Source organism: Capra hircus, chromosome 1 (assembly GCF_001704415.2).
Source record: "Capra hircus breed San Clemente chromosome 1, ASM170441v1, whole genome shotgun sequence".
NCBI classification, from domain to species: domain Eukaryota; kingdom Metazoa; phylum Chordata; class Mammalia; order Artiodactyla; family Bovidae; genus Capra; species Capra hircus.
Genome location: NC_030808.1, coordinates 41,403,190 through 41,474,630, shown reverse-complemented (window position 1 = coordinate 41,474,630; position 71,441 = coordinate 41,403,190). Strand labels below are relative to the sequence as shown.

At 46.8% G+C, this 71,441-nt stretch overlaps 3 protein-coding genes across 4 annotated transcripts; all 3 read left to right on the top strand.

Moving 5' to 3' along the window:
• Positions 33,755 to 44,555, top strand: KCNE2 (potassium voltage-gated channel subfamily E regulatory subunit 2). Of its 2 annotated transcripts, XM_005674662.2 has the most exons (3): positions 33,755 to 33,913; positions 34,917 to 35,006; positions 43,401 to 44,555. In XM_005674662.2, exon 3 carries the CDS (start codon positions 43,413 to 43,415, stop codon positions 43,782 to 43,784), a length of 372 nt encoding a protein of 123 aa, XP_005674719.1. In that variant the 5' UTR covers positions 33,755 to 33,913; positions 34,917 to 35,006; positions 43,401 to 43,412; the 3' UTR covers positions 43,785 to 44,555. The 2 variants fall into 2 exon arrangements, with proteins under 2 accessions (XP_005674719.1, XP_017912115.1); XM_018056626.1 differs by lacking the exon at positions 34,917 to 35,006.
• On the top strand, positions 49,806 to 64,324 carry SMIM11A (small integral membrane protein 11A). Its single transcript, XM_018056532.1, has 4 exons — positions 49,806 to 49,900; positions 55,625 to 55,723; positions 61,519 to 61,696; positions 64,142 to 64,324. The coding sequence occupies exons 2-3, from the start codon at positions 55,712 to 55,714 to the stop codon at positions 61,681 to 61,683; spliced, it is 177 nt and encodes a 58-aa protein (XP_017912021.1). The 5' UTR covers positions 49,806 to 49,900; positions 55,625 to 55,711; the 3' UTR covers positions 61,684 to 61,696; positions 64,142 to 64,324.
• Positions 68,836 to 69,693, top strand: LOC108637287 (endogenous retrovirus group K member 6 Pro protein-like; the record flags this gene model as incomplete). Its single annotated transcript, XM_018056444.1, is given in 3 exon segments — positions 68,836 to 68,896; positions 68,899 to 69,458; positions 69,460 to 69,693. Coding segments are annotated over 3 exon segments (855 nt in total), but the record flags the coding sequence as incomplete, so codon positions are not given.

The window sequence follows — 71,441 nt, the reverse complement described above, 5'->3', positions numbered from 1 at the left end:
GCTCAGAGGGTAAAGCATCTGCCTGCAATGCGGGAGACCTGGGTTTGATCTCTGGGCTGGGAAGATCTCCTGGAGAAGGAAATGGCAACCCACTCCAGTATTCTTGCCTGGAAAATCCCATGGATGGAGAAGCCTGGTAGGCTAAAGTCCATGGGGTCACAATGAGTCAGACATGACTGAGCGCCTTCACTTCGCTTCACTTTGGTGTCTACTGCTGAGTGAGGCTTGGAGAGAGACGCAGGTGAGGAGGAGAAGTCTCTTGCCTTGAGGGCTAAGCGGATGGCGAGGATGAGCCACTGGAAACTGGCTGTGAAGGGCAGCACCACTCTCTCCCCAGCACACAGCTCTGCTTGGGAGGAAGTTGAAAGGGGAGAGGGACTAGCTACACAACCCCAGGGGGCACCCTCCACCTCGGCAAAGCTCAGCTATTTCTCTCAGCTCCTGTGGAGAAGGAAATGGCAACCCACTCCAGAATTCTTACCTAGAGAATCCCATGGGCTGAGGAGTCTGGTGGGCTACAGTCCAAAAGTTGCAAAGAGTCTGACATGACTCAGCGACCATGTACACCACATGAGAGGAACCCCTCTGGGAGAGTTAAACCGAGGCGGCGGGAAACAGGGCTGAGGGGCCCAGGAACGGCTCAGTGAGTTAGGACCGGAAAGAAAGGGGTGGGAGGGGTCTGGGTAGTCCCTGTCTAGGGGCTTCCCTAGGGACACAGGAGAAGCCCGAGCACGTGTCCTACCAAATCCTCATTATGGCTCCAAACTGCTCCCCCAGGCATGCTGAGAGCCGGCAGCTCTGTCCCGTCCCAAGGGCCCAGCAGACACCCTGGCGGCCTTCCTGGAGGCTGCAGCAGGTTGCTCCATGGAGGGGGTGCCACAGCTCTCAGGCCCTAAGAAGCAGGCTACCCGTGGGATCACTACATCTTCATAGCCATACCCAGCTCCTTCTCAGGGGCTCCCGAGAACCTCCGGCAGACCTGCCACCCAGGGCTGGCCACGAGGGAAGCCACTTGAGTCCCCTACATGGTACCTACCTCTCTTCACCCTGGGGAAGGGACTTGAGACCCAGCGAAGGAAGCCGACACACAAGGCATCCCGGGAAGAGAAGTTGGGGAGGTCACTGTGCCGCGTGCCTCCTCCTGCTCCGGCTCATTCTTCAGTTTCCTCAGAAGAGCTGTGACCTTTTGTTGTTGTTTAGTCACTCAGCTGTGTCCCCTCTTTGAGACCCCATGGCCTGCAGCCCGCCAGGCTCCTGCCAATGGGATTTCCCAGGCAAGAATACTGGAGTGGGTTGCCATTGCCTTCTCCAGGGGATCTTCCCCACCCAAAGATTGAACCCAGGTCTTCTGAGTTAGCAGGAGGAATCTTTGCCACTGAGCCACCTCGGAACCCCTGCAACCCTTTATCTGATGGCATTTACTCTCATTGTAATGTCAATACACTGATACTTGACCTATGATCAGGATAAGGACAGTTCCATCAGATCCTTTCCTAGGAGCAGATTGGGGTGGGGAAGGAGGGGAGACCCTAAGCCTTTCTTGGTGGTGGTGGTGGTGGTGGTGGTGATGGTGATGGAGAAAGGGTTGTGGACCAGCAGGAAAGTGGGCAAGAAGCAGGAAGAAGGCAGAGAGGAGCCTGAAACAAGTCTGCCCACTACACAATATTGCCTCCATCTGGCCTGGCTGGGACAGGCTGAATGATTGTGATGTTATCCAGAAGACTAGGCTGCCGACCAAAGGCGTCTCCAGATGCTCAGAAGTTGTACTTCCAAGCATAGTTCTTGGCTGTCTGAGAACCACAAGTAATTGATGATGCGGCCCCCCCACCGCCCCCTTTCCACATCTTATTCTTTCCAGCTCCTGGACAGATACATTTTCTTGTTTGCAGACTCATTCACTCCAGGCTTTGCAGCAATCTCAGACTTGACAAATGCAAGCGTAGTGTGGTCGCGTTCATCTGTGGTCACCTGGCCCTCATTAAGGCCATCGGAGGCAGCCAGGACCCGGTTTTGTGATTAGCAGTTCTCCTCCATGTAGGCTTGAGAGCTCTCAGTGGGCTCTTGTTGTTTGCATGAAGTCCTCGGAGAACAATGCCAGGCTCAGCTCCACGTTTTCCACATGACCGATGGCATTCGAAGCTTTGCAATCCCAGTACGCACATTTCTCGACTGGCTTTGTTTCTCATGGGTTCAGGTGGAATAAAAAGGTTTTCTGCTGCCAGGAATGTCAGTGTGTGGTTGGAAGTTGGCATTTTTCTCTAGGAGGAAGGGAAGTTAGTTGGTAAGTGACCGGTTGTTTGATGCCAACAGTGAGAAATGTTGTTTCAGTATTTCTCAGTTTTAGTGAAACTAGAGAGTCTGCCATCACGGGTGTGGAGGGGCCCAGAGTCTTCCTGGGGGGCTTGTGAATGTCTCCAGCTAGCAGCAGGCTGCTGTCAAGCCTGCTGTGTACATTCTCCTGAGGCCGCCTGGAGGCTGGGGCTGGGCTGGGGTGGGGGGGTGCTCTGGGATTCGTCTTTCATTTCTGCAGCTGGGAAGATGGCTTGGCCTCTGCCAAGGCCTTTTGTCCCATTTTTCTCTTGCTTCATTGGGACATTTCCGGAACCAAATATATTCAACTAATCCTCAGCTTCAGGAGGTGACTGAATATCCAAATGCTGGCCCTTCCATTGTCCGATGACTAGGACCAGCTGAAACACTCGATTTTGCAAAACAGTCATGCTCCAGCCGTTGGCCCAATTATCTCTTCCAATTACAATGTCTTCCCATCCTCTTCTCATGGATGTGTTCGAGGCCCCCATGGATTCTGGGAATTCTCAGGCTGAATTCCACCCTTCATACACCAGAGACACGATGCAAAGTCGCCTGCCCCATGGGTGTTTGGTTCTACCATACTTTGACATGGATTCCAAAGTCTGCATCTTACTGAAGACAGGCTATTGTTGTCTTTATTATTTTGAAATGGACACACTGCTGAGCGCCTGGATCTGAGCCTGAAGATAAATACAGGTACTCAGAGGCCTTGAAATCCATCCTTGCAGGCCTGTTAGAACAGAGCCAGACTAAACAGAGAGCTGCCCCGGGGCCAGCACTTTGGGGCTTTTGTCAACTGGGCAGGAGTGCAAATCCTTGAAGATACCCTCCATAGAAAGCCTTTTTCTTTATGTTCTTTGGCTCAGACCTTGGCCAATGTTGGCAATGTGGCCTTGCGTGGCCCTGGGGTACCTCGACATTTCTTCATTTAAGTGTCCGGGGTCCAGACTCCAACTTGACTGCATGTCTCAGGGAGCAGGAAGGAGGTGTTCTCAGCCTGTGAGACTGAGAAGAAGCTTTGGAATTAGGAAGAGTCTGGTTTCTGACAAGACAGTGGAATGGGAGTCAGGGAGGAAGGCTTTGGAGCGACAAGACGGGGAGGGAAGATGGCGAACAAGCAGGCAGTCCGCGTTGATCATCCCGAGCTAGAGGCGCATCTGGTGTCACTCAGTCACTGAGAGCTTGGGGAACTGTATCCTTTCACTCAGCCAGGTGCCTCCCAGACACGCAAGTGCCAGGTACCACCCGCACCCCCCCAGACATGCAAGGGCCAGGAACCCCCCCCCAGATTTTATGCAAGGGCCAGGAACCCCCCAGACATGAAAGTTCCAGATACCAACCCCCCCCCTTCCCCGCAGACATGTAAGTACCAGGTACCCTCCCCCTGACATGCGAGGGCCAGGTACCTCCACCCAGACATGCAACTGCATTAGCTCTGCAGCTGTATATGATGCTTCACCAGCGTGGCGACCTCCAGCCCCACCGAGAACCACTCACAGGCTGTCCCTTGGCAGATCCTGGCACTGCAGGGTCGTCCACATATCCTCCTGTGGGGGTTGCCTCTCCATCTTCCCCACCGTTTTTCCTGCGGTGTGTGTGTCAGATGCCCAGCTGTGTGATCCCACGGACTGCAGCCCTCCAGGCTCCTCTGCCTATGGGATTCCCCAGGCAAGAATACTGGAGTGGGTTGCCATTTCCTCCTCCAGGGGATCTTCTCAACCCGGGGATCAACTCCTGCAGGCAGATTCTTTACCGTCTGAGCCATGTCAAAGCTTTCTGTATCCCCATCACTCTCCTGTTATCCGAAAGACACCAGCGAAGAAGGGGAAAATCCTCCTGTTTGCGAGAGCTCCCTCTTTTAGTTCTTTCTTTGGATCCTAACCTCCAGCAGTCCCTTGCCCCAGCTGGGTGACACTGTTTCAAGACGGCCCACTTTGGGGACCTGATTTCACTGTCTTTGGAAAGCCACGCAGAGAGGAGAGTCTAAGTTCAAATTCAGTTCCTAAGAATGAGGGACTCCGCACATCCACTGTGACTGGGATGATATGGGGGACTTATGTGGAGGTTGGGGGCAAGGATCAGGGAAGGGAGCCAGGTGGGGTGGGGTGGGGTGGCAAGTCAGCCACCTCGTCCTCAGGAGGACCTCAGCTGAGTCACGGAAGTGCCTCGAGGGCTGTCGTGGATGTCGTGGAAACCTCCAGACTACACAGTAAGCCCCAACATATGAACGAGTTCCATTCTGAGAGCACATCTATAAGTCCAATTTGTTTTTAAATCCAACGACGTCAGTCTAGGTACCCAACTAAAATATTTGACTATATACTGCTATACTGTAATAGGTTTATAATACTTTTCACACAAATAACACATACAAAGCAAACACAAGAATTTTTTACTTAAATATTTTGTTCTTTTTAATCAGAGGATAATTACTTTACAATATTGTGATGGTTTCTGCCATCCATTAAGAAGAATCAGCATTAGGCATACATGTGTCCTCCTCCTCTTACACAGCCCTCCCACCTCCCTCCCCATCCCACCCCTCTAGGCTGTCACAGAGCATCAGCTTTGGGTTCCTTGTGAAACTTGCTCAGTCATGCCTGACTCTTTGTGACCCCGTGGACTATACAGTCCATGGAATTCTCCAGGCCAGAATACTGAAGTAGGTAGCCTTTCTCTTCTCCAGGGGATCTTCCCAAACCAGGGATCGAACCAGGGTCTCCCGCATTGCAGGCGGATTCTTTACCAGCTGAGACACAAGGTTCCCTGTGTCATACAGCAAATTCCCATTGGATATCAGTGGTAAAGAACCTGCCTGCCAATGCAGGAGACATCAGAGACGCAGGTTCGATCCCTGGGTTTGGAGGATCCCCTGGAGGAGGGCATGGCTCCCCACTCCAGTATTCCTGCCTGGAGAATCCCATGGATGGAGGAGACTGATGGGCTACAGTCCAAAGGGTCGCAGAGTCAGACCTGACTGAACAACCTAGCAAGCACGCATGCATGCATACATTCCAAAGGCGGAATTCAGACCCTCTCAGAGGTGAGAGCTGTACAGTCCACGAGCTCACAAGGAGTCCAACGCAGCGACTGATCAGAGTCCTCAGTCTGAGTAACTGAGGACACAGCGCACACATCTACATGACATATGATAACATATATGTTTCCACGCGACTCTCTCAAATCATCCTGCCTTCTCTCTCCTCTACACTGCGTCCAAAGGTCTGTTCTCTATGTCTGCATCTCCACTGCTGCCTTGAAAAAGACACATACTGTATATTAATGCATATATGGAGAATCTAGAAAGATGGTAGTAAGGAAAACATGTTTAATCTTACAGTACAGTACCTTGAAACGTACAGTAGTACTGTACAACAGCTGGCACACAGGGGCTGGCATGGAGTGGACAGGCAAGAAGAGTTACTGACTAGAGTATGGAGAGGAGGCGGGAGATGGTAGAGCTGAAGGGTCATCACCGATAGGAGACGGAAGGCAAGCTGTAATCTCACTCACGCCTGACGTTGATGGCACAGGTTCGGGTTCCTTGCTCGATTCAATTCTATCTATCCTCTTGAGTGGGTTGACTTGCGAGAATAGCACTGAAACACATGCATTCCCATGTGTAAAGTAGATAGCCAGTGGGAGTCTGATGTATGAGGCAGGGAACCCAAAGCTGGTGCTCTGTGACAACCTGCAGGGATGGGACGGGGAGGGAGGTGCGAGGAGTGTGCAGGAGGGAGGGGACACACGTGAAGAAAGAACACGATCCAGTGATGTCTGGGTAGAGCTGTTTTCTTCTCATCATAGATGACATGGCAGCCCTGGATTGCCTTCTGAAAAGCTGCTGTACTATTCATGAACCGTTCTACATTTGGGTCCTGGGTCCCAAAATCTAACGGTGCCCCCTCAAATAAAGAAAACACCCTTGCCGTCTCCCGTGTCACGAATCTCTTTGGTTCTTCAGTTACTTCTTCCTTTTTCTCTCTCCATCCTTTCTCTGGGTCTCCAACTCCATCAGGTCTTCATTAGTAAGCAGCTCGTGTTGCATAGCAGGTTCAGTGAAGTTGTCCTCTTGCAGATTTGGCTTGAAATAAAGACTCTGTACTACTATATGCCACCCGGTGCTCTAAAGTACACAAAAGCACAACCACGTGTAGGACATGTGTGCACATGACAACATATGCCAGTAAGTTACGTGACTGGACATATGAACACACATTCACATCTTTGAAATTTCGCAACTTGAAGAGTTTGTATGTAGAGAATTTACTGTAGTGCCACCTTTTTTTTTTTAACAGGGGCCTTAGGCAGGCAGATGGAAGAAATGTACATGATCTTCTGCAATCTTACCATTTCCCCGGAAAATCAGCAAAGAACAAAGGCCCAGAGGCTCAACCCAGTGGAACAAATTGAGCTCTTGCCGGACATACGATCCTTGAGAACAGGAACCATATCTACTCATCATGTCATTTCAATGTTAAATACAGTTCCGGGCTCAAAATCAAGGCACCAGGAGTGCCTGCTGAGCTGAAGGAGTCCAGGCTGACCAGGGCCCAAGTGTGAGAGGAAAGACCAAAGATATTAGGACAGTTGGGAACTGGGTCCAGAGCCATGCATGTCGATAGATGCTGGGCTAAGAGGGTCCAGTGACAAATAAGCATCATGAGAGGGCATTAAAATATTTTTCTTTGTCAATTTAAAAAAAATGAGTACTCATTTTTATTCACAAAACAATGCAAAGATATAGAAAGAAAAAGTAGTGGCTCCCTTCGTTCCTCTCATCTTCATAAACAAGTTTTCTCATCCTTAGAATTCCAAGGTTTCACCAAGTTATGTCTAGGTGTGTGTCTTAAAAAAAAAAAAAATCCCATCTGGAACTTGGGCTTTTCAATCTACAGGCTTAAATCTTGTGTGACAACATGGAAAATTCCTTCTGGTATTTAACTATTGTTTCTCCTTCATCATCTGTCCTCTCCTCCCACCCCACTTCTGAAACTGGTACTGTTTGAAAGTTATCTCTTTTTTGGTCCTCTAAGTCTCTTACTTGTCCCGACTGGTTTCCATCCCTTTGTGTTTCTATACCACGAGCTATTTCTTTCCCTTGGTCTTCTAGGCCTATAATTCACAGCTCAGCAGTGATTATCCTCCTTTCAGCTTATTTCTGAAGTTTATAAAATAAAGAATAATTTTCTTTTAATAGTTCCAAGAAGTCCATTTCTCAGACTCTGATTGTATCCTCTGAGCACCCTCATTGCTTGTTTGTTCAAGCTCTTTCATCAGTCCTCCTCCAGCAGGGGTAGTGGCTTGGTCTTTCCCGCCCTCATCACAGAGACCCTTAAATGCTCCTCATTTTGTAGTGCATGGGCAGATGGATCAGGATGAAGGCATTTGCAGCGGCAAAGTCCATAGGCAAGGGAAGGTCCAGCAGTTTCTGCTTGTAGGAGCTAGCCATAAGTCAACTGATCAACCACTTTTCTACAGCTCTGAGCTGATCAGCCTCTCTTTGAGCTCCTGGAATCAGGTTCTAGATCTTAAAGAAGATGAAGGGGTGGGAATTTAAGAGCACAGGTGGGAGAATTGGCTCCACAGAGGAGAATATACCTTCTTCTGACCGACAAGACTGGCAGGAGGGGTTATAAATACAGACACTGCACTTGTCATTTTGTGAGCAGTAAGTTGGGGGAATTCATGGTCCATGGTAGAGATGTGCTTGGGGTGGCCATTTGACTGTTCCCCTGATTCAAAGAGAAACAGCCACTGACCTATGTCCTTCAGCCTCCCAGGGTTTTCATCTCTCACGGTCAGCTAAAGCAATCAATGGCTTGAACATCCATCTTTGCCTTGTCCAACATGATGTCAGGTGCTGTGAGGAACAAAGTATGATCAGAACGCAGAGTTCCCACTTGGAGATGCTTCCCGTGACCCTCAAGGACTGGCTCAGTTGCCATATCCCCAATTCCCCCTCTTCCAAGGGACCAGGATCCTGTCCCTCCACATGCTCCATGTGCTGCTTCTCTGGGGACCTGGAAGGATGCTGCAGCTGCCCTGGGGGCAGTTCTCTGTACAAACACACTGGTGTGGGGTGGTTTGGTAGGAAGTCCCTGAAAGCTTTCCTGAGCTGTCTTTGGTTTACCTGTGGTGAGGTGAGATTAAGGAGGAGCCAAGGGTCTGGCTAGAGTAGAACAGGGGAAGTCACAGCCAGACCTCAAAGGGGAGGCCAAGTCATAGGAAGCAGGTGGCTTTGGATGGAGCCAGGAGTTGAAGACTGGCCACATGGCCTCAGCTTTTGGCCACCATTTCCGGCATGATGAGGTTCAACTTGCAGACAAGGGCCATGGCCCTGGAGCCAAGCAGAAGCAAAAGTCACCACCTAAAGATGCTGAGATGTCCCCTCTGCCTTGAGGTTACTGAACCATCACCACCCCTTACTCCCAGAGGCCATGACTATCTTGGGACCGGGGAAGAGAAACCTGAGATTTAGAATTTGAGTATGTTTTGTTTTTTTCTAGAAAGACTGAACATAACTGACAGGACTGTTTAAATTTGGGGATCTAAATTATAGAGTAGAGTGGATTAAACATTAATCTATTCCCATTAGCCAACAGTAAAGACTGAAAAGGAAGACAAATTACAGACAAAATAAAGGAGCTTGTTTTATTCCCTGCATGTTCAAGCTGTACAAGGAATTTGAATACACATAAACACACACACGTTTTCATGTCTTTGGATTTTTTTCCTGACCCCATTGGTTAGAAAATGACCCAAAATTCATAGGAGAAACCACAAAAAGACAAACAACCCAATTAAAAAATGAGCAAACGACTTGAAATGAACAAAGGACTAAAAAAAAAAAAAAAAGAGGTATAAATAACCAAGGAGCACATGAAAAGTTGCTCAGTGTCATTAGTCATCAGGGAAATGCAAATCAAAACCACAATGAGATATCACTTCAAATCCACTAGGATGGCCAGGACTTTTTTAAAAGGGTGAAATAGAAAGTGCTGATGAGGATGTGGAAAAATGAGAAAATTCATACATTGCTGATTGAATATAAAATGGTGCACTATGGAAAATAGGTAATATGGCACCCCACTCCAGGACGCTTGCCTGGAAAATCCCATGGATGGAGGAGCCTGGTAGGCTGCAGTCCATGGGGTCGCTGAGAGTTGGACACGACTCAGTGACTTCACTTTCACTTTTCACTTTCATGCATTGGAGAAGGAAATGGCAACCCACTCCAGTGTTCTTTCCTGGAGAACCCCAGGGACGGCGAAGCCTGGTGGGCTGTCGTTTATGGGGTCGCACAGAGTCTGACACGACTGAAGCGACTTAGCAGCAGCAGCAGCAGCAATAAGTTATATATAGAATTACATGCTGCTGCTAAGTTGCTTTAGTCGTGTCTGACTCTGTGCAACCCCATAGACAGCAGCCCACTAGGCTCCTCTGTCCTGGGATTCTGCAGGCAAGAATACTGGAGTGGGTTGCCATTTCCTTCTCCAATGCATGAAAAGTGAAAGGGAAGTCGCTCAGTTGTGCCCGACTCTTAGTGACCCCATGGACTGCAGCCTACCAGGTTCCTCTGTGCATGGGATTTTCCAGGCAAGAGTGGAGTGGGGTGCCATTGCCTTCTCCAACATTATTTAGCCATAAAGAGAATGAAATACCAATATATGTTATAGCAAGAATGAACCTTGGAAACATCATGCTAAGTGTAGAAGCCATACATAAAAGACTATATACTGTGTGACTTCATGTATTTAAATAATCAGAGTAGGCAAATCTATGGACACAGAATGCAGATTAGTGGTTTCTAGAGAGGAGGAACAGAAAGGGACCACTTCATGGGTACGGGGATGATGAAAAGTTCTGGTGATGGCTGCACAACACTGTGAAGATACTTAATGCCACTGAATCACACACTTCAAAATAGGACATTTTATGTTATGTGTTGTTTGCTGTCTCAGTTGCTAAGTCATATCCAACTCTTTTGCGACCCCATGGACTGTAGGCTGCCAGGCTCCTCTGTTCACGGGATTTCCCAGGCAAGAATACTAGAGTGGATTGCCGTTTCCTTCTCCAGGGGATGGTCTTAACCCAGGGATCGAATCAGTGTCTCCTGCATCGGTGGCAGATGCTTTACATCTGAACCACCAGGGAAGCCCTTATGTTGTGTACGTTTTACCATGATTTAAAAGAATTCGTAGGAGTGATGCTATGGCTGAAATATCCACCCCCTGCTGATAACAGCCTGTATCCATGGGGTGCTTACTGCATGCTGGGCTACGTAGATCATCTCATTTTGTCCTCAGAGCAATCCTAGGAGGTGGCGTCAGTATTCCCACTTTGCAGGTGAGAAAGCAGATTTAGAGAGCTGAAGTAGTCACCCAAGACCCCATGCAGTTAGCCCTCTCACCATGCAGCGAGGTGAGAGAGCGAGGAGCTGCCAGGATCTCCCCCAACCCCTGTTCTTAGAGTAGTAGGTAAGCGTTCAGGACATACCATCCAACCTGCGAGGGCAGAAGAGGGTCCTCCTCAGACTCTGGCTGAGAAAGGGAAGGCATCATTGCAACCGCTTCCAACTTTGCTCTCTCATGTAGTGAACCCCAGAGAGGGAAAGGGATTTAGGAAGCGCATCCCAAAGGCCATTGGGAGGAAACCCAAGGACCATCATCCAGGAAGGAATAGCTGGTGTTACCTGGATCCTGAACTAAGGCCCTTCTCTTCTGGGAAGACTGTGGACCTGACGCCAGGGGAAACCAACTTCTAAAGCATTTCCCAGCCCGGATAGCCAGAGTGACCCCACACCAATGCTACATACTAGTTTCTTATGAAAAAGCGGGCAAGCGGGGCTGCTGAGAAAGAATGAGGGAGAAACCCACAGCCAGAATCACTGTGGACGGGGGGCAGTGTGAGAGCCTTTTGGGGTGGTGGCCGCTCTGTCCCTGCTGTAGCAGACTGGATGCAAAATCTGCAGTTGAGGAAGTCTCTGGTGGTTCAGTGGTGGAGAACCCACCTGCCGACACAAGGGGAGCTGGTTTGATCCCTGGTCGGGGAAGATTCCACTTAGTTGCTGCGGGGCAACTGAGTCTGTGGGACACAGCTATGGAAGGCCCTGCACCCTACAGCCGGTGCTCCAAAACAAAGGGGGCCACCACAGTGGGAAGTCTGTGCCTCACAACTAAAGAGTAACTCTCGACTTGCAGCAGTTAGAGAAAGCCCACACGCAGCAACGAGCACCCCGCACAGGCAAAAATAAATGAGCAATTAAAACCTTAAAAGCTAAATTGAAATAATACATTTTTTAAATCCCCAGTTGAAGGACAAGCTTCACGTACAAGCACAGTGAACAGAAAAGACATGCCCTTGGCATCGGCTGACCCAGCCCTGGGCCACTGCACCCGGGTCTTCGGTGAAATCCCGTCCTGTGTCATCTTCCCTGACGAGGATCATCACCAGAGCCCACTCTCTGGAGAGCAGTGATAAGCATTCTCTGTTTGGTCGGTAATTGGCATGAAAGGACACAGTCCTAAAGCAGGACATCACTGGATTCCTGTCGACACAGAAACTTTGGTGAGATTGTAACTCTGGCCTCTTCTGAGTTACCAAAATAGAAGTGGCAAATATTTGTCCGCTCTCCTGCCAATTCCTGTTCATTTCTAGTGACTTCCTGGGGTACATTGTCGAGAAAGATTCTGAGCCCATGTCTGAGGCTCAGTGGAAAAGATAACCACTGTTGATTAGTGAGGTCTACGGTGGACGAATAGCAGAAACACAGCAGTGGAGGCTGGTTCCAGTCCCATGGGCATTAGATGCTGTCAAAGGGTGGCTCAGGGGTCTTCCCTGGTGGTCCAGTGGCTAAGACTCTGAACTCCCAACGCAAGAGGCCTGGGTTCAGTTGCTGGTCAGGGAACTAGATCCCACATGCCGTGAACTAAGTTCTCGTGCCACAGCTAGGACTTGGTGCAGCCAGATAAATGAATACGTGATAAATGGTGGCTCAGCTGTGGGCTGGGATGACAACCCCCATTATTACAGATATTCTTATAAAGAGTGACCAGGGCATGCTCTCCAGTATTCTTGCCTGGGAAATCCTACGGACCGAGGAGCCTGGCGGGCTATGGGCCGTGGGGTCATAAAGAGTCAAACACGACCGAGCACGCTGTATACACACAGGGCATTCGTGCTGCGGGAAAATCTTTGGAGGTGATGATCTCTCCCTTCCATCTGAGGAAAAAAAGCTTCCAGAAAGACGCCTTTCTTCTCCATTATCTGAGCTCCTGAGAAGGGCAGCAGGTCAAGGGCCATTTCCTCCTCTTTCCCCCAAGGAGTGAACTGATGGTTGCCAGCAAGGGCCTTTTTCTCCAAGGCTGTTCTGGAGCTCTTGTTTGCCCAGGGCAGCTGCAGTCACACAGTTTGTTTCTTGTCATGGAAAGCTGAAACTTCTCAGAGCCCAAGCTAAATACTGGCTACAGCAGAACATCCAGTTTTTTTTTTTTTTTTTTTCCATGAGCCCCTGCTGAATTGAAACCCAGAAGCCAGTGGCCCACCTGCCAATTATTACAGTTAATTCTGTGCAGGCTTGACTCAGGAACCGAGACAGAGAGTCCTGTTTGCTGCTGGGGGCACACAGGGCGGGCAGGAGGGGCCGTGAACGCCCGTGTGTGTGTGTGTGCCCGGGCTGGTCCTGGCAGCCACAGCGCCCTCCCCTGCGCCGGGAGTCTGGCATCCAAGCGTGCCTTCAGTGGGGCCTCCATCTCCTTGAGTCGGCCTCTGAGATCAGAGATGTTGACAGTCAAGAGCTTCTCTTCCTCCTGCTCCTCACCACGGCCACCCGCTTCCTCTTCAGAACTCAGTGAAGAACACTTGTGTTTATTATTATGTTTTTTTCCCAAAGAAAAAGAGAGAAAGACATTCAGGTTAAAACTCTGGGAGTTTTCTGTTGCCTTTTCTCCTCTGACCCCACTGCCTTGTAAGATCCCATTAACTCGGGCAGAGAACAGTCGCTCTTTGTTCCCCGGAAGCGAGGAGTGAGTTTTGTGGTGGACCACGGGGCGAGTTCCAGTTTGGTCTCGCCTGAAGGTGACCTCAGTCCTGGTTGCTCAGGGCTCTCTGTCCTAAGTTCCTTCAGGCCTCCTTCAGTTGATTCATGAGTTTATCCATTCATCCATTCATACATTCGTTTGCTCCTAGTGAGCCAGACAACTAGGTGGGACATCTGGTTGACTGTGAAGGGGAGGAGGATTTCCCGCCCTCTGGGAGTGAAGCGGGAAAGTGGAGAGAAAGCAAATAATTACAGGAACAACCAAGGACCGCATGGCCAGTGCTAGGTAGGGGATACTCAGGGGTAAGATCTAGCTCTGCCCTGCAACAGGGAATGAGTGCACAGAAGATGCCAGAGCAACCACTTGGGATGTGGTACAAACCTGTTAGGAGGAGACATAATCTAGAAAGTTCAGTTCATAATCTACAATGTTCAGAAAGGAAGTGGTCCCTAGCTTTCTTGTCATTTTAAATAGAGAGCTGAAGGGGGAGTTGGATGAAGCAGAGAATGGATCTGGGTGGTGGGACAGCAGGTCTCAGGAGAGGAAATACAAAGTACAAAGGCCCCCCAGGACCCACGGATCCTTCCAAGCGCTGAAGTCTACGGAGACCGGAGCATCGAGGGTGGCAGCTGGGGGAGTCCAGAACGAGGTGAGATGCAGCAGGCAGTAGGGGAGCCACTCCCGGCCTCATGAGTCCGGAGAACCAGGGCCTCCTTCTTCGGGATGCAGGGAGCCATGGGGTGAACTGAAGCTCAGTTCATAGCATCGCTGTTCCTGCTCCCGCCCTGTGGTCCCTGGATATTTGTAGGGGTGGTTTCATTGCTAAGTCGTGTCCAACTTTTGCGACCCCATGAACTGTAGCCTGCTAGGCTCCTCTGTCCATGGGATTCTCCAGGCAAGAATACTGGATGTTGTCTCCCCCTAACTCAGCAAGACAAGCCATTGGCCAAAAGTGACTGCCCACGGTGGACACTGTGCCAGGGCCAAGGCTGGCATAAAGATGACAAGACCCAGGCCTGACTCCAAGGACCTCACCCATGAGGGGTTGGATGGACCTGGAGGTGGGTGCCCTCGTCACCCCGAGGAGGGAGCCATGACTTGTTCCAGGCAGGGAGGGGTGGGAGGATGTCTGGGGGAGGAAAGGAGACCTGAATGAGTCTCGTGGAGGAAGCCATTCACGCCTGGAGGCTGGAGATCCAGAGGTAGGACGGGCACAGAGAGTTTGAGACCGGGGGTCGCAGGGTGTGTTTAACTGGGCTGTCCGGCCCCTTAGCCTAGAACATTCGAGCCTCCTGACTGACCCAGAAAATGGGTGGCTGATTGGAACCACATGTTGGCACCAGCCTTCTCCTGTTGATGCAGGAGGGGGGCTTCATGCCAAACACGGTGCTGAGAGAGGAGTGGCTGGTGGAGGGGGGCAGTGCTGGGCTGGTCCCTCTTCTATGAAGAGCGCTCCATCCTCCGTGATGGATGGGAAGCCAAGGATGTCAGTTTCTGACTCCTGCCCTGCATTTTAGGTGTGACAACCCTGGGAGATTTCTAGACCAGAAAACTCATCTTAAAAAAAAAGAAAAACCCACACCTGCCCAGGGTCTCAGGGGACACTGTGCCCTGTGCTCCCCTCTGGTCTCAGCTGCAGCAAATGTCTCCAGACCGTGGCCACCTAATCACACGGTATAAGCATCTATTTTAGTTACATAAACAGAGTTGTCTACATTTGGACTCCGGGGCTGGCTGCAGGAATTTGTAAACAGCGTGGCGTACTGCGTCTCATAGAAAGTTGCCAGGACATGCTCCTTTCCCACTGCCTGTTGTCCAGTTTTCCCTTTTATAGGGAGTCTGGCTGGGAAAGGGAGACGGAACTTATTTGGGAACAGGAGACAATCTCTCAGGCAAATTCCTCTCTCCCGTTTCTGCAACCACCAGCTCCCCTTCTGAAATGTTGAGGTCTGGTATGGAATGAAGGCTGCTCCTGAGTTATGAGTCCCTCGTAAATACTAGCTTCTCACAAATATAAATATCAACCTCACGCAAAACAAATTTGGGGAGTTGTTATTCTCGGAAGGATAACAAGGGATTATGAAGCTTGAGACAGGTTCTAAAAGCTGTTGGACGCAGCTGTCTCTATCAGGGCCAAGACCCCATGTGACATCACAACGTCCCCTTTGCTACCCCCGCCTAAGAAGTTTCTTCAGCTTCAAGCAGGGGCTGGGAAGGTTCAAGAATGAAGATAGGCTTGGGGCCAGGGAGAAGTGGTAGCCTCAAGGGGGAGAGGGGCGTTCTTCCTTTTCCTTCATTGAACAACCATTAAGGAAGCATCTATTCAGATGAGATGCTGCTTTCAGCACTGTGAGCCTTGGAAGACGTCTAACACACACCGTCGGCATCAGACAACATCAGCGAAAGGTAGGAACATGAAGAGTCACGTAGATGGATTTGGACTGGCGAAGGGAGTTGAGTTTTACTAAACACATACATATCTGCTGAATGAATAAGTGAATAGATGAGTGAACAACAGGTCTGTGACCAAGAATGAAGCCTGCTACAGTGGCTGGAATCGAATCCTAATCTTAATTTCAGTGCAAGTTCACTTTTACTCAGACTTAAAGCTAGAGTCACAAGCTGTCCCTTTCAGCCTGGAACTCAGGGGGCAGGATGGAAAGCAATTCCCAGGCAAACCAGCACAAATTGCTCCTTCTGCTCAATACTTGGAAGGAAAGAGAAATAGGAAGAAGAAAAGCTCCTGTCGATGAAATACCTGAACTGGGGGGAAACGAGAGGAAAAATCAGAGGTCATTGAGACATACAGCATATATACAGCAGTCCTGTCTCTCCTTTCGTGTTTTAGAAGAACAAAGAAGCAGAAAACAATTTACCCACGTAGAAAGGCACAGGGGAATTAGTAGGTTATGGGGAATTGGGCATTGACAAGCAAAACAAGAGGGTTTCAGTTCTTAAAATATTCCCAAACAAGCTCCACAGTAAACAAAGCTGCTGCTGCTGCTAAGTCGCTTCAGTCGTGTCCGACTCTGTGTGACCCCATAGATGGCAGCCCACCAGGCTCCCCCGTCCCTGGGATTCTCCAGGCAAGAACACTGGAGTGGGTTGCCACTTCCTTCTGCAATACATGAAAGTGAAAAGTGAGAGTGAAGTCGCTCAGTCGTGTCCGACTCTTCGAGACCCCATGGACTGTAATCTACCAGGCTCCTCCATCCATGGGATTTTCCAGGCAAGAGTACTGGAGTGGGTTGCCATTGCCTTCTCTGAAACAAAGCTACAGGTAGCCTTTTATTTCATCTCCACAGAGAATGGCAGAGAAATCAGGACTTTGAGTCACTGAAAATGTTGTATGTGTCTGGAACAGTTACCTGTGTTTCAGGAGCATTTATACAAGGAAAAACTGAAGCTACAATAAGCAGGAATTTAAAGCAATTAATGTTTAGTGTAAAGGTTCTATCTTCTACCTAGACTTTATTTCTTTAGCTTTTTCTGTAAAGTGTAACCCTTTTAGAAAGGTGGGTGGGTGTCAATGTTTAGTGATTTGATTTTTAAGGAAGCAACGGTGTCTGCTCTCTTAATAAAAGAGTTTAATGTGTTAGAGATGCTGTCACTGAGTGGGAAGCAGCAGGATGTCAGAGTCAGTGACTATCCAGGGAGACAAGTCCGGCTGGTCCACGGGATGAAAAAGCTCGGCTTTGGCGCCACCTGGTGGCACTCACCTAAATAAGAGCGAGGCATATTGCTCATTTAACCTCACTAAGTGACAGAAAAGGTCCCTAAGGTCATCGAAAACATTATTTCACGAGTTTTTGCACTGTTAGCAGTTGTGAAAAAGAATGACATGGACCTGGTTCTTTCATTATAAAACTTGAGTCCGATGGAAAATAGTCTCTGAAGCCTTCATGCCTCAATTTTTTATCTTTTATATTGTTTTTTTTTTTTAAGTTTTTTTAAAAATGAAGTGCAGTTGATCTACAACATTGTGTTGGTTTCTGGTGTGCAACAAGGTGATTCAGTTACACATACATGTGAGTCCTGTTTCATATTCTCTTTCATTATGATTTATCACGGGACTTCCTCGGTGGCGCAGTGCTAAAGAACCCACCTGCCAATGCAGGAGACACAAGAGATGTGGGTGTGATATCTGGGCTGGGAAGATCCCTGGGCTAGGCAATGGCAACCCACTCCAGTGTTCTTGCCTGGAGAACCTCATGGACAGAGGAGCCTGGAGGGCTACAGTCCATGGGGTCACAGAGTCAGACAGGACTGAACACACACACGTGATTAATCACAGGATACTGAATATAGTTTCCTGCGCTCTACAGGAAGACCTCATCCTTCCTTTATGATGCAAGCGACTTGAGCGTGTGAATTCAATGCCTTGTGCCTGGGGTTTCTTATCTGTATAGTTGGGGCAACGCTGAAACCCATTTCATGGGATTATTGTGAACCTCAAATGAGCTAATATGTGTGAAGAATTAAACTTTTTGAGTTTAAGATTATGACTTCTGGTCATCATTTCCTCGTCTCTCAAGTCTCAGATGGGGCTTGCAGGTTGGGGTAAAGAACAGAAGTGCCTCAAACATTGCCTGGCATATAGCAGGTGCTCAATAACTAGGAGCAGCTGAGCTAGTGGCAATGGCTTTGACATTACTGCTGGGCAGGGGTAGGGTGAACCTGGGAAAGCTGGCGGTGGGCTGAAACTTTCGACAGTATTTGAACTTTGATGTTAGTGATTTCTTGAGAGAAGGGGATGCAATGGCCCATTAGATCTGTGCAGGGAACCACAAGAGCAGCCAGAGCCTGGTTTCTTCAATGACAGCTAAGTGTGAGGTTGAACTTCCTGAGCAAGACTTTGCCCCAAGGCTTGAACACCACTCTTAGGCCCTGGTGGCTCAGATGGTAAAGTGTCTGCCTGCAATACGGGAGACCCAGGTTTGATCCCTGAGTTGGGAAGATCTCCTGGAGAAGGAAATGGCAACCCACTCCAGTATTCCTGCCTGGAGAATCCCAGGGACGGAGGAGCCTGGTAGACTACAGTCCATGGGGTCGCAAAGAGTCGGACACGACTGAGCGATTTCACTTCACTTCAAACTTTGAAAAGTTCACAGAACCATCAGAGAGGAGACAGCTCTGCCTGAGACTGTCTTCGGGGCAAACAGGGAAGACGGTGACAAGGGGAGAATTGGAGAAAGTGGAAATGATGGTTGGGACCCTTCTCTGTGTCTTGGTTCCTCTCTGTGCTGGACTGGAAGATCTTTAAGACCCCATATGGTCCTAACATTCTACCCAGGGTTCATAACCATGGATACAAAACACAAAGCTGTGCTGGTGAGGATATGGAGAAACTGGAATTTTTCACTCCTTCCTGGCTGGAATGTAAACTGGTATCGCAACTCTGGAAAGTAATTCAGCAATTTCTTAGAAAATTAAATAAGCATCTGCCCCATGACCCAGCTTGGAAAGAAAGCTATGACAAACCTAGACAGTGTATTAAAAAGCAAAGACATCACTTTGCCAACAAAGGTCTGTAGAGTCAAAGCTATGGGTTTTCTAGTAGTCAAGTACAGATGTGAGAATTGAACCATTAAGAAAGCTGAGCCGGAAGAACTGATGCTTTTTGAATTGTGGTGTTGGAGAAGACTCTTGAGAGTCCCTTGTACTGCAAGGAGATCCAACCAGTCCATCTTAAAGGAGACCAGTCCTGAATATTCATTGGAAGGACTAATGCTGAAGGTGAAACTCCAATAGTTTAACCACCTGATGTGAACAGCTGACTCATGGAAAAGACTCTGATGCTTGGAAAGACTGAAGTTAAAAGGAGAAGCGGGCAGCAGAGGATGAGATGGTGAGATAGCATCAACTCAATGTACATGAATGTGAGCAAACTCCGGGAGATAGTGAAGGACAGGGAAGCCTGATGTGCTGCAGTGTCTGGGGGCCCATGGCTTAGGGACTGAATAGCAACTGTATGACCCAGCAGTTGAGCTCTTGAACATTAATATTGGAGAAATTAAGAACTTACGTTCACATCCAAACCTGTGCATGAATGTTCGTAGTACCTCTGTTTGCCATAGCAGAAAACTGAAAACAATTCAAATGTCCTTCAGCAAGTGAAAGGTGAGACATTGCTAGAGTGGAGTACTACTCAGAAACACAAAGAAACCAGCTATAGACATACACGGCAACTTGGATGGATCACAGGGACATTATGCCAAGTGGGAAAAATCCATTCTCAGAAGGTTGTTTACGTATGATCCTATTTACAAAACATTCTCAAAATCACACTTTTATAGAGGGTGAAAACAGAAGATAGAGGGTGGGAGAGAGGGGTGCAAGTGTAAAAGAGATTGTTGGGGGGTTTCTTGATCTTCCCAGATGGCACTAGTAGTAAAGACTCTGCCCGCCAATGCGGGAACCACAGGAAACACAGGTTCGATCCCTGGGTCAGGAAGGTCCCCTGGAGGTGGAAATGGCAATTCTTGCTTAGGAAATCCCATAGGCAGAGGAGCTTGGCGGGCTGCAGTCCAAGTGGTCACAAAGAGTGGACTCGACTGAGCACACAGAGGCTTTCTTGGAGGTGAGATGGGGGTGGGGCAGTTCAGTATCTTGGTGGTGGTAGTTTCATGAATCTACACATTAGAGGAAAATTGCACCAAAATATACACGCACATCGATTCAGTGGACATGAACTTGGGTGAATTCCAGGAGATGGTGAGGGATCAGGGAGGCCTGGTGTGCTGCAGTCCATGGGATTGCAAAGAGTCGGACATGACTTGGTGACTGAACAACAGCAACAAGCACACAGTGATGAATGTCAGTAAAAACAGTGAAATCTGCATAAGGCCTGTGGTCTAGTTAACAGCATTGTATTGGTATAGATTCCCTGGTTTTGATATTTCGCATAGGTTTATAAGATGTCATTTACTGAGGAAAGCTGAGCGAAGGGTACATGGGGCTCAACATGTTTGCAACATCTTCTGACTCTACAGTGATTTCAAAATAAAAATGATAAGAAAAAGCAATGTATACAACAGTTGTATCCATCACTGCCTAATATAAAAATTAATAAATAAATAAGCCCAGACCTTGTCCAGGGCTATTGGCTGTGAGATCCAGCAGGGAGGGAAGCCCAGCGCCCAGAGCACAGCGCATCTCTGATGCCCAGTGCTGACCACAGCTGGACCACGCGGCTCTGTGAGCCAGGCACGCCTGACAGTGCTGTGGGGACACAGTGTGGTCGTTATGAGCACCGCAGCCTCTGGTTTAGATTTGCTTTCCCTAGCCTGAGCCGAGGAGAACCTATAAAAAACACCGTGCCTAGTCAGGTCTGAAAGACCATCAGCAAGAAAGAGGTGGTCAGGAATTCTCCAGACAGCAGGTGTCATCCCTCTGGGCCATCTCTCTTCTGGATACCCATTAAGCTGTTCTGCCTCCTTGAGGTGGCTAATCTGAAGCAAATTCTTTTGCTTTTAATTTAATTTAATTGTTGTAAGAACATTTAACAGATTTACCCTTAAAAAAATTTTTAAGTGTACATTACTGTTGACTAGGTGCAATGTTGTACAGCAGATCTCTAGAGCTTGTTCATCTTACTTGACTGAAAGCTTATGCCTAGTGATTAGTAATTTCCCATTTCCAAGCCCCCCCCACAACCCCTGAAACCACCATTCCACTTTTTGATTCTATGGATTCGACTATTTCAGTGTCTCACATAAGTGGAAGTATGCAGTATTTGTCTTTCTGTGACTGGTGAATTTCCGTCAGCATGATGCCCTCAAGGTTCCTTTGTGTTTTGACATACCGCAGAATTTCCTTCTTTGTAAAGGCTGTATAGTATTCCATTATAGGTGCCTACCACATGGTCTTCATCCATTCATCCACTGAAGGGCACTTAGGTTGTTTCCATGTCCTGGCTCTTGTGAAGAGTGCTGACATGAACATTGGGGGTGCAGATATCTCTTCAAGATCTTGATTTGGACGCGTCTGGATAAATACCCAGGGCTGGGGTCACTAGATCACATGGTAATTCTAGATTTAATATTTGGGGGGCCTCTGTACTGTTGTCTATAGGGACATGGCCGTTCTGCATTTCCACCAACAGTGCGCAGGGCCTCCAATCTCTCCACATCCTCTCCAACATTTGTTGTCTTATATAATAATAATAATAATAATAGCCATCCTGACATGTGGGAAGTGAAGCAGATTCTTTAAGCTACCACACTTTGGAATCTAGGAGAGTCCTAAAGACAATTTTCTCCCAGACAAGGCAAAGACTTGTTCTAAATGTTCAAGGAGATGGAATTCTTACAAATCACTTAAGGGAGTGGGTACTTGAGTTTGGTGGATGTCCCTCCTTGAGATCCAATCTGAGTGCATCAGAAGGGCAGAAGGGCTGGGTGTCCACAGTAATGGGGCCTAGGTAGGGTTGCTGGGACATCTGGGGGTCTCTTCCAGCCCTGGACACTCCCCATCCCAAGCTTCCGTCTTTGAATCAGACACAAAAGTTCCAAAGAAAACCCACTCAACAATCTGCCTAAATGAATCAGTCAGGACTAAGGAGAGATGTTGTCATGGACACATCTGGGAAGCATTTCACTGGAGGCATTCACAGGAAGCTGGGTTCTAAGTAGAGACCAAAAGGCAGGTCTGATTCCTGGCAAAACTGGAAAGCAAGACGAAGTTTGCTCATGAGAATCCTCTTCTCTGTTCCCCTTTGCGGTTGATCTACTTTTCCCTACAAGGGTCCAAGGCCTCCCACTACTTCTAGGGGAGACAAAGCCCCCATGGTTCTCCCTTCTCCACTTTCCATCCAGTTTCATTTGCCCCCACACCTGTGGCCCACATGTTGAGGATTCTTTTTCTTTTTTTGATTCTCTTCCTCTTTGAAAATCATCTTTGTAAAATAACCCTGGTATCACAGTAAGGCAATCGTTCATTCCAGATTAGCACAGGGGAGGAAATGATGCCAAAGGCTCAGTTTCTAGGTACACGGGTGCTGAATGGAATCTCAGAGACAGAGCTTTGGGTGAAGTGGGAAAGGAAAGCTTTATTACCTTGCAGGAACTGCAGGAGATGCAGCTTTGCTCCCTGGGTCAGGAAGATCCCCTGGAGGAGGAAGTGGCAACCCACTCCAGTGTTCTTGCCTGGAGAATTCCCATGGACAGAGGAGCTTGGTGGACTACAGTCCATGGGATCACAATGAGTCGGGCATGACTGAGGGGCTTAGCACGCCCATGAATCTGGAAAGCACTGAGAGCTTTTGTTCAACCAGACTCAGAATGAGAAATTACAGACAAGATTCCTGCTGTTGTGGAACTCAAGTTCTAGTTAGAGACAGGGCATGGGGATCAATAAAACAGGGTCACTTCAGAATTCAGAGATGCCATCGTGCAAGGTGGTACAGTCTGTGCACAAATTCCTCTAACACTCTAACTGAAGGGTGTCCCCCAGTTGTGCACTGACAGTATATGGAACCGGATGGGGCAGCCCTACACAATTCAGACAGTTTTAAATTGTTTCAGAAAAAAATAAAAAAAATAAAATAAAATAAAATTGTTCCGAGTGACTGATGACTGGGCTGGGCATCCATGTTACAGATCTGGTGAGCAGGGGAAAAAACTTCTCTGAGAATATGTCATTTGAAGTGAACAAGAAGCAAACCGTACTAAGATCTGCAGGAATATTGTTCCAGGCAGAGAGAACAGCTGATGCAGAGATGCTGTGGCAGGCCAAATGATGGCCCCTCAAAGATGCTCAGCTCCTGATCCTTGGACCCTATGAATAAAGTTAACTTACATGGCAGAAGGGATGTTGCAGCTGTGAGTAAGTGAAATGCCTTGAGGTGAGATTATTCTGGATTATTTGCACAGGCTAGGTGCAATCACAAAGGTCCTTATAAGAGACAGGCAAGAAGGTCAGGGTGAGTGGTAAGAAATGTGAGGATGAAGCAGAGGTTGGAGTCACATGAAGAAGGGGCCATGAGCCAAGGAATGTAGGCAGTCTCTAGAAGCTGGAACAAAAACAAGGAAACAGGTCCAAACCCTCAGAATCTCCAGAAGGAATCAGCCCTACTGACACCTTGATTTTAATCCAGCGAGACCCATTTTGGACTTCTGACCTCCAAAACTTTGAGATAATAAATATGTGTTGCTTTAAGCCACTAAGTTTGTGACAGTTTATTGCAGCAACGATGAGAAACTAATACAGACGCTAAGGCACAAACCAGAAGAACAGGGAAGCACAATCAGCTTACAAGGGGCAGATGAGATCAGAGAGGAGACCAGGGGTCCTATACTGGCTTGCAGGCTACACTAAGGAGTCTGAATTTGACTCCAAAGGTGATGGGGAACCAGTGGAGAGTTTTACACAGGGCAATAGCATGTTCTGATCTATGTTCCTAAAAGGTCATGTTGGTTGCTCTTAGGCCTGGAAGAATGAGGACAAAGAGCAGAAGAAGGCTGAAGGCAGAGCGCAAGCCATGACAAAACCACAAGGCGTGGTTCAAAGTAGACAGAGTTGGGATGTGCTCTGAAGTGTCAGATTAAAACATGAAACCACAAAAGCAGTAAGAACTAAAGCTGAATCCATTGCTTGCCAGACAAAAGGACACGATCAAAAGGTCTGCCTGCGCAGAAATAGGAAGAACAAAGCTTAGGGTAACAATAGAAAAAGAATTACAGCAGAAGAGGACAGGTTTCTGAGAACAGGTGTCCAGTTGGTGTATGAGATGGACTGCAACTCTTCTTTGCAGTTGGCCATCACACCAGTTACAACACAAAAGCCCAGACGCAGTTTCCAATGAAGCTGAGTTGGGTTGCCACAGTTCCAGTGGGTTCAATGTTGCCCAGAGGTCATTCTTACACATCCAAGCTCAAGACTTAGGAGATTTTTCTTGACGGGAGTGAATCTACAGTATCTGCTGATGGATTGGATATGGGAGGTGAGGAAGAGAAAGGAATAAGAAAGAAAAGAAAAGGGAAAAGAAAGAATAAGAAAGCTTATTCTTGGGGTTTTGGCTTAAGGAACTGAGAGGACGGTGAGTGTACCTTTACTGTGATGGTGGAGGAGCAGATCTGGTGGAGAATTAAGCATGCTGTTTGGACCTTTAAGGCAAGATGTCATCAGACAAGCAAGCAGAAATGTCAAGAAAGCATCTGGACATTTGAGACTGAACTTCACAGGAGAGAATTGGGCTGGAGACATAAACTTATAAATATGGATTTTTAAGATAGCAACTTAATCGTGGTATAGTTTACATCAAGTTACACATACCCATTTCAAGTGTACAGTTGTATGACAAATGTGTACACTCGGGTAACCACCACTGCAATCAAGATACAGAACAATTCAGTCACCTGCAAAAGTTCTCTCTTCATCCTTTGCATTCATGCCTGTCCTCACTTGGCCCCAGGAAACAACTGATCTGCTTTCTATCACTATAGATTACTTTTGCCCTTTCTGGAATTTCTAGAAATGGACTTGCACAGTAACACCCCTCTTTTGTCTGACATGTTTTGCTCAGATAATGGTTTTGAGATTCATCCATGTGGTTGCATGTATCATTGGTTTGTTCCTTTTTATTTTTGAGCAATAGTCTATTGTATAGATGGACCACAATTTGTTTACTTGTTTGTCTGTGGAAGGATATGTGGGTTATTCCCAGTGTTTATATTTTGAATATAATTGTTATGAACATTCATATGTAAGTCTTTGTGTGGACATAATTTTTCATTTATCTTGGGTAAATACATAGAAGTGGAAATTGTTGAGGCCCTTTTTAAAAATTAATTGATTTAGCTATGCCAGTCTTAGTTGTGGCATGTCAGATCTTTTTTGATTGCAGTGTATGGCATCTAGTTCCTTGACCAGGGATTGAACCTGGGCCCCCTGCACTGTGTGGAGTCTTAGCCACTGGACCACCAGGGAAGTTCCCATTGGGACCCTTTTGCTAAGTTATTCAGAAACTACCAAACTGTTTCCAAGTGGTTGTGTCATTTTCCATTCCCACCAGCGATGAGGAAAGTTCCAGTCACTCCTCAGCCTCACCAAAAATCAGTGTTGTCAGTCTTATTTAAAGCTTAGCCACTCTAGTATATGAGTGGTGGCATCTCACTGTGCTCGTAAGTTCATTTCCCGGCTGAATAATAATGTTGAGCCACTGAAGGGTATAGGAAGGAGTTCAAGTGTAGCTAAAAAAGAAAAGAAAAGAAAAGAAATAATGATTAACTCCAAGGGAAGGGGGAAAAACTTGTACAGGAAAGATGTAATTACAGCTCACAATGTAAGTCATCAAGGAACAAGGTTTCTATTACCATAGAAATGCAAACTCTAAGATTGGATTTAACCCTAAATTGTGATGTAACTAACTTCCCAGGTGGCGCTAGTGGTAAAGAACCCACCTGCCAATGCAGGAGATGTAAGACACACGGGTTTGATCCCTAGGTTGGGAGGTCCCCTGGAGGAGAAAATGGCAACCCACTCCAGTATTCTTACCTGGAGAATCCCATGGACAGAGAAGCCTGGTGGGCTACAGTCCATAGGGTCACAGAGAGTTGGACTCTACTGAAGTGACTTAGCACGCACGTGACATAGCTGCATTTGGAGGGTGTGGAGGAAGGCAGGTGCGGGGGTACAGCCACCAGCCGTCACAGGAAAACAACAGAGGCAGACTGCACAGGGGATCTCTCCTCACAGGACTGAGGCAGAGACTGGCTGATCTGCAAAGACAATTAGCAGCCCTCTACCTTCCCCATCATCTGTCATCAGAGCTATGTTCTTCTTAAGAAGTGGTGGTAGCCTCTTGGTTTGTATGCATAGTGGTGCCTGAAGAACACTGCAGGGAGCTCGAAAGGCAGACAATTCTTCTTTAATTTTTTAAAAATTTTATCAATACCTTTGGGGCTTCCCTAGTGGCTCAGGAAAAGAATATGCCTGTCAATGCAGGAGACAAATCAGAGTTCGATCAAATCAGGGTTTGGTCCCTGGTCTGAGAAGATACCACGTGCCATGGAGCAACGAAGCCCCACACGCCGCCAAAAAGAGGGCTTCCCTGGTGGCTCAGCCGGTAGAGAATCTGCCTGGAGTGCAGGAGATCCAGGTTCAGTTCCCGGGTTGGAAAGATCCCCTGGAGGAGGAAATGGCAACCCACTCCAGTATTCTTGCCTGGAAAATCCCATGGACAGAGGAGCCTGGTGGCTACAGTTCAGGGGGTTATGAGAGTCAGACACAACTGAGCGACTGAACCACCACCACGTGCCCTAGAGCCTGTGTTCCACAACAAGAGAAGCCACCGCAGTGAGAAGCCACTGCAACTCTTTTTCCGCAACCAGAAAAAAGCCTGAGCAGCAATAAAGACCCAGCACAGCCAAAAAATGAAATAAAAAAATAAAATTTTTAAAAAATTTAGCAATACATTTAATGCAAATTAATATATACAAAATATTATCATTTTATAACACATTAATAATTATAATAATTAATTATTATTATAATTATTAATAAGATGTTCTGTATTATTTGTCATAAGTCTTCAAAATCTGGTTTGTATTATACACTTACAGCACATTTTGATTCAGATCAGCCATAGTCTTAGTTCAGTAACTGTCTTATGGGACAACATATATTTAAATGCTGAGAAGGAAAACTGAGTCAGCTATCCAATTCAAGCTGAACAAACAAGCCAACGTACTTTTCTTTGCATAAGTTATTTAGATATTTCAAGATAAAATGGTTTTAAGCTTATGTGTTTACTCCAGGTATTAAATTTGTTTCATCTCATTGATATTTTGGATAAAAATCAAATCCAATAGACTTGAAAGAAAGGTCAGTGTTAAGTTCTTATAAGTATTTAAGCTAGCATACTGCTATTTTATAGGGTTTCCCTGGTGGCTCAGTGGTGAAGAATTAACCCGCAATGCAGGAGACATGGCAAGAGCTGTGGGTTCCATCCCTGGGTTGGGAAGATCCTCTGGAGAAGGAAATGGCAACTCATTTCATTATCCTTGCCTGGGAAATTCGATGGACAGGGGAGCCTGGCAGGCTATAGTCCATGGGGTCACAAAGAGTCGGATACAATTTAGAAACTAAACACACACACACACAGTGCTATTTTGCATGTATGAAATTCACTAGATTTGATGTTCACGTTTTCCAAATATTCCATAACTCTGTTTTAACCAATTTATTATCTGAGTTTGTATAGTTGAAAGGCAGACTCCGTTCTAAACAGTCTTCTATGCTCTTCTCTTTCAAAGGAATTTTGGGTTTTGTTAGTGCTGGATGCTAGACTGAATTTTAAATCCAAAAGTGGATTCAGCTCTCTAGATTTTAAAAAACATGCCCTGTGTAGGCAGAGGTAAGTAAAGCTGTATGTGAAAATGTGGACTGCAATGTAGTTTTGAAGGAGAATATTTACTTTCATGTCCCTTGCTTTCTGGGCAGGTAGCATTTTATTGTTGGGGACAAGGCAGAGTAAGTCTATGGAGAGCCTTCTGCAGAGGTCAGGAAGGCTGATGTCCATCAAGGGAAACAGGAGACAGCTCTGTCCCCCTTCCACTTTCTTCTCCAGCTTGTAACAGATACTTCAAAGAAAGTGAAAAGTGTGAGTCTCTCAGTCATGTCCGACTCTTTATGACCCCACGGACTGTAGCCTGCCAGGCTCTTCTGTCCATGGAATTTTCCAGGCAAGAATACCGGAGTGGGTTGTCATTTCCTTCTCCAGGGGATCTTCCGAAATCAGGGATCGAACCCGGGTTTCCTGCACTGGAGGCAGATTCTTCACCATCCGAGCCACTGGGGAAGACCCTTACTTACGAAACAGAATCACAGACATAGAGAATGAATTTAAGGTTGCCCAGGGGACGGATGGGAGGAAGGGATAGTTAGGGAGTTGGGGATAAGCATACACAATACTATATTTAAAATGGATGACCAACAAGGATGTACTGTTCAGCACAGGGAAGTCTGCTCCACGTTGTGTGGCAGCCGGGAAGGGAAGGGAGCCTGGGGGAGAATGGATACGTGCATATGGGCGGCAGAGTCCTTTTGCTGTCCACCTGAAACTATCGCAACATTGTTAATTGGCTCTTCCTCATTTAACAAAAAAAGAGCTGCCCTTCTCATAATAAGGCTGGCCAAGTTGTGCTTCTCACTGCCACGTCCTCTTTTTATTTCTCTGAAAAATAATAGCAGAAGTTAACATGTGTAAAGGCACTTACTGTCTTATTACGTGCCAGGTCTGTACTAAGTGCTTTATGTTCTTCATCTCGTCTCGTTTTTTGACAACTCAATGAGACAGAAACTCCTTTCCATCTTGCAGCTGAAGAATCCACAGATCAGGAACATGATGTAATTTGCTCTCCAGGTTTGTCAGCCTCCAAAGCCAAGCTCTCAGCCTCCAGGATATATCACCTTCCAGTCTTGCTCTAGTTACCAAAGAGTAGACTCACTCGCTCTTTTGATTCTTCTTAGCTCTGCACCAGGAAAACTCAAGTTATAAGGTTAAACTGATGTTGAAGATGAAGCTCCAATCCTTTGGCCACCTGATGCAAAGAGCTGACTCATTTGAAAAGACCCTGATGCTGGGAAAGATTGAAGGCGGGAAGAGAAGGGGATGACAGAGGATGAGATGGTTGGATGGCATCACTGACTCAATGGACATTAGTTTGAGTAAGCTCTGAGAGTTGGTGATGGACAAGAAGGCCTGGTGTGCTGCAGTCCATGGGGTCGCAAAGAGTTGGGGCTGAACTGAGCCAAGCTGAACGGAAGGTTAAACCACCAGGGCTGCCTGAGGGAGATCAGCATCTGTTCCTTGTTTTACCAGCAGGGGGCATAGTCCTCTCAGTGGAATTTACCGGGGAGATATTTAAATATCCTGCTTCTGTTTCTATGAAGGCCCTCTCAGTCCAAGGGGGCCATCAGATCCATCCTTTCCGGTGGAGTTTGGCTTGTCTTGTTCAGAGAAGGCAACTATAGAGAACTAGTGGAGCCATAAGAAGCTGGTGCAGAGTTTTAGAAATCCTTGTATTTCTTCAGCTCAGTTCAGTTCAGTCGCTCAGTCGTGTCCGACTCTTTGGACCCCATGGACTGCAGCACGCCAGGCCTCCCTGTCCATCACCAACTCCCGGAGCTCTCTCAAACTCATGTCCATTGAGTCAGTGATGCCATCCAACCATCTCATCCTCTGTCATCCCCTTCTCGTCCTGCCCTCAATCTTTCTCAGCATCAGGGTCTTTTCCAATGAGTCAGCTTCTTCTGCATCAGGTGGCCAAAGTATTGGAGTTTCAGCTTCAGCATCAGTCCTTCCAATGAACACCCAGGACAGATCTCCTTTAGGATGGACTGGTTGGATCTCCTTGCAGTCCAAAGGACTCTCAAGAGTCTTCTCCAACACCACAGTTCAAAAATACCAATTCTTCTGCACCCAGGTTTCTTTATGGTCCAACTCTCACATCCATGCATGACTACTGGGGAAAAAAATAGCCTTGATAGATGGACCTTTGCTGGCAAAGTAATGTCTCTGCTTTTCAATATGCTGTCTAGGTTGGTCATAACTTCCCTTCCAAGGAGTAAGCATCTTTTACTTTCATGGCTGCAAGCACCATCTGCAGTGATTTTGGAGCCCAAAAAATAAAGTCTGACACTGTTTTCACTGTTTCCCCATCTATTTCCCATGTAGTGATGGGACCGGATGGGCCATGATCTTAGTTTTCTGAATGTTGAGCTTTAAGCCAACTTTTTCACTCTCCTCTTTCACTTTCATCAAGAGGCTCTTTAGTTCTTCTTCACTTTCTGCCATAAGGGTGGTGTCATCTGCATATCTGAGGTTATTGATATTTCTCCTGGCAATCTTGATTCCAGCTTGTGCTCCCTCCAGCCCACTGTTTCTCATGATGTACTCTGCATATAAGTTAAATAAGCAGGGTGACAATATACAGCCTTGATGTACTCTTTTTCCTATTTGGAACCAGTCTGTTGTTCCATGCCCAGTTCTAACTTTTGCTTCCTGACCTGTATACAGATTTCTCAGAAGGCAGGTCAGGTGGTCTGGTATTCCCATCTCTTTCAGAATTTTCCACAGTTTGTTGTGATCCACACAGTCAAAGGCTTTGGTATGTAGTCAATAAAGCAGAAATAGATGTTTTTCTGGAAATGTCTTGCCTTTTTGATGTTCCAACAGACGTTGGCAATTTGATCTCTGGTTCCTCTGCTTTTTCTAAAACCAGCTTGAACATCTGGAAGTTCAGGGTTCACATATTGCTGAAGCCTGGCTTGGAGAATTTTGAGCATTACTTTACTAGCATGTGAGATGAGTGCAATTGTGCGGTAGTTTGAGCATTCTTTGGCATTGCCTTTCTTTGTGATTGGAATAAAAACTGTCCTTTTCCAGTCCTGTGGCCACTGCTGAGTTTTCCAAATTTGCTGACATATTGAGTGCAGCACTTTCACAGCATCATCTTTCAGGATTTGAAATAGCTCAACTGGAATTCCATCACCTCCACTTGCTTTGTTCATAGTGATGCTTTCTAAGGCCCACTTGACTTCACATTCCAGGATGTCTGGCTCTAGGTGAGTGATCACACCATTGTGATTATCTTGGTCATGAAGATCTTTTTTGCACAGTTCTTCTGTGTCTTCTTGCCACCTCTTCTTAATATCTTCTGCTTCTGTTAGGTCCATACCATTTCTGTCCTTTATTGAGCCCATATTTGCATGAAATGTTCTCTTGGTATCTCTAATTTTCTTGATGAGATCTCTAGTCTTTCCCATTCAGTTGTTTTCCTCTATTTCTTCGCATTGATCTCTGAAGAAGGCTTTCTTATCTCTCCTTGCTATTCTTTGGAACTCTTCATTCAGATGGGTATATCTTTCATTTTCCCCTTTGCTTTTCACTTCCCTTCTTTTCACAGCTCTTTGTAAGGCCTCCACAGACAGCCATTTTGCTTTTTTGCATTTATTTTTCTTGAGGATGGTCTTGATTCCTGTCTCCTGTACAATGTCATGAACCTCCTTCCATAGTTCATCAGGCACTCTGTCTATCAGACTTAGTCCCTTAAATCTATCTCTACTTCCACTGTATAATCATAAGGGATTTGATTTAGGTCATACCTGAATGGTCTAATGCTTTTCTCCACTTTCTTCAACTTCAGTCTGGATTTGAATTTCTTCAGATCACATCTAATACATTGTATTTCTTCAGATCACATCTAATACATTAGCTACAGTACTGGGTTGTTGCTGTGGTTCAGTCTCCAACTCTTTGTGACCCCATGGACTGTAGCACGCCAGGTTGTTCTGTCCTCCACCATCTCCTGGAGTTTGCTCAAACTCATGTCCGCTGAGTCAATGGTGCCATCCAACCATCTCATCCTCTGTGGTCCCCGTCTCCTCCTGCCTTCTATCTTTCCCAGCATCAGGGTATTTTCCAATGAGTCAGCTCTTCACATCAAGTGGCTATGGTACTTTGTAGGTCATTTTAAACCCCAGTCCTCTTCTGCTTGCCAACCAGAGTACTGCAAAACTTATTGTTCAGAGCACCGCTTAATGAGAAAATCCAAGATGAAACAAAGTTAACGTTCCTTTACACTGGAACATTACTGCATAATGACCAGTCCTGTGACTCTCAAGTGACTTTGGTGGAGTGTAACTTCTGCAGCCGCCATTCAGGAACCAGACTCAAACCCTGACTCTACTTCTTTAAAAAACAAACAAACAAAAACTTACTTTTAAAATTTATGCATTTGGTTGTGTTGGGCCTCAGTTTGGGGATGAAGAATCTTCCTGTGTCTTGGGAGACATTTTTTTGTGCCCCACAGAGTTTCCCAGGTGACTCAGTGGTAAAGAATCTGCCTGCCAATGCAGGAGACTCAGGAGACGTGATTTTGATTCCTGAGTTGGAAAGATCCCCTGGAGAAGGAAATGGTAACTCAATCCAATATTCTTGCCTGGAAAATCCCATGGAGAGAGGAGCCTGGCGGGCTACAGTCCACGGGGTCACCAAAGAGTTGGACACGACCTAGCAACTAAACAGCAACAACACGGACTCTCTAGTTGTGACTTGAGGGCTTAGTTGCTTTGTGGCACATGGAATCAATTTACACCATCGGGAATCGAGCTCATGTCCCCTCCATTACAAGGTGGATTCTTAACCCCTGGACCACCAGGGGGATGTCCCTGGGCCTACTTCTATTTCATTCCAACCTGTTGACCTTACTGTGCCCAGATTCCCTAGTCGTCAAGTTCACAGTACTTTTCACACTGGGTTGTGGAAACAATCACATGATGCTGATACAATAAAAGCATTTGAGAAGAACCCGGCACGTGGTAAGTACTCACGTGTGTCATCTTCTGTTAAGTCCCACTCTGCTCAGTTCCAGTGTCTCCAACTACCATAGAAAGGATCATTCAGTAAGTAGAATTTGTTCAGTTTTTTGTATTCTTTGCAGACTTGCTTCCATTTCCTCCATATAACACCTTTTGTGACCAGTTTCTATTTTACCAGACAACAGTGTTGTTATAATTCATTTGGAAATTGTTCCCAGAGAGAGGTGAAAAGAAGTGAAATGAGAGTCGCTCAGTTGTGTCCAACTCTTTGCAACCCCATGGACAATATAGTCCATGGAATTTTGCAGTCCAGAATACTGGAGTGAGTAGCCTTTCCCTTCTCCAGGAGATCTTCCCAACCCAGGGATCGAACCCAGGTCTCCCTCATTGCAGGCAGGTTCTTTACCAGCTGAGCAACCAGGGAAGCCCACAGTATTTAAACAAAATTTGGCTTATGAGGAGGTGGCCAGAATAGGAAGTCCTCCCTTGAAATATACTGACCGTCTTCTCACCTCAGTTCAGTTCAGTTGCTCAGTCGTGTCCGACTCTTTGTGACCCCATGGACTGCAGCATACCAGGCCTCCCTGTCCATCACCAACTCTTGGAGCTTGTTCAAACTCATGTCCATCAAGTTGGTGATGCCATCCAACTATCTCATCCTCTGTCGTCCCCGTCTCCTCCCCCCTTCAATCTTTCCCAGCACCAGGGTCTTTTCCAAGGAGTCAGATCTTCACACTAGGTGGCCAGAGTAGTGGGGTTTCAGCTTCAGCATCAGTCCTTCTGATGAATATTCAAGACTCAACCCACACCAACCACCCATGGCCATATTCATGTCAGCTCTCTGGGACACATTCCCTCCTCATGAGGTCTGCAGGGAAGGGTGCTGTCCACTGACATTTGCCCTGGAGAGGGAGACTCCCAGTACCCCGACTGGAGCTGGCATCACAGGGCTGGAGGCGGGGGAGCTTGTGCCCAAGGCCAGACTCCACCCAGGCACACCCACTCCAGACACCAAGGTGAATTCCCAACTGCTGGTCAGTATTTGACTTTCCACATAAGATTAGATTAAATATTTGGGTTCATAAACATCTAGGACTGCAGACGGCAGTCAGCGAGGGCTTGGCTGGCTACAGGCTGAAGCTGCACACAGACCAGATTTATGCAGCACCCTGGAAGCTCCCCAAGCCAGCAAGAAGGTGCAGCAAAGAATTCCCTACCGCTCACACACCACACAGGTAAGTTGCCATCAAAAATTCTTTATTGTTTGAGGAATTAAGTAACAAAGCTATTTTTTTTTTCACCAGAAAATGATAAAAGGAATGATTTTCCTGGTACAAGACCTGGCCTTTCCTTCCTTTCTGCTTTCCTTCCTTGCTTTCTTCCCTTCTTCCTTTTCTGCACCCTTTTGCTCTCTCTCTCTTCTGTCTCTCTTCTTCCCCTCCCTCCTCTATTTTCTTCTTTTCCTTTCCCTCTTTTTCCTCCTTCTTTTTGTAGGGCTTTCTATACTTGCTTTTTCTGTAGTTGCCTTTGCCCGGGCACTTTGAATGTGTATTTCTTTATTGTTTTAAATATTTTATTTAACTAATTGCACCAGGTCTTAGTTGCCGTATGTAGGATCTAGTTTCCTGATCAGGAAATGAACGTGGGCCCTCTGCACTGAGAGGGTGGAGTCTTAGCCACTGGACCACCAGGGAAGTCCCTGAATATTTAATTTTCTAAATGGAAGTTTCATGGTAAATGCAGATACTCGTCTTTTTCTATTCCTATTACAAAAGGGAAAGACTGCTGCCTTTTGTAGCTCCGGATGATACTAGTGAGCCACAGTCTTTGTAGGAAAGAGAGCTTTGGGTTTGAGAATCAAGGGCATGTTGCTTTCCTCATAGTGTCCCTTTGTCCTTGTCATGAATTATGCACATTTATGACAGGGGCTCCACTGGTGACTCAGACAGTACAGAATCTGCCTGACGTATGAGACCCGGGCTCAATCCCTGGGTCGGGAAGATCCCCTGGAGAAGGGAATGGCAACCCACTCCAGTATTCTTGCCTGGAAAATCCCATGGACAGAGGAGCCTAGTGGGCTACAGCCTATGGGGTCACAAAGAGTCAGACACCACTAAGCCATTGACACTTTCATTGTGTGACAGTTTTAGGAGTTATTATGTATCCTGAAGATAGGGCTCAACCCACTGATGTGTGTGGAGTCAAGCTTGGATCTTGGTCTCATTTCTTTTTGCCCAGTGAGCTGACCGGTTGCAGGCGATGGAAACAGAAAGTTTCTGGACTTCGTGACCTCTGCTAGGACAAAGTAGGGGCTGGGTGCCAGCCTGGGTGAGTTGGGTTTCGAGACTCAGCACTGTGACCTTGGATGGGGGATTCAAGCCTGTCTCAGGCTATAGTTACTCTACTCCCCAAAGCAGCAGGCAAGCCCCAAGAATCTCTAGGGACCCATCCTTTTATTTGACTGAGCAAGAACCATCTATTAAGAATGCCTGATAGTGTAGACCCATTTGTATTAAATTATATGATCTTGCCAATATTTGACCATTTTTAACCTCAGTAAACGGCAACTTCAAATGGTTCAACAGGACGTAAATAATAGTGGCCTCTCCATTCCTTCCTAAGGTGAATGCCTATTATGGTATTCTACTTAGAGGAGGAAAAACTGTTCATACTAAATGCGGTCAATGTCTATCAGTTAAATAGTTATTCTGGGTATCAGAGATGTTAATCTGTTTGCTTCAGCAGAATGTCCATCAGTGAAACAGCTTTCACACGCCATGATTTGGTTTTTGCCTGTGAGTATGGGACAGATGATGAGTTGCCCAGCCATGTCTTATGCAACAGCTTCTGAATAGTGAATACTCCTTGGCCTTAAATTTGTCGGTCTGGCCAGGGGTCAGCACTGAGGTATTTTTTTCCCAGAGGCCCTTTCCAGCTCTGTGCTTAAAAAGCACTTCCTGATCTGCTTGTCAATGGCCTCTGTCCATATAAAAGAGCTGAACAAATAATCAGTAGTATTAGCTCTAAGAGGCAGTCAATGCAGCTTCATCCACACCCAGAAACAAAGCCAACTCCAGGGGATCTCTGAACTCCTTCATTTCAAAGATACTTTGTGGCAGAGATTCTTTGTTGGGTTTCGGGGGCCCAGGAGTCCCCCAAAAGTGAATGTAGAGCTTCGTATCTGCATACATATACTTTTCTGGGGGAAAATAGTCGTATTTTTCAATTGTTTTTCAAGGAATCTGGGGACCTTCCCTATCCCTCCCCTCCCACAAATAAGTTAAGAATAACTGTTGTAGTTTCCAGTTGAAATCTGCAGAACACAGGGTAGGAATGTTCATTCATTCAACAAACCAGTAATAAAAGTCAGCTCCCCACCAAACCAGGGCTTCCCTGGGGGCTCACATGATAAAGAATGTGCCTGCAATGCAGGAGACCTGCGTTCATCCCTGGTTGGGAAGATTCCTTGGAGAAGGGCATAGCAACCCACTGCAGTATTCTTGTCTGGAGAATGCCACGGGCAGTGGAGCCTGGCGGGCTACAGTCCACGGAGTCGCCAAGAGTTGGACATGATTGACTTTCACTTCACCCAACAACCCCTGTGCAGGTCCCGGGATTCAGAGATGCATATAACGATCCCTGCCCTCCAGCAGCTCTGCTCTCATGTCTTTTGGAATCAAAGGATTCATTCTCTAAACATCAGTTTCCTCGTTTGTAAAACAGGTTCAATTCAGTTCAGTTGCTTAGCCATGTCTGACTCTTTGCAGCCCCGTGGACTGCAGCACGCCAGGCCTCCCTGTCCATCACCAACTCCCGGAGTTTACCCAAACTCATCTCCATCGCGGCGGTGATGCCATCCAACCAGCTCATCCTCTGTCATTCTCTTCTCCTCCTGCCCTCAATCTTTCCCAGCATCAGGGTCTTTTCCAATGAGTCAGCTCTTTGCATCAGGTGGCTAAAGTATTGGAGTTTCAGCTTCAACATCAGTCCTTCCAATGAATATTCAGGACTGATTTCCTTTAGGATGGACTGGTTGGATCTCTTTGCAGCCCAAGGGACTCTCAAGATGTCTTCTCCAACACCATAGTTCAAAAGTATCAATTCTTTGGCACTCAGCTTTCTTTATGGTTCAACTCTTACATCCATACATGACCACAGGAAAACCCATAGCCTTGACTAGACAGACCTTTGTTGGCCAAGTAATGTGTCTGCTTTATAATATGCTGTCTAGGTTGGTCATAGCTTTTCTTCCAAGGAGCATCTTTTAATTTCATGGCTGCAGTCACCATCTGCAGAGATTTTGGAGCCCAAAAAAATAAAGTCTGTCACTGTTTCCCCATGTATTTCCCATGAAGTGATGGGACTGGATGCCATGATCTTAGTTTTCTGAATGTTGAGCTTTAAGCCAACTTTTTCACTCTCTTCTTTCACTTTCATCAAGATGCGCTTTAGTTCTTCTTCACTTTCAGCCATAAGGGTGGTGTCATATGTGTATCTGAGGTTATTGATATTTCTCCTGGCAATCTTGATTCCAGCTTGTGCTTCATCCAGTCCAGCATTTCTCCTGATGTACTCTTCATATAAGTTAAATAAGCAAGGTAACAATATACAGCCTTGATGTATTCCTTTTCCTATTTGGAACCAGTCTGTTGTTCCATGTCCAGTTCTAACTGTTGCTTCTTGACCTGCATACAGATGTATCAAGAGGCAGGTCAGGTGGTCTAGTATTCCCACTCTTGAAGAATTTTCCACAGTTTATTGTGATCCACAAAGTCAAAGGCTTTGGCATAGTCAATAAAGCAGAAATAGATATTTTTCTGGAACTCTCTTGCTTTTTCGATGTTCCAACAAATGTTGGCAATTTGATCTCTGGTTCTTCTGCCTTTTCTAAATACAGCTTAAACATCTGGAAGTTCTCAGTTCATGTACTGTGAAAGCCTGGCTTGGAGAATTCTGAGGATTACTTTGCTAATGTGTGAGATGAGTGCAATTGTGCAGTAATTTGAGCATTCTTTTGCATTGCCTTTCTTTGGGATTGGAATGAAAACTGACTTTTCCAGTCCTGTGGCCATTGCTGAGTTTTCCAAATTTGCAGACATATTGAGTGCAGCACTTTCACAGCATCATCTTTCAGCATTTGAAATAGCTCCACTGGAATTCCATCACCTCCACTAGCTTTGTTCGTAGTGATGCTTCCTAAGGCCCACTTTTGACTTTGAATTTCAGGATGTCTGGCTCTAGGTGAGTGATCGCACCATCATGATTATCTGGGTCGTGAAGATCTTTTTTTCTCCTAGTTCTTCTGTGTCTTCTTGCCACCTCTTCTTAATATCTTCTGCTTCTGTTAGGTCCATACCATTTCCATACCTTTATTGAGCCCATCTTTGCATGCAATGTTCCCTTGATATCTCTAATTTTCTTGACGAGATCTCTAGTCTTACCCATCGTATTGTTTTCCTCTGTTTCTTTGCATTGATCACTGAAGAAGGCTTTCTTATCTCTCCTTGCTGTTCTTTGGAACTCTGCATTTAAATGTGTATATCTTTCATTTTCTCTTTTGCCTTTCACTTCTCTTCTTTTCACAGCTATTTGTAAGGCCTCCTCAGACAACCATTTTGCCTTTTTGCATTTCTTTTATTGGGGATGGTCTTGATCACTGCCCCCTGGAGAAGGAAGTAACTGTCTACATTTTAGAGAGGTTTTGATCATCCTGTGAATAGCACAAATAAACAGTAAATTGAAACTAAGCAAGCAAGTAAACATGACCAGGAGCTTAGGGAAACACTTGTGTTGGGGTGACCACTGACATAGGTTCCTGAAACGACAAGAGCAAACCACCTTTCACCATGTGTGAATCTTGGCCTTTCCTGGTGGTCCAGTGGTTAAGAATCCATCTTGCAATGCAAGGGACACCGGTTTGATCCCTGGTCCAAGAAGATCCCACATGCTGTGGAGCAACTAAAGCCCATCGGCCACAACTTACTGAGCCAGCGCTCTAGAGCCCACAAGGTGAAACCACTGAGCCCACATACTGCAGAGACTGCAGCGCATTCGCCTTGAGCCCATGCTCTGCAACAAGAGAAGCCCCTGCAGTAGCAGCCTGAGCATCGCACTGAAGGGCAGCCCCCACTCATCGCAGCTAGGGAAAGTCATGTGCAGCCGCAAAGACCCACCACAGCCCCAGACTAAATACGTCTTAGAAAAACAAAACAAAATAAAATGTGTGAATCTGGAGACACTCAGCTCCCTCCTCTGTGGCTGCTGCTGCTGCTAAGTCGCATCAGTCGTGTCCGACTCTGTGCGACCCCATAGACGGCAGCCCACCAGGCTCCCCCGTCCCTGGGACTCTCCAGGCAAGAACACTGGAGTGGGTTGCCATTTCCTTCTCCAATGCATGAAAGTGAAAAGTGAAGTCCCTCAGTCATGTCCGACTCAGCGACCCCAGGGACTGTAGCCTATGAGGCTCCTCCGTCCATGGGATTTCCCAGGCAAGAGTGCTGGAGTGGGCTGCCATCGCCTTCTCCGACTCCCTCCTCTAGTGGAGCTGTATTTCTTCCTTCCTCTGCAGTGACCCTCCCCTCAAGATTCAAAGCGCCCTATCCTCATTCCAACATGAACAACTGGGGCTTCCCTTGAGGCACCCCATCCTGGATGGCCTTGCTAAACATCAAAACACACCTCTCCTGTGACCACTATGTTCCCTCGGAGCCCTGAAGGAACAGGGGGCTAATGACTGAACTCTTCTTATGAGTCAGGCTCTGGCCTGGAGTGTTCATAGGTAGTGAAGGGCTTAGGAGTTGCTTTGATGAAAACATTGACAGAACAGTGTTGGCAGTGAGCATGACCAACTCTACCATCCCTTCCATGTGGCGCTGGGACTCTACTGCCTCCACCTGGAGGAGATAGGAACTATAGACACAGAGACAGCCCACATAGGAGACTCATGGAAGGTGGGTAGGCCAAAGAGCTCAGTGCATGGAGGAGCTTGTAATGTGACCACCTCTCTGGGGGAACCCAGATCCTACGTGGGCCTCCAAGGTGGGCCTCAGGTGGCCCAGGGCATGCTGGAGCCACATCACAGAACAGCACTTCAGTGAGTAGAAACAACTAGGATAGTTCATCTCGACAGAAAACACACACACACACACACACACACACACACACACACACACAACCACAAAACATGAAGGGGATCCAGTTCTCTGTCTAGAAGAGGTCCCATCTTCCCCTTCGCAGTTGTGTCCTACTCCACAGTCGCTCAGGGTCTTCTCCCAGACTAAACATCTCTCATCACCCACCAACCAGCCTTTTTATTTCGTAAACTTAGCTCTTCTGGGATTTTTGTTTGTTTTGCTGATTTTTTCCCCCCAGTGTCTCTATGTTCCAACCATTTTTCTATTTGACTTAACTGAAGGAAACTGAATTCTCTATAGAGGGTGTGGCGGGGGATGTATACACAGGGAAATCAGTTTTCTTTATTGGCTGAAGCTGTGGGAAAGGGTTGGAAGGACCAGAGGGTGAGAACACCGGTGGGTGGAGCGGTTGGGCTCCATCACATTTGTGAGGTGAGCCCTGGAGAACACGGGAAGGGCTGGTGGTCTGTTGATGCATGAGACACATGTGAGGTCCCCCAGATGAGTAGACCTGGGCTCTTCAAGGCTGAAGAAGCTAGTGAAGATGATGTCTTGAGTCCAGTTAAAGTCAATCCAGCTATGCTCTTAAACAGTGAACTGCTATTTTAAGGGGGACAAGCATGCCTCTGTCACGTTGCTTGGAAAATGTGCTTGGCGAGTTGCTGTTCAGTCGCTCAGCCAAGTCCAGCTCTTTGGGACCCCACAGACTGTGCATGGCGAGTACCTCAGGGCCGTCTCATGTCTTTGTTAAATTTCTCTTTGACCCGCTCTGTTCACACCTGTTACAACACTTTGCACCTTGCATGCTCCTTTGTTTCCATCTCTCCCACAACATTCAGGCTCCACAGGTAGAATTCTCATATTTGCTCTTGCTGCATTTCCAGTGCCGGCACATACCTGGCACATTCATTTATTCATCAAATATCCATTGTGCGCCCAGTGCGTGCCAGGCTCTGTGCCAATGTTCACTAAACCAGGGTAAACAGAGGCGATGCGAGCCCTGCCCTCAGAGGCATGGTGACTGGTGGGAAAGATGAGACCACAAGCCAATAATCACACACATACACAGAGTGACGTATACACGTAACTACCACACATTGGAGAGAGCGCTTGGAAGAGAAGTACAAAGACACTGGGCTTACCTGGTGGCTCAGTGCTGAAGAAGTAGTCTGCTAATGCAGGAGATGCGGGTTCGATACCTGGGTTGGGAAGATCCCCTGGAGAAGGAAGTGGTAACCCACTCCAGTATTCTTCCCTGGAGAATCCCAAGGACAGAGGAGCCGGGCAGGCTCCATGGAGTCACAAAAGAGTTGGACCTGACTTAGCAACTAAAACAACAACAACAAAAGACACCATTGGAGAGAACTGGGGGCGGGGAGAATGGCTGAGAGCAGGACCAGGGATATTTTCTCAGAAGCAGCAGCTAGGCTGGGCCCCAGAGGTTGAGGAGGTAGCAGAGGGAAGAGATGGGGAAAAGTATTCCAGGCTGAGGGAATAGAATGTGCAAATGTCCTGATGCAGAACAATGTATACTGGCCTGGAAGAAGCAGGCCAGGCCAGTAAGACCAGCTGCCACAAGGGAAGAATAATTGGGGATGTGGTTAGGGGCTGGCCTGGCCAGGCCAGGAAGGAGGATTTTACTTTGAGAACAACAGGAAGGTATTGCATGTTTTCAAAACAAGGGAACAATATGCTCCCATTTTCCTCTTAAAAAGAGCACATTGACTGGGCAGAGATAGGCAGATGTGACCTCGGGGAGGCGGTTTTAGGGAGGGTTGTATCACATTGCACTGTGTCCGCCAGGTGAGAGACGCTGGTGGCCGGGCAGTGGGGACAAGGATGGAGTTGCGAAATATGAGTGATCTCTCAAGTTGTTCTTTTGTATCACTTAACAAAAGTGCTTCTTTCAAATACGGAAGGACATACTCATACCTTAGGGATACCTGGACTAAATCACAGCCTGCACATAGGAAACAGAGGGCATCATAATGTCTGTCCATGGCCCTTGCAAACTTCTGCCCCATAATTCTCTAAGAACACAGAACATACATCAGTCATTGCTTCCTTCAGCTAATGTCTGTGGAATATCTATTATGAATAAGGCGTTGTGCTAGCTATTGTGAGGTGACCCAACTATTTAGAAACAAAGTAATGGATCAAAGGGAATTGACGAAAAATTTGAAGGTAATAAAAATATAAGGAAGAAAAAAAAATCTGAGAATACCATCCATGTTAACACTTTAGGCTTATTTATTTCCAGGCTTTTTTCATTTTCTTCTACATATATTATTTACATATGCAAATGTAAATAATATGCAAACATAATACATATAGTTTTATGTGCTCTGTAACTATTATGTGCTTATGATACTTTTATTGTAAGATCAGTCAATTCAGTTCAGTTCAGTTCAGTTCAGTCGCTCAGTCGTGTTCGACTCTTTGCGACCCCATGAATCGCAGCACGCCAGGCCTCCCTGTCCATCACCAACTCCCAGAGTTCACTCAGACTCACGTCCATTGAGTCAGTAATGCCATCCAGCCATCTCATCCTCTGTCGTCCCCTTCTCCTCCTGCCCCCAATCCCTCCCAGCATCAGAGTCTTTTCCAATGAGTCAACTCTTCCCATGTGGTGGCCAAAGTACTGGAGTTTCAGCTTTAGCATCATTCCCTCCAAAGAAATCCCAGGGCTGATCTCCTTGCAGTCCAAGGGACTGTCAAGAGTCTTCTCCAACACCACAATTCAAAAGCATCATTTCTTCAGTGCTCAGCTTTCTTCACAGTCCAACGCTCACATCCATACATGACCACAGGAAAAACCATAGCCTTGACTAGACTATGTTGGCAAAGTAATGTCTCTGCTTTTGAATATGCTAACTAGGTTGGTCATAACTTTTCTTCCAAGCAGTAAGTGTTTTTTCATTTCATGGCTGCAATCACCATCTGCAGGGATTTTGGAGCCCCCAGAAATAAAATCTGACACTGTTTCCACTGTTTCCCCATCTATTTCCCATGAAGTGATGGGACCAGATGCCATGATCTTCATTTTCTGAATGTTGAGCTTTAAGCCAACTTTTTCGCTCTCCTCTTTCACTTTCATCAAGAGGCTTTTTAGTTCCTCTTCACTTTCTGCCATAAGGGTGGTGTCATCTGCATATCTGAGGTTATTGATATTTCTCCCGACAATCTTGATTCCAGCTTGTGTTTCTTCCAGTCCAGCGTTTCTCCTGGTGTACTCTGCATAGAAGCTAAATAAGCAGGGTGACAATATACAGCCTTGACGTACTCCTTTTCCTATTTGGAACTAGTCTGTTGTTCCATGTCCAGTTCTAACTGTTGCTTCCTGACCTGCATACAGATTTCTCAAGAGGCAGGTCAGGTGGTCTGATACTGTGCATGAAAAACTGCTGCATAAAACATGCAAAATTTAAAGAATAATAAAATATGCACTTAATCACCAGCCATGTAAAGAAGAAATAATATTACTACCCCCCCACAACCTTGTCTGCCCCTCCCTCCATTCCTTAAGGCAGCCAAATAGAGAAAGAATTCATTTTCTTAAACTTGTTCACCTATTTTATTTAAATTGCAGCAGGACGGAAATATGCCAACTCTATCCAATCTGACACAGACACTGGAATATGTCTTCAAAAGGGTTTTTATCACTTACATGGAAAACTGGCGCAGGAACACAACGGTTGAGCAAGAGGCCCTGCAAGCCAAGGTTGATGCTGAGAACTTCTACTATGTCATCTTGTACCTTATGGTGATGATTGGAATGTTCTCTTTCATCATTGTAGCCATCCTGGTGAGCACAGTGAAATCCAAGAGACGAGAGCACTCCAATGACCCATACCACCAGTACATCGTGGAGGACTGGCAAGGGAAGTACAGAAGTCAAATTGTGAACCTAGAAGAATCAAGGGCCACCATCCATGAGAACACAGGTGCAGCGGCGCTCACGACGTCTCCTTGATCAGAGGTGGAGGCATGGAGTCAACGTCTGATACGCAAATAGGAAGAGATGCTGGTTCTATGGAGTCAACCCAGGTTGTCATGCTTCGAAGACACTAAGTTCCTCACTCTCTGTTGATAATTTTCATCGAGATCCCGTAGTTGATCAGCTAAGAGGACATTTCAAGCTCATGCTTCACATTTGCTCTGTGGAGCAATAATTTATGTCAAAGACCTCTTTTCCTTTCTGTGCAATGTCAGTATCATTTTAATCAATGTCAATAATGAAAATAAAACCAAATTTGAAGTAATGTGCCTGGGCAGTGGCAGTGGGGATAGAAAGGAGAAATTAACAAATCATTGAATAGTCTCCCTTGTGAAATATTATTCTGTATGTTTGACTGATTCAATTTATAAGTAGCCAAGGTGTATTATTCAGAAATGGAGGTTCAAAAATCTATCACTTGCTCACTAGATTGAAGTAGGAGCATTTATTTATTAATTCATGAATATAGAGTCTGAAGTGACAAATGAACAGAACCACAGGTTTCCTTTATGTGTATTGCTTCCTTGGCATTGAGCTTATTTGGAAGTCGGAAGACAGAACCAACATTTCATAAGGCAGAGTCCACACCAGATAAATAGAATCTTTAGGAACTACCTAGTATAACAAAAAGATATTTTTAATTAACATTTTAAATTTTACAGAAGACTAACCTAAAAGTTCTTGTTATTATAGAAAAAAAATAATGTGAAAACGCTGCCTAATAAACCACTCATTCTTTTCACTCAATTTATTTTCTTGGTTACAATTACTTATTTTATGTTTCAAGAAATCTATTTTCATGAATGTATGGAAAGTGGCTGAATTGCTGAGGTCTATTGAAGAGTTAGACGGTAACTATTTAATATTTTGACCATGGGGGTCATGATATTATAGAATGTCAGGGCCAAAGGGCACCTTGGAGACCACAGAATCCTTGTCAGACCGTATCATTTATGGATAGGCAACTCCAGTTCACAGATTAGGTGACTTCATTCCTTAATTCAATCAAGTACCATTTATTATCTGTCTACTTGGGTCAATGGCTTCCCTTGTGGCTCAGCTGGTAAAGAATCTGCCTGCCATGCAGGAGAACTGCGTTCAATCCCTGGGTTGGAAAGATCCCCTGGAGAAGGGAAAGGCTACCCACTCCAGTATTCTTGCCTGGAGAATTCCATGGGTTGTATAGTACATGGGGTCACAAAGAGTCGGATATGACTGAGCAACTTTCACTTTCATTTTCTGGGTCAATGGCCCAGACCAGGAGTATACAGATGAATGTGATTCCCTGAGCTGGAGAAACTCACTCAGCAGAGAGGGAGGCAGACACAGAGAGGGAGTCAGAACATCCTGATGATATAACAATGACAGGGTTATAATGGAGACCAACACAAAGTGGGAGGAGCCAGGACAGAGGGCCTGCCTAACTCGGGTTAAGGTCCAGAGAGCAGCTGAGAGGGGAAAGTCAACAGCAAGACAGATATATGGGGTGTAGCCTCATGAAGTTCATGCCCCCTTGCTTATACTCTGCTCCTTCCCCAGCTCCCCGTCTACTCAGCAGAGACAGGGCATTGTGAACAAAGCCTCAAGTCTCAGAGCACTGAGACAAAATTGAAAAGAGGAGTCCTTCTTCAGCATCTTATATGGATTACAACATTTGTCTCTTTAGAGTGAAATACAGTAGGTCTGTTTCCTAATAACAAGCATGCGATTGTGCTAACAGAAGCATTAAATACACTGTTGAGGAAATCCACCCATATTCCAAGAGCATTTATGGCAAGAGTAGTTTCTCTCCTTAGATGAGGAACCCAGAAATGCTGAACCACACAGAAATTTTTTAAATTAATTTATTTGCTTATTTATTTTGGTTGCATTCAGTCTTAGTTGTGGCATGCAAGCTTAGTTGCCCTGCGGCATGTGGGATCTTAGTTCCCTGACCAGTTCCCCAATCAAATCCATGTCCCCTCATTGGAAGGGAGATTCTTTCTCTTTTTTAGTTTTATTATGAAAAATTGTTAAACATTTACAAAAGAAGAGAGTAGTTTGGAAGGCATATTCTTAACCACTGGACTGTCAGGGAAGTTTCCAGAACATTTTAATCAACGTGCCCAGAGCAGCAGATGGATAGCATCACTGATTCAATGGACATGAGTTTGAGCAAACTCCAGGAAGTAGTGAAGGGCAGGGAAGCCTGGCGTGCTGCAGTCCATGGGGTCACAGAGAGTTGGACATGCCTGAGCGACTGAACAACCAGAGCAGCAACTCGGGCAACAAAATCTCAGCTTTGGGTCTGGATCCAGACAGGAATCCAAGGTTTCTACTGACTGACCAAATTTACCTCCTTGACCAAACCCTGGTCAGGCTCCTTTGAACCCTCTTCTTGAACTGACTTCAACCGTGGCCTAAAAACCTTGCAGATTCTTGGCACAAAAGATACCATCTACCTCCCCACACTAAGAGACTTGAACAAACACTACCTGCATCCCTAAGGAGATCCTGGCCTGCTTTAAGGTACCTGCCTAGGAAAACTTGAGGAGGAGCCAGGAGAATGTACTATTTGTTCAGGCCAAAACCTGGTGGTAGACAAATCAGCCCTGAATCCCTGCTAGAGCATTTACTTTAGAAAGCTTTCGATTATAAATCCTTTTTCTCCTCCTTTGAGGTATAAATCATTTACCACCCAGACTGCCTTGTCTCTGATTTGCTAGCATTCAAGGAGGTAACAGCTTTAACTTGCACCACTGCCTCCAGTCATAAAGGCTGAACTTTGTTTCTCCTCCAGGTAAGTGTCTATTGACAGACTCAGGCGTGGTTGACCCAGTCCCCTTCACTTTTTATAAATTTCCACCAGACTCTGCTCAAGTAGCTGCTGTCCAACCCCTTCTTATATATATATTTTTAATTTTGGCTGCGCTGGGTCTTTGTTGAGGCACACAGACTCCTCTTACTGCAGCACGTGGGCTCAGTTCCCCAAAGGCAAGTGAGATCCTAGTTTCTGGTCCAGAGATCAGATCAGGGAAGTCCCCCTCCTTCTCCTTTTAAAATGTTCAGTTACCTCTGTACAAACCGAGCTTGGTTCATGCTGGGTTGTCTTCCCTATTGTGATCGTTACTGAATAAAGTCCATCCTTTACACTTCAACTGATGTCAAGCTTTGTTTATCTTTGACACAGAAAAACAAATTAAGGGGGGAAATAGCTAGGTTAAGTACATTTTATTAATTAAGTGCGTTTTATTATGATCACCTAAAGTATATTGGAGCCAACACAGATGGTTAGCAGCCAACTTCACTTTGGGGGAATAGGAGAAATGCCCAATATTTACCAGCATTTCAGGTCTACAGCTGCTGGTACCTGCTCCACTTTGTCACTCCAGCATCAATTCCCACTGAACCCAGCCTTGCCACATTCAACCTGGCAACTAAAAAAACGCCAGTTCCAAAAAGTTGCTGGTTTTCTTTCCCACCTGTCTGCTTTTAGAGTTCTTTCCGGTTGATCCATATAAACTGAGTCCCATTCACTTTTTACAGCAGAGCTCAGAAGCCATTTGAAAAGGAACCCATGGCAGTGGCTGCCCTGATAGTCGAGGTCCAGATTACCCAGATTCAGGTCCCAGCTCTGGCACTTGCCGGCTTTAAAACCCTGAACAGTTTAATCAGTTTGTGTCTCCGTTTCTCCATCTGTGATATGGTTATAGTCATACCATGTCTTTTATAGGCTTGTAAGACTTTTATTAGACAATAGCTGCAAAGTGCTTAGAGCAAAGCTATTTTTGTTACTCTCTCCAGGAAAACTTGGCAGAACTTGTTGACAGAACTAACCCCCTACTCCCCAGTCCCTCAGTTTGTCCTTTCCTCTGCACTCCCAACGGGATTCCACGAGACTGGGTTCAAATATCAATTTTGCCACTCCAATTCACACATTTCCTTGAATCAACCACTTAATCTCCCCCTGCCTCAGTTTCCTCAACCAAAAAAGGGTGAACTTCCCTGTTGTTACCCTGGAATTTTGGGTGTCCACTTTGCACCCTCGCTTGGAAGTGGGCTCAAATTCCACTCTGGTTTACTAGGCGCTTGTTGAATGAAGGAACCTGGGAACCTAGTAACGGTCACCCTACCACTATCCCAAAGGAAAAGGAATGCAATTTTGGCAGAGAAGATAAAGGCTAAATTTGGAAACTGCTGAGGACCCACATCAGACTGGTTTCAACAACAGACTGGTTCCAAATCAGGAAAGTATGTCAAGGCTGTACATTGTCCCCCTGCTTATTTAACTTACATGCAGAGTATATCATGAGAAATACTGGACTGGATGAAGCAAAAGCTGTAATCAAGATTGCCAGGAAAAATATGAATAACCTCAGATATGTAGATGACACCACACTTAAAGCAGAAAGTGAAGAAGAACTAAAGAGCCTCTTATAAAAGTGAAAGAGGAGAGTGCAAAAGTTAGCTTAAAGCTCAACATTCCCTGGTGGCTCAGATGGTAAAATGTCTTGCCTACAATGAGGGAGACCTGCGTTCAATCCCTGGGTTGGAAAGATCTCCTGGAGAAGGACATGGCAACCCACTCCAGTATTCTTGGCTGGAGTGAGGACAGAGGATCCTGGCAGGCTACAGTCCATGGGGTTGCAAAGAGTTGGACACGATGGAGAGACTTCACTTTCACTTTCAGAAAAATAAGATCATGGCATCCAGTCCCATCACTTCATGGCAAATAGATGGGGAAGCAGTGGAAACAGTAACAGACTTTATTTTGGGGGGCTCCACAATCACTGCAGATGGGGACTGCAGCCATGAAATTAAAAGATGTTTGCTCCTAGGAAGAAAAGCTATGACAAACCTAGACAGCATATTTACTTGGCCAACAAAGGTCTGTCTAGTCAAAGCTATGGTTTTTCCAGTAGTCATGTATGCATGTGAGAGTTGGACTATAAAGAAAACTGAGGGCCAAAGAATTGATTCTTTTGAACTGGTGTTGGAGAAGACATCTTGAGATCACTTGGACTGCAAGGAGATCCAACCGGTTCTACAGAAAATCAGCGCTGAATATTCATAGGAAGGATTGATGCTGAAGCTGAAACTCCAATACTTTGGCCACCTGATGCAAACAGCTGACTCATTGGAAAAGACCCTGATGCTGGGAAAGATTGAGGGCAGGAGGAGAAAAGGACGACAGAGGATGAGCTGGTTGGATGGCATCACCGACTCAATGGACATGAGTTTGAGTGAACTCTGGGAGTTGGTGATGGACAGGGAATCCTGGCATGCTGCAGTCCATGTGGTCACTAAGAGTCGGACACGACTGAGCGACTGAACTGGGGACCCTCTTGCCCTCGGCGGCACACAGCGAGGAACACCCAGGGATGAGAGACAGCTGAGCGGGATGAGCCCCGCGACGCCCCGCTCTCCCGCCGCCGTCCTCCTCCTCCAGTGGCCCCGCCCTCCCCCGGCGTGGACGAAAACACCTGGCCCAAACCCCGGAAGTTCGCCCCTGGCCCAGCCAAGTCTGTCCAGTGAGCCATGTTGCGGCCGCACGAAGGCCGCCCGGGCCCATAGCGCGGATTCCAGAAGCGGGAAACCGTCTCCGCGGCCCGTGCCCATGCGCCGCGGAGCCGCTTATCCGCCATAGCAGCGCAGGCTCCCTGCACCGGCGCGCGGAGCGGTGCATTTCGGGACGTGTAGTTTCCCCGTGAACTTCCCTGGTGGCTCAGATGGTATAGCGTCTGCCTACAGTGTGGGAGATCTGGGTTCGATCCTTGGGTCAGGAAGACCCACTCCAGTACTCTCGCCTGGAAAATCTCATGGACGGAGGAGCGTAGTATGCTACAGTCCATAGGGTCGCAAAGGTCGGACACGACTCACCGACTTCACTTCAGTTTCCCCGCGGCATGGTGGGAGTCGTGGTTTGTGTGCGGCCCCGCCTACCCACCATGCCGCGGGGCCGCCTAGCCACTATGGCGGCGCAGGCTCCCTGCACAGGCTCATTGCGCCGGCGCGCGAAGCGGCGCATTTCGGGACGTGTAGTTTCCCCGTGGCATTGTGGGAGTGGTGGTTTGCGCGCGGTCCGGGAGCTGGATCCTCCGCGGCCTTGAGCTGTAAGTGGGCGGCGTCGGTGTCCGCCGGATCCGGACGCGAAATCCGGCTGCTCTTTTGGGGGCGCCCGGACATCGCGTTCGCGCTTTCTCTCCTTGACGCTCTCCAGCGGGACCGCGGGGGTGCCAGCCACCACGGCCCACCCCCGCGGAGCGTCCGGCCTGGCTGGCTTGTCCAGGCACCCCAAAATGCACGGATCCAGTGGCAGGGGGTGGGAGGGGGGAGGCATGTGGAGGCTGGCACGCAGGCCGAAGAGGGGGACCCAGATGTGGTTCCAAGCGAGAGAGGTTTGGGGGCGAGCGAAAGTCCCAGACGCCCTGTTGTGTAGGTGGGGTAAGCGGTAGTCGCCCTTGGCCCTCATCCTCGGGTCTGAGCGGGGCAGGTTTTGCCCCCAACCCCAGTACGGAGGCTGGAGAGGACCTTTACCTGGCCCTCCAAGTCACGGAGGGGCAGAGGTCCAGTTCCTCGCCCTGGGAACCCCAGCAGACCCCCGCGTGGGGCTCAGAAGTCAGCCCAACTGATAAAACCCACTTCATCTGGAACTACCCCCCGCCCACCTCTCCACGCACTCATCCCTACTTCAAATGATGGGGTGAAGGGTTGGGATAGAAAGAGGCTGGGAATGAGAGCAATTTCGGGAAGTTCAGATTAAGGACACAGCCGTAATGAATGGCTGGAGTGAGACACCAAGAGACGGACCGACCCTTGGGTCTGTTAGGTGGAGCAAGAATAAAATTGTGGACAATACCTTGTTCATATTGCTATAATTAGCCTAATCAAGGTAAGCCAGTAGCTTTTCTGTTTTCTTTAGGAGAAATCTAGCAAAGGAAAAATCAGGATATTTTTGCAGTAATGGAAATAGAGCCATCTTTTTCTAAGCCATTGTTATCTTTGAGTTTAAAGCTAAGACTGGATAGTTCCAGGGGACGTTTAAAACTTCTTGCACTTCGATTTTATGTCTTTCAAAACGGTCCCTTCTGGTTGGCTTTTGTAGTTCAGCCCTCAGACACCAGCTGCCTCCTGGTTCTAAGATTGCATCGGGTGTGCATATGGCAGCAGAGCACTAGCCTGCTGATATTTTTAGCTTTCTCAGTTGTTCTCACTTGCTGAAGTCCTGCAGGGAGCTGCGAAAATGGCTGAGTTGCAACCTGTAATTTAGCTAGTGGAGGAGATGGAATTCCAGTTGAGCTATTTCAACTCCTGAAAGATGATGCTGTGAAAGTGCTGCACTCAATATGCTAGCAAATTTGGAAAACTCAGCAGTGGCCACAGGACTGCAAAAGGTCAGTTTTCATTCCAATCCCAAAGAAAGGCAGTGCCAAAGAATGCTCTAACTACCTCACAATTGCACTCATCTCACATGCTAGTAAAGTAATGCTCAAAATTCTCCAAGCCAGGCTTCAGCAATACGTGAACCATGAACTTCCTGATGTTCAAGCTGGTTTTAGAAAAGGCAGAGGAACCAGAGATCAAATTGCCAACATCCGCTGGATCATGGAAAAAGCAAGAGAGTTCCAGAAACACATCTATTTCTGCTTTATTGACTCTGCCAAAGCCTTTGACTGAGTGGATCACAATAAACTGTGGAAAATTCTGAAAGAGATGGGAATACCAGACCACCTGACCTGCCTCTTGAGAAACCTATATGCAGGTCAGGAAGCAACAGAACTGGACATGGAACAACAGACTGGTTCCAAATAGGAAAAGGAGTATGTCAAGGCTGTATATTGTCACCTTGCTTATTTAACTTATATGCAGAGTACATCATGAAAAACACTGGACTGGAAGAAGCACAAGCTGGAATCAAGATTGCTGGGAGAAATATCAATAACCTCAAATATACAGATGACACCACCCTTATGGCAGAAAGTGAAGAGGAACTAAAAAGCCTCTTGATGAAAGTGAAAGTGGAGAATGAAAAAGTTGGCTTAAAGCTCGACATTCAGAAAATGAAGATCATGGCATCTGGTCCCATCACTTCATGGGAAATAGATGGGGAAACAGTGGAAACAGTGTCAGACTTAATTTTTTGGGCTCCAAAATCCCTGCAGATGGTGATTGCAGCCATGAAATTAAAAGACGCTTACTCCTTGGAAGGAACGTTATGATCAACCTAGATAGCATATTCAAAAGCAGAGACATTACCAGGAAAGGTCCATCTAGTCAAGGCTATGGTTTTTCCAGTGGTCATGTGTGGATGTGAGAGTTGGACTGTGAAGAAAGCTGAGTGCCGAAGAATTGATGCTTTTGAGCTGTGGTGTTGGAGAAGACTCTTGAGAGTCCCTTGGACTGCAAGGAGATCCAACCAGTCCATTCTAAAGGAGATCAGTCCTGGATGTTCTTTGGAAGGACTGATGCTGAAGCTGAAGCTCCAATACTCTGGCCACCTCATGCGAAGAGTTGACTCATTGGAAAAGACTCTGATGCTGGGAGGGATTGGGGACAGGAGGAGAAGGGGACGACAGAGGATGAGATGGCTGGATGGCATCACCAACTCGATGGACGTGAGTCTGAGTGAAATCCGGGAGTTGGTGATGGACAGGGAGGCCTGGCATGCTGCGATTCATGGGGTCGCAAAGAGTAGGACACGACTGAGCGACTGAACTGAACAAACTGGGGAAGAGTTTATCATTTGGAGGCAGTGGGTGGGAATGAGTTTGCTTAATTTGCCCTCTCCTCCTCCCTCAACGCACTTCTTCCACTGCTTTGCAGATAGACTTTTAAACATTTTTCTTTCCTGAAGAGATGGGATTTTGTCACTCTAGATACGACGATGAGGCAGCTGCCAGTAATGTTTTTACAGTTAGATGCTGTGATGTCAGAGAGAATGTGACTTAGGAATTTCAGAGTTGCAGCGCTATTCTTTGGATTTTTAAAATGGTAACGCTTTCGCTTGGAGAGGCTAATGGACTGCCCCCAGGTCAGATTCCTTGTCATTGGTGCCGCCAAGCGTAGAGTACAGAGCGCCAGTTCTTCTGGTCATCCGGTGAGGTTCTTTATCCCATGCCCTGCTGTCTCATTTGCGCTGGCCACCACTTGCTTATGTTCTTCAGCTTACCATGTCCGTTACTGGAAAGACATTTATCAGAACAGTCATGGTTGGTATTTGTTTAGTGTTTTTCATATGCTGAGCCTGGTGCTTAATGTTTTTATAATCTAGTCTTTGAAGGAGAATTTACAGAGTAGGGAGCTGAGGTTTAGAGAGGCCCAGTGACTCATCCAAGATCATTCTACTAGTAAACTTAGCACATGATTGCCAGAGGGCCAGACCACCAGGCATTCTTTTTACTTCCTCCTATAAGTTTTTTTGGACCTTTTTGTGGTCCTTGACCTTGCTAATTAATATCTAACTGACTTCACTAAGTGAGTCATTTGGTCTCAGAAAATGTGTGGGAAACAGCCAAACCTGTCTACTTATATATGTAGACAACTCAATAAAAATAGAGGTGAGAAAAATAAAGTTGATACAACCTTCAGTTCAGTTGCTCATTCATGTCCGACTCCTTGTGACCCCATGGACTGCAGCACTTGGGCCTCCCTGTCCATCACCAACTCCTGGAGTTTACTCAAACTCATGTCCACTGAGTCAGTGATGCCATCCAACCATGTCATCCTCTGTCGTCCCCTTCTCCTCCCGCCTTCAATCTTCCAGCGTAGACATTTTAATTTACAACATGGATCATTCCTGAGATTATCAGAGATTGTTCAAAGTGAAAATTCCAGCAACAGGTTGTAACCTGTTGGGAACATATTTTTCCAGGGCAGGTCAGAATCTACTGCTCCTTATAGACAAATCTTTTATACACGAAGGTAATGAGCACCTTCGGGCTTCCCTGGTGGCGTAGATGGTAAAGAATCCACCTGTAATGTGGGAGACCTGGGTTTGAACCTTGGGTTGGGAAAATCTCCTGGAGGAGGGCATGACAACCCACTCTAGTGTTCTTGCCTGGAGAATCCCATGGACAGAGGAGACTGGTGGGCTACAGTCCATGGGGTTGCAAAGAGTCGGACACTGAGTGCCTTAGCACATGAGTGCCTTCAATCATGGTCATCTCGTTTAAACAGATTTATGGTATAAATTCCTGTCGTGAGCTTATCTGACTTTGAAAAAGTCCTGGGGAAAGCTTGGCTATCTTGTGCCAGCTGCTTGCTTGTATTCGAGATACTATGACCTTGGATGTGAAGTTTAGATGCTTTTGTAAGTGAAAGTTTTCAAAAAAACATGTCTGAAGTTTGTCTCATTTTCCGCATTCTAAAGGCCTGTGAATTTTTCTTAATCCTAATTGTAAGTCCATTTAAAGAAAGGTATCCCTGTGATTTTTTTAATGCAGAGCTCCCTGTCTCCATTAAGATCAGACTCTGGGGCCGGACTGGATGAGTTACAATCCCAGTCCCTACTGTGAGTGTGGACGTGCTGCTGTCACGTGAACTGGCACTAGTGAGAACCCGCCTGCCAGTTCAGGAGACCTAAGAGGTGCAGGTTCAGTCTCTGGGTCAGGAAGGGCCCCTGGAGGAGGACATGGCGACCCACTCCAGTGTTCTTGCCTGGAGAGTCCTGTGGACAGAGGAGTCCGTGGGGCTGCACAGAGTTGGACACGACAGTGCAGATGTGCACGCACACACACGTACTCCAAAGTATAGACGATAAACTACACCTCTTGGGGCAGGTGTGAAGACGAGCTGAGTTATTGGCACGCAGTGCACTTTAGCGTGGCCGGGTACAGTAAAGTGAAGCTGTGATTCCTAACGCTGAAAGTCTCCGAATGGTAGTAGAGGCCCCCAGAGCCCATGTAGTTGACACTCCCTGTCTTCATTTACAGATGGATGGAGGCCCCCAGAGGGCAGTCACTTCCCAGAGTGTGTAGGCCCTCCATCTAGAGCTCAAGTCTTCTGACTTGTGGGATATGTGTCCTGGTCTAAAACAGTGACGTGGGAGGCCTCAGAGCAAATCCTGTGTCCTGGCCGTATCCCTGCCTTGTCTCTTCCGCTTCACCTTCCCCTCCAGCTCCCTGACGTTTTAGAGGGAATTTTAAAGTCAGAATGACTGTCTTAATACCATTTTCCCCCATCCTTGATTCCCTTCCCACCAGATATTTTTGAAAACCAGTTTTAGCTTGAGGCTTTCCTGGTGTTCCAGCAGTTAAGAATTCATCTTTCAACGCAGGGTTCAGTCCTCGTCAGGGAACTAAGATTGCACACGCTATGTGGCAGCTAAGCCCACATACCTCTACTGCTGAGCCTGAGAGCCACAATAAAAGATCCCATATGCCACATCTAAAACCTGATGCAGCCAAATTTATAAGTAAATCAATAAATGAACACTAAAGCAAAACAGTATTCCTTTAATTAATACTCACAGGACCCGAGACATAAAATGATACCCCCATCCACAGACCAGCTCTTGTCAGGGCAGGAGGTGAGGAGAGGGTCAGATTAGGGCCTGGGCACCTTTGTCCACAGATGAATGGAGTGGGAGCACGCTTTCCCTTAGGAGCGGGCCAACACCTTTGCTTGGCTGTGCTCCCTTCCTGGGTCAAGAGCAGCCAAGGAGATTGTTCTGCTCAGCAAGAGCCAAGGCTGTCTCGCTCGTTGGGGAGGACTAACCCTCCTCTTTGCAGAGCTTGCTGTCTTGGCTCGTGGGCCCTCTCTTCCCATCAGAGAAAAGTCTTCCTAAGGCGGTCTGTCTAGAAAACTCAAATTGACATGTTTCTTCTCTTCCCCATCAGAACAGTGGGACCTGCCCCAACCGGGTTCCCTCTCCTCCTTGTCTGCGTGGCCCACACGACCAGGAGTGGAGCCCCAGTGGGTCCAGCATGAACTGGAAGGTAAGAATATCATCAAACATTTATGGCTTGTGGGTTTTCTTTCTCCTGATTGTAAAAATTCAGAATAGTTCTGTAGAGATAAGTGGACTAAGAAAAAAAAGAAGAAAATGCAGGAATCATGATATATAATACTTTAAGTGAACACATAAATGTACATTTTTTTTCACCAGACTTTCGGAGGAAGCCCTTTTATTTGGGGGGCTTCCCTGGTGGCTCAGAGGTTAAAGCGTCTGCCTGCAATACAGGAGACCTGGGTTCAATCCCTTGGTCAGGAAGATCCCCTGGAGAAGGAAATGGCAACCCACTCCAGTATTCTTGCCTGGAGAATCCCACGGACAGAGGAGCCTGGTGGGCTACAATCCATGGGGTCGCAAAGAGTCGGACACAACTGAGCGACTTCACTTTCACTTTTCTTTGGGAGGACGTTGACTGCCCTCAGATGTGCCTCACCTTGCTCGCAAAAACCATCCCTTCGAAGTTTCACCTATAATCTCACACTTTGGTTTCTTCAAAGTGGATGAAAAAGATTTTAAGAAGCAGTCAACATACAAAATCCTTCCCGATTTTTACACTCTTCCTTAATCTTTCCCATTTGTGTTGCCAGCAGTATTTTTTTTCTAATTCAAATTGAGTCTTTCAAGACAGACACCTTAGTTTTCATGGAAATAGCCTTTCTCTTCTGTGGTCATATTTCAGGAGCGCCATGTTTAAATAGATTATCCATTATGACACCAAGCGCTACTTAAATATACTGACTGGCATAAACACAGCTGACCCCTGTAAAACCTTCAGTACAGCTGGTGGAAGCAGAAGTTCAAGGGCAACCAAAGAGTGTCCTGTGAGCTGCAAGCCTGCAGAAGCCTGTGGGCCACAGTCAGCGGGTCTTATGGGGCAGGGGGGTGTCACGTTATGTCCTTTAAGGAAGTGGCGTGGGGTAGGTGCAGGGTGGCTACTAGGGCAGTCATGAAAATAGATGCTTTGAAAAGAATCAGATCAAGTCAAAATCATATGTCTTTTCACTATCCAGAGATGGCTGCTATTAATATTAACAATTTTGGTGTATTTTCTCCCCATGTTTTTCATATATATGTGTGTAATGTGTATATCTCCAAACTTAGGATCTCATTATATGTATTTTTTCAGTTATCATAAGCATTTTCTGATTCAGAACAGCCACTGGCTTTCATCACAGGAAATGGAAAGATCTGGAAGCAGGATCAGGGAGTCAGGAGACTACAGTTTAGTTCAGTCACTCAGTCGTGTCCGACTCTTTGTGAGCCCATGAACTGCAGCACGCCAGGCCTCCCTGTCCATCACCAGCTCCCAGAGTTACTCAAACTCATGTCCATTGAGTCAGTGATGCCATCCAACGTCTCACCCTCTGTCATCCCCTTCTCCTCTCTTCAATCTTTCCCAGCATCAGGGTCTTTTCCAAAGAGTCAGTTCTTCACATCAGGTAGCCAAAGTATTGGAGTTTCAGCTTCAGCATCAGTCCTTCCAATGAATATTCAGGACTGATTTCCTTTAGGATGGACTGGTTGGATCTCCTTGCAGTCCAAGGGACTCTCAAGAGTCTTCTCCAACACCACAGTTCAAAAGCATCAATTCTTCGGTGCTCAGCTTCGGACCGCCTTCTTCCCCAGCCCCATGGGGCCTAGAGGCCGCACAGTGGGGCTCTGGGGACTCTTCTCTAGGAGGAGCCTGGCCAAGGCTCAGGAGGTGGAATGAAGACACTCTGAGGGCTTAGAGATGTAGGAACGCGTGTGTCACACGTCTGGGGTGTTCCAGAGCTGCCCATAGAAAGGCCAGGAAGGAAAGACAGGGGCATGAGAGCACGTGGGGCGATGGGGGCGAGGCGCAGCATGGGCTGAGACGTAGTGAAGGGTTTGTAGCATGGGCAGAGGCTGAAGCGAGTAGTTGGTGACGGGGCGGCAGCTGGTACAGAGGCCACATCAGCAAGGGCCAGCGTGTGTGCTTGGTGCTCCAAGGCCAGAGCGTGTCTCACAACCACCTCGACGAGTTAAAATATGAATTGTGGTCCCACCCACTGGAGTTTGATCGCGTTGGCCTGGGGGTGAACGAGTTCCTGGGTGGCGCTGATGTATCCTGGTGAGCCATTGCACAGAGAAGGCTTTCTTTTTAGTTGTTCAGTGACAGCAACCCACTTGATTACCCAGGCCAACCTGACTTGTCACAGAAGGAGTCCTTTCCTGTGTCAGGAACACAGTTTTGTACAGAAAACTGTAAGAAAACCGCTTGTACCTTCGTGACCTTCGGGCAGACACACAGCTCCAGGGCTACCAGGGAGCCCTTCCAGGTAGTGTCTGAAAGGAATGGCCTTCTGCCCAAACTGCAGTGACCCCCCCACCCCCTGCAGGAGATTAAAGGACTGTGGGACCCCCAAGACATCCTGTGCTTCCCTGTCTACCTCCATCAGCTCGTGGCCATGAGCAGCGGTCAGCAACAGCAAGCACCCAGTGCCTTAGCACCTCAGCATCTGGGGGTATTGAAAATGTCAGTCATCGCGGGACTTCCCTGGCGGTCTGGTGGTTAAGACTCTGAGCTCCCAACACGGGGTGGGGGTTTGATCACTGGTTGGGGACCTAAGATTCCATATGCCGCAGGGCGTGGCCAAGAATAAATTTTAAAAGGCAGTCATTCTCATTACACGAGTATCAGCGTTTATTTAAAAAACTGATACAGAGCTAGACCACCCAACTATGGTTTCTTGATTCACTTCCCTGAAGGTTTGGGAGTTAATCTGAGGGTTTTGTTAGAAGGGAAATCAAAGGAAGAGATTTCATATGACTAAAAACTAAGACCATGGCATCCGGTCCCATCACTTTATGGCAAACAGATGGGGAAACAGTGGCTGACTTTATTTTTCTGGGCTCCAAAATCACGGCAGATGGTGCTTGCAGCTATGAAATTAAAAGACGCTTACTCCTTGGAAGGAAAGTTATGACCAACCTAGACAACATATTAAAAAGCTTTGTCAACAAAGGTCCGTCTAGTCAAGGCTATGGTTTTTCCAGTGGTCATGTATGGATGTGAGAGTTGAACTATAAAGAAAGCTGAGAGCTGAAGAATTGATGCTTTTGAACTGTGATGTTGGAGAAGACTCTTGAGAGTCCCTTGGACTGCAAGCAGATCCAACCAGTCAATCCTAAAGGGAATCAGTCCTGAATATTCATTGGTAGGACTGATGCTGAAGCTGAAACTCCAATACTCTGGCCACCTGATGTGAAGGGTTAACTCATTGGAAAAGACCCTGATGCTGGGAAAGATTGAGGGCAGGGGGAGAAGGGGATGACAAAGGATTAGATGGTTGGATGGCATCACTGACTTGATGGACATGAGTGGGTGAACTCCGGGAGTTGAGATGGACAGGGAGGCCTGGTGTGCTGCAATTCATGGGGTTGCAAACAATCAGACACGGCTGAGCGACTGAACTGAACTGAACTGAACTGAGAGATCTTGCACACCTGCCTGAAAGAGTCGCAGGAACCGTGGCCCTGAAAGTTTTCGCTTTAGCCCGTGTGGTGTCCTTGACTCCCACTGCACCGCCCGCTCTCAGTCCCAAACTTCCGCCTCCTCCCCACAGCCTTTAAAAAGAAAGTAAATACCAAAACCACTTCGCTGGGTTTGTTTGCTGACATGCTTCTATTTCAGTGGGTTTCTAGCTTCTGATTTCCATGTACATCCTGTCGCTGCTAGAGCTTAGTTTTGGGCGTAGATCTTGGAGAACAGTGAGCTGGGCTTTCCCAGGTGGCGCTAGTGGTCAAGAGACCCAAGAGATGCAGGTTCCATCCCTGGGTCTGGAAGATTCTCCTGGAGGAGGGCACGGCAGCCCACTCCAGGATTCTTGCCTAGGGAATCCCGTGACCAGAGGAGCCTGGCAGGCCACAGTCCATGGGGTCGCAAAGAGCTAGACACAACTGAAGCGGCTCAGCACTCAGGCATGAACTGTGGGCTGTGATAGGGGTCTGGTTATGACAGGACCCCAGGGGCTCATCCATAGGGATGGAGAGAATTGGGAGGGAGTGACTTGCCAGCGTCTAGGGCTAACTAGGGCTCAGCCTGGAACAGTCCCAGTGAACATAATATGAAGTTTCTATCTCCAAACTGGTGATTTTTGTCTCCAAGGAGGTAAAAGTTAGCATCTTTTCTTTCTTAGCTGGCTTATGAATGTAGAGCCAAGCCTCGCCTCTAAGATGTGACCCCTCAAGAAAGTAGATGAATTAGATGAGTTGGAGTGTTGTTGGGGGAAGTCAGGGAGATTAGCCATAGGTCTGAGGCAGGAAGGGCCTAGACACCAAGTCAGTGTTCTAAACAGGTTGCCTTTGTCAGGGTGAACGGCTTTTCCTTTTGTAACCTTTTGAGTCTTTATACTGTTTGCCAGAGTGAGCTTTCTGAAGTGTATAGGTTATGCTTACTCTTTACTGATTAAGCCAATTCTGTGGTTGAAAATTATTATCTAGTTACTCAGAGTGTTCTTGGGACATAATTTATTGATGTCAGTTAATTCCACTTCATTGAAATCAAGAGTCAGTGGGAAGACGGCTGGCATAGGTGTCAGTGTTTGGTTCCAACTCTCGCTCCTCCTGAATTAGCCATGTGATGCGGGGGCTTGCCACCGGCCCTGAGCTTTACTCTCCTCCTTTGTAGAACGAGGTGTAGACCCAGTCCTTGTTCAGATCCTTTCACAGCCCTCCACATCTGGAGCGGACTGTTCTCAGCTGTAGTTTCCATTAACCCGTTTCAGATCAGCTTTAGTTAAACCATCAGAGGGAGGGACAAATGCAGTCTCCCTGGAAGGGTCTCCTTGTCCCAGTGCAGCATAGAGTTAAGTGATGCCTGGCATTTCACTTAAGGGTTCACTGGACTAAATCCTACTTGGTCCTCCGGAATAATGATGTCTCAATGAAGGCATAGCTTTTCACTTTATCTGGGAAGGAATTTTTAATCACACACAGAAAACTCATAATTATTATTCAGGTCCTACTAATCGTGTTTCCCAAACTAGTATACTATTTGCCTTGAGATACTTGTGATATATAGAATTTCATAATAAAGCCTGCTCATGCACAAAGTGAGTAATTCCAATCCCCTAGTTATTCCCCAGTTCTCATTTTAGCCAGTGGGTTAAAACTTCCCTCCAACGAAAGAATTACAGGAACAGTGAATTAAGTAGCTAAGCTTTAACATTTTAAGTTTCACTTTATTTTATAGTAAAGTTTTACTGTATTTTACTTGTATATTTATTTTACCTTCAAATACCAGTGCTAACGCATAGCTGGAACCAACAGCCAATCATAGCATCCCATAAGGGTGGAGATTCAGAAGGAAGATTTGGTCCAGCCTCCCTTTGCAGGTGAAGAGGCAGAAGCTGGGGAAAGTCAAGTGACCAGTGCGGGTCGCACGTGCTGTGCGTGGGTCAGTGAGCGGCCCGAGCGGGGCTGTGCCCAGTCCCCTGGCTCCAGCTGCTCACTGCAGACCGTGCCGCTGCCTCAGGCGCGGGGGCTGAGGGGTAAAGTGCATGGTCAGGTTGTGAGAGAGCACAGCCATGGCATCTGTGAAGCCGGCAGCCAGGGGGTGGTGGAGGGCACCTGAAACCAGGCTGCCTGCAACCTGGAACCGGGCCCTCATCTCTCCTGCGTCCGGGAGGCCCCCCACCCAGCCTAGTGCCCAGTGCTTAACGAGGTGCACAGGAGATGTGTGCTGAGTGAAGGGACGTGAAAGAAAATTCCTTACCCATGATCGAATGTCTCCACGAGTTTTTTATCTTCTTTAAGGTGCTTGAACACTTCCCCCTGCTGCTGTATATCTTGGCGGCGAAAACACTCATCCTCTGCCTGGCGTTTGCCGGAGTCAAAGTCTACCAGAGAAAACGATTGGAAGCAAAGCAGCAAAAGGTGGAAGCTGAGAAGAGGAAGCAGGCGGAGAAGAAGGAGAGCTAAAGGGGAGTGAAAGGTATGGGCTTTGCAGACTACACAGTGGGTTAGGGCCGGCCTGCCCCTGGATGTGGCTCTGGGAGGGCGCAGGGCCCCACCTGCCCTGGGAGGTCGAGCAGCTCTGTGTCAGGCCCAAGTGCAGGTCCTGACCTTTGAGCCCCATCCACTCGGGAGCCCCGGGGGATGGACGAGTCCTCGTCTCTGCTCCGAGCCTGCAACCGTTCTCCCTTCACAGGGGCAGGGATGTTTGACAGGATTTGGGTCACAGAACTCTTGATACTTTCAGGAAAGTTGTGGTCCTCCCTGGAGAAGCTCACATACTAGAAACACCTAAATTGGACCTAACATTGCAGACAGGGATGGGGAGGACGTGGGATCGCAGGTCACGTAAAACCCCTACCTGTACCTAAGATTAAGAAACCCTGCTGACCTCAAAATGAAGTCCCACTCCTAGATTCGGCATGAAGCCCTTCTCCACGCGTCCTCACCCAGGTCACATGTCCCCCGCTGCTGCCCCTCCCCCCACTCCTGCAGACCACCTTGACCACGGTAGATTCTCTTGGCTTTTGCTGGTTAGTCCCCTGGCCCAGAACGCCTTCCTTATGACCACTCCACCAGCACAAAATCTTCCTCATTGCTATAGTCTGGTGCCTGTCTCAGAGCTCATCTGTGTATGTGTGTCCAACTCTGTGACCCCCACCATGCTTCTCTGTCTCCGGGATTCTCTAGGCAAGAATCCTGGAGTGGGTTGCTATTTCCTACTCCAGGGGATCTTCCAAACCCAAGGATGAAACCCAGGTCTCCTGCGTTGGCAGGCAGATTCATTACCACTGAGCCATCTGGGAGCTGTCCCGTAGCACAGGGGCTGCCCAGAACGTGTTTGTTTTTAAGGCACCAGGAGGAAGTTATTCACCCCTCCAGCTTACACGTTGGACTAATGACGGTCAACAGGCTCCTTCATTCTCCTGTGCTCACCCAGTTTCATCGCTTCTCAAGCTGAGGTCTGTGCTTTTCTCTAAGAAATGAGAGGACTCACATGTGGCAGCAGGGAATCCTAGATCAGTGGTTTCCAAAGTTGATTAACGATCAGGACTTGCCTGGGTTCTTTCTTACAAGGCAGATTCCCAGGGTCCAGCCTCAGAGCCACTCCGTTACATCTGTGGCTGGATCTGGGCACCCGTTCTTTCGAAAACCTCTTCCACTGTCTTCTCAGCAGCTGGGTTTGGTGACCTCCAGAAGCCCTGTTAACGCTGAGATGGGCTTCTGTAGAGATGATTTCTTTTACAGGACTCATAGCTTTTTCGTTAATAATAATTGCAGTATGTCTCGAATGATTGTTCTGTGCTAGCATTTTCCTGAGCATTTCACAGACAGCCATGTTACTGACCACTCCTGGCAGCCCTGTGTGGTCCATTCAGACTGAGAACATTACCCACCCTGTACACGGTCAAGGACAGATAAACAGAATTGAACCCAGGTCGGACATCCAACCGCAGGGCCTCACCCCTGGCTGCACTGTGTCCTAATCTCAGGATGGAGCTGTGGGAAACACTGGGCTCCTCGTCCTCCCCTCAGGATAGGGGACAGTCCTCTCATCGCCCACTGCTCCCTGGGCCTTGGCGAGCTGTACACGTTACAGGCAAAGGAAGTTACTGTTATTAAACCTTGCCTTCTGGAAAAAAAAAAAATTTTTACTGTCTGAAATTTAGGAGCAGGCACTAGAGTGGGGGTGGGGTCGGGGGTGGGGCGGCGGGGTGCTTCCCAGGTGGTGCAAGTGATAAAGAACCCACCTGCTAGTGCAGGAGACATCAGAATCATGGGTTCGATCCCTGGGTCAGGGAGATCCTGTGGAGGAGAGCATGGCAACTCACTCCAGTGTTCTTGCCTGGAGAATCCCCCTGACCAGAGGAGCTTGGCGGGCTACAGTCCGTGGGGTCACAAAGAGTCGGGCACCACTGAAGCAACCTAGCACGCACTGGAGCAGGGAAACGGGGAGTACTTGGAAATTAAAAAAGGTGAGGGAAGGCAGTTTCCATTGAAATGTTGCCTGGATTTCTAATCCAGACAGAGTCATCATTTTGTGCGTTAACTGCAGAGAGGAAGCAGAGATTAGATGTGAGATCACAGATACTTCTTCCCTTCCCCAAATGTCCATGGCAGTCCAGTGTGAAGGAGAGATGCCTGGCTTGCCCACCTAGCCCCGAACTGACCAGGGGGTTACCCTCCGGTTACCCTCCCAGGCTGGGGGCTTATCGATGCTTAGCCCAGAGCCTTGTTTTCCACCAAAGGGATTTTTAGATGAAAAGAAATTGTGATGCTAAAAATACATTCATCGATAGACAAGCTTCTGCGGTTTCTGTTTCAGTTTAAGTAGCTGAGCATAAACGTAGATGCTGAGCAAGTAAAACATTCACAGTTATTCTGCCAGACAGTTCATCGTCATCCCTTCGGTCTTCCTTTCTAGATTTTGTGGTGTAAGTGTCAGCTCGAGTGGACTCCAGCTGAGAAGAAAGTCTTAATCATGGAACGATATGTCAGAAGACAAACGCGCAGCCTCTAGCCTAACTGAAAATGATGTGAATTTTTATATGCTTGTAGAAGAACCAGTATTTTGTTTGCTAAAATAAAATAACCTTTGTAGAATAAGCCAGAGTACATGTGTGCCTGTCTCTCTCCCTCCCCCTAGCTCTCCTCTGTGTAGTCAGAAGAGGAGGGATTTTTGCGTTTCCAGCATTCCCTCGCCGTGGGCGCCAGAGCAGAGGTGCCCCTCTGTAGAGGCCTGGGCTGCAGGCGGCCCTGTCCCCCAGCCCCCTGTCCTTCTCGTCTGCTCCCTGGCACATCCGCTCCTGTCTCCTCTTTGGCTCCTCCTGCCAGCACTGGCCCTTTCTCGTGTTTGCATCCTTGGGGTGGAGGGAGGCCGTTCACCCCTCCAGCAGCATTGGCACCTCTACTGAGCCTATGAGGTCCTTGCAGGGAGGAGCTGGGGTGAGACCCACCTGCCAGGGTGGGTACCAAGTCTAGGAAGAAGTCAGGCTGCCAAATCCCTTTGCGAAGAAGAAAGGGGGGCCCAGGTGTGCTTTGTCCTTTTCCCACCAGTTTGCTTGTTAGGATTTGGTGGCATGAGATGAAGGACAGGATGCCAAGAAGACTTTCAGATTTGAGATAGCGGGGCCCATAAGTATTTTTCTCTGCATCTAACAGATTGAGGTCTCTACTAAAGAGTTCCTATTTCTTCACTTCTCTCAAGGTAACGGAGAGGATGGGGAATGAGGAAACAGTAACCAAAGCCACAGATACGGTGGAATATTTGATCTCATTGCTGGCAGCCACGTGGCAATTTGCAAGAGTGCCTATTAGTAGACACCCACCCTGACCCCCACGCCACCCTGGCCCAGATTGGTGGAACTTGGATTTTTAAGCATGAGGGATAAAAGGAATTACATTTTTCTTACATTTTGCTATGAGTGCTGGATGCTCCTTATCACAACTTAGAAACAGAATTTATAGAGAATCAAAGTTTTAAATGGCTTCCCAGGTGGCTCAGTGGTAAAGAATCCACCTACCTGTGCAGGAGACACGAGTTCAATCCCTGGGTTTGGAGAAGGAAATGACAACCCACTCCAGTGTTCTTGCGACGGACAGCGGAGCCCAGCAGGCAACATTCCGTGGGGTCACAAAGAGTCAGACATGGCTGAGCGACTGAACACACAACACAAGGTTTTAAATATGGGAGATTTTGACTCTATAAGCTACAAATGCCAAAATAATCAGAGGGGGGCTTTCCCCCGACATTTCATGGAGAATCTATGCCTACCTAGTTCAGGTTTATTTTAAACACAGGTGATTGCCTAGACTTTGGGGTTTAAACCTCAGTTTTGGAAATTGTGGAACATTTTGCCATCTTGAAAAATTGGGTAGCAGATGACCTAAGAATGGGAATAAACCACTGACAATGCCCATGGGTTTTCTGTAAACCGTTGGGGGTTTAACTTCTGTCTGATACTCTCTTCTGCCACTGCTGCTGCTAAGTCACTTCAGTCATGTTCATCTCTGTGTGACCCCATAGACGGCAGCCCACCAGGAGAAGATAACTAATCACTGTTCTGTCGCTAAGTCGTGTCTGACTCTGCAGCCCCATGGATTGCAGCCCTCCAAGCCTCCCTGTCCTTCACTGTTTCCTGGAGATTGCTCAGATTCATGTCCATTGAGTCGGTGATGCCATCTAACCATCTCATCCTCTATTGTCTCCTCCTCCTGTCCTCAATCTTTCACAGCATCAGGGGCTTTTCCAATGAGTTGGCTCTTTGCATCAGGGGCCAGAGTATTGGAGTTTCAGCTTTAGCATCAGTCCTTCCAATGAATATTCAGGGTTGATTTCCTTTAGGATTGACTGGTTTGATCTCCTTGCAATCCAAGGGACTCTCAAGAGTCTTCTCCAACACCACAGTTCAAAAGCATCAATGCTTCGGCGCTCAGCTTTCTTTTTGGTTCGACTCTCACATCCATGCGTGACTACTGGAAAAACCATAGCTTTGACTATAGGGACCTTTGTGGGCAAAGTAATGTCTCTGCTTTTTACATGGACAGAAACCATATGCGTGTTCAGGCCTCACTAGACGTGTCATGACTGTGCCACTGGGAGCTGGCACAATGCCTGCTACATAGTAGGTGCTCAGAATGGATGAACGAATAAATATAAATATGACCCTCGTGACCCACGTGGAAATGAGTCAGGAACTTGGCTCATCACTGTTAACAGGTTGCTGTCAGGGACTGAACTGTGTCTCCCCCAAATCTCTTGTTGAAGCCCTGACTCCCAGCACCTCAGAATGTGACTATATGCGGGGGACTGCCCGTGAAGGGTTAAGTCTTGGGAGCTGCTCGGCGTTATGCAGAGCCTTAGGCACGTCCCTAAGCTCCCTGTCCCGCCCCCCTGAAGAGTTTACTACCCTTAAGGCTCCGGGACGTCTCGGTCTTGCAACATTTCACAGAAGATAGATTAGCTTATTGATAGAAGATAGATTATCTATTTGTGATCTGCACACAATGGTAAGGGTCTTGTGATTGTATCTGGAGATTAATATACAATCCTGTGAATGTCAGAAGTCACGTACTTTATCCTATATATACTGCAGCACAATAAAGGAAGGCATCAGCCATTTTGGTCTGATCCTCTCAACCCCATCTTTTGTCTCTATCTCTTATTTTTCTTAGCGGGGACACTCCGTTCCCTCCCTGTGCAGGTGCGACTCTTGTTTGTGCTGGCCGCGGCAGGTGGCGCCCAACGTGGGGCTCGAGTTCGACAGTTTTCCTCGCCACTACTCTTATTAGCTAAAAAGAGTGAGTATACGTATACAAGTGAATTTAAATTGAGGAGGAGTAGTAAGGTTTATAGTTGAGAGTATAAATATGGGACAGACGCATAGTCGTCAATTGTTTGTACATATGTTATCTGTGATGTTAAAACATCGGGGAATTACTGTTTCCAAACCTAAATTAATCAATTTTCTTTCATTTATTGAGGAAGTTTGCCCTTGGTTCCCCAGAGAAGGTACAGTAAATTTAGAAACATGGAAAAAGGTAGGGGAACAAATTCGGGCTCATTATACTCTACATGGCCCTGAAAAGGTGCCTGTTGAAACTTTATCCTTTTGGACACTAATTCGTGATTGTCTGGACTTTGATAATGATGAATTAAAACGTTTAGAAAATTTATTGAAACAGGAAGAAAATCCTCTGCATGTTCCTGATCCGGAACCCAGGTATGCTGTTCCCAAGGGAGTCGAAGGCGACCCTCCGTTTTCTAAATTATCGCGTCCTTCAGATAATGATGATTCACTTTCATCCACAGATGGGGCGGAATTAGACGAAGAAGCTGCTAAATACCATCAAGAAGATTGGGGTTTTTTAGCACAAGAAAAGGGGGCATCAACATCTAAAGATGATTTGATTGAATGTTTAAAAAACCTCACTGTTGTTTTACAGAATTCAGGAATTAAGCTTCCCATTAGCAACTCTAAACCTTCTGCTCCACCTCTACCCCCTGCCTATGCTCCTTCCATTATAGCAGGTCTCGATCCCCCTCCGGGGCTCCTCCTCCTCCTCCTCCTCCATCTGAGATTGTGTCTCCGCTGCAAAAGGCATTGAAACAAGCACAACGACTTGGTGAGGTTGTCTCTGACTTTTCTTTTGCCTTTCCTGTCTTTGAAAATAACAACCAGCGTTTTTATGAAGCGCTGCCTTTTAAACAATTAAAAGAGTTAAAGATTGCTTGCTCACAATACGGTCCTACCGCTCCATTCACTATTGCTATGATAGAAAGTTTGGGTACTCAAAATCTACCCCCAAATGACTGGAAACAAATAGCTAGGGCCTGTCTTTCGGGGGGAGATTATCTACTATGGAAATCTGAATATGCTGAACAGTGTGCTCGTATAGCCGATGTCAATCAGCAACAAGGTATACAAACTTCCTACGAAATGTTGGCTGGTGAAGGTGCTTTCCAGGCTACTAATACTCAACTTAACTTTTTACCTGGTGCATATCCACAAATATCAAATGCGGCTCGACAGGCATGGAAAAAACTTCCTAACTCTAGTATTAAGACAGAAGATCTCTCAAAAGTCCGACAGGGACCTGATGAGCCTTATCAGGACTTCGTGGCACGGCTCTTAGACGCTATAGGTAAGATAATGTCAGATGAAAAGGCTGGGATGGTATTTGCAAAACAATTGGCTTTTGAAAATGCTAATTCTGCCTGTCAAGCTGCTTTACGACCTTATAGAAAAAAGGGAGATCTGTCTGATTTTATTCGCATTTGTGCTGATATTGGACCCTCCTACATGCAAGGCATTGCTATGGCAGCGGCATTACAAGGAAAAAGCATTAAAGAGGTACTTTTTCAGCAACAAGCCAAGAACAAGAAAGGATATCAAAAGTCAGGTAATTCGGGTTGCTTTGTTTGTGGTCAGCCTGGCCATCGGGCTGCAGTATGCCCTCAAAAACGACAAATCCCTGCTAATACTCCTAATTTATGCCCACGATGTAAAAAGGGGAAGCATTGGGCCCGGGATTGTCGTTCCAAAACGGATGTTCAAGGTAATCCTTTACCCCCGGTTTCGGGAAACTGGGTGAGGGGCCAGCCCCTGGCCCGAAACAATGTTATGGGGCAACACTGCAGGTTCCAAAAGAACCATTGCAGACCTCTGTCGAGCCACAAGAGCAGCGCAGGATTGGACCTCTGTGCCACCTCCTACACAGTATTAACACCCGAGATGGGGGTTCAAACCCTTGCCACAGGAGTGTTTGGGCCTTTACCTCCAGGAACTGCTGGATTGCTTTTAGGGCGCAGCAGTGCGTCTTTAAAAGGAATACTTATTCATCCTGGTGTGATTGACTCTGATTATACAGGAGAGATAAAAATACTAGCCTCCGCTCCTAACAAAATTATTGTGATTAATGCAGGACAACGTATAGCTCAACTTCTTTTAGTTCCATTAGTTATACAAGGAAAAACAATTAACCGAGATCGTCAAGAAAGAGGCTTTGGGTCCTCTGACGCCTATTGGGTGCAAAATGTTACCGAGGAACGACCAGAACTTGAGCTACGCATTGATGGTAAGCTTTTCCGCGGAGTGCTTGATACAGGGGCCGATATTAGCGTTATTTCTGAAAAATACTGGCCTACTACATGGCCTAAACAAATAGCTATTTCCACTCTTCAGGGTATTGGCCAAACTACCAATCCAGAACAAAGTTCGTCCCTTCTTACTTGGAGGGATAAAAGATGGCCATACAGGCCAATTTAAGCCTTATATTCTGCCCCATCTTCCAGTTAATCTATGGGGGCGTGATATATTAAGCAAAATGGGTGTTTATTTATATAGTCCTTCACCTACCGTAACAGAATTAATGTTGGATCAGGGCTTACTCCCAAACCAAGGTTTGGGTAAACAACATCAAGGCATCATTTTACCCCTTGATTTAAAATCTAATCAAAGTCGAAAGGGCTTGGGGTGTTTTCCCTAGGGACCTCTGATTCTCCTGTGACACATGCCGATCCTATTGATTGGAAATCTGAGGAACCGGTATGGGTCGATCAGTGGCCCCTAACACAAGAGAAACTTTCTGCCGCACAACAGCTGGTGCAGGAACAGCTGAGACTTGGGCATATTGAACCCTCTACCTCTGCGTGGAATTCCCCAATTTTTGTTATTAAAAAGAAGTCGGGAAAATGGAGATTGCTACAAGACCTTCGTAAGGTAAATGAAACAATGATGGCATATGGGAGCCCTACAACCTGGGTTTGCCCACTCCTTCCGCTATACCTGACAAATCCTAATATCATTATTATAGATTTAAAAGATTGTTTTTACACTATTCCTCTTGCACCTCAAGATTGTAAAAGATTTGCCTTTAGTTTGCCCTCTGTTAATTTTAAAAGAACCTATGGCAACGCTATCAATGGAGAGTCCTTCCCACAAGGAATGACTAATAGCCCTACGTTATGTCAAAAATTTGTTGCTACAGCATTAGCTCCCGTTCGTCAACGTTTTCCTCAGTTATATTTAGTTCATTATATGGATGATATATTACTAGCTCATGCTGACGAACATCTATTGTATCAAGCTTTTTCTATTCTAAAGAAACACTTGAGTCTTAATGGTCTTGTCATAGCTGATGAAAAAATTCAAACTCATTTTCCCTATAATTATTTGGGTTTCTCCTTATATCCTCGCGTTTATAATACCCAATTAGTAAAATTACAGACTGACCATTTAAAAACTCTAAATGATTTTCAAAAACTTCTAGGAGACATTAATTGGATACGCCCTTATTTAAAACTACCCACTTATACCTTGCAGCCTTTATTTGATATCCTTAAAGGTGACTCTGGACCCTGCGTCACCCCGAACACTTTCTTCAGAAGGACGATCAGCCTTACAATCAATAGAAGAAGCTATTAGACAACAACAGATTACTTATTGTGATTACCAACGGCCATGGGGTTTGTATATACTTCCTACCCCTCGAGCACCCACAGGAGTTCTTTATCAAGATAAACCTTTGCGATGGATATATCTATCTGCTACTCCAACTAAACATCTGCTCCCTTACTATGAGCTTGTTGCAAAAATTGTAGCAAAAGGACGTCATGAGGCCATCCAATATTTTGGTATAGAACCCCCTTTCATTTGTATTCCTTATGCTTTAGAACAACAAGATTGGCTTTTTTCAATTTTCAGATAATTGGTCTATAGGCTTTTGCAAACTACCCAGGACGGATTACTCATCATTATCCTTCTGATAAATTGTTACAATTTGCTAGCTTTCATGCCTTTTATTTTTCCAAAAATAGTTCGCGCGACAACCCATTCCTGAAGCGACACTTATATTTACAGATGGATCTTCTAATGGTACTGCAGCTTTAATTATTAACCATCAAACTTATTATGCACATACCAGTTTCTCTTCTGCCCAGGTTGTAGAATTATTTGGCAGTCATCAAGCATTGCTAACTGTATCCACTTCCTTCAATTTATTTACAGACAGCTCCTATGTGGTCGGTGCCCTACAGATGATTGAAACTGTTCCAATTATCGGCACAACCTCTCCTGAAGTTCTTAACTTATTCAAATTAATTCAACAGGCCCTCCACCGTCGTCAATACCCGTGTTTCTTTGGGCATATTCGTGCGCATTCCACCCTTCCTGGTACCTTAGTACAAGGCAAATCACACTGCGGACGTTCTTACTAAACAAGTG

What these genes read in the sequence shown, in the direction of transcription:
- KCNE2 (XM_018056626.1), top strand. Translation starts at nt 43,413, where the DNA reads ATGCCAACTCTATCCAATCTGACACAGACACTGGAATATGTCTTCAAA.